Consider the following 70,706-nt stretch of genomic DNA (forward strand, 5'->3'; position numbering starts at 1 on the left):
CAAATGAAGACAATACGCCAAAGCTTTAATGCAGTTTTCAGCAGTTTTGATACACATTATGATCAAACTTATCTAAAAACCTTTTACAGTTCCAAGCTGGAAGCATGGCTAACTGATTAGCACACTGAGGCTAACATAGCCAAGATTTAGGGTGCGCCAGTTGAAACTTCTCCTGCTTGATGTCCTCCTCTGCCCTTCTACTGTGAGTGCCAACTTGTGTAACGATGCACTTACGCGAGTGGAGGGTGGTAAGGGCATGTTAAAAACAGTATTGAAACAAGTCCCAGTGTGTCACACAAGGCAGGACCGTCTCCAACAGCCTTAAACCGATCAGTGACGTCATGGTGGCTGATTGGTTTAAGGATACAATCAGGGTCCTGCGAAGTCATTTGGTGTATGTTAAGTGAACTGTGTATTCAGACTGATTCTGGAGGAATACACCCTTTAAACACCTTTCTTTTGCAATTATGACTCTGATCATTCGTAAGACGATATCGTCCATAGTGCATGATTACATACAGGTCACATCTAAATGAACAGTTAAGACTTGTCAAGGGTTTTTGTATACTTCACTAGTGTACTTTTTTTTGCTGCATGTAGAATTAATGAATTAATATGCATTTAAACGTCTTATGAAAAACACACCAGAGTAAAGCATGTGGCTGCCTGTTTACTTATTAGAGCCATAATAAGTGCATTATTAACAATCTGAGGAGAATGACTATGAAACACCTTCTGAGGAAGATAACACTCCGGGTCCTATTTTAGCGATCTTAGGGGATCCGTCAACCATGCAGCTTGATTCAGCTCATAACGACGGGAAATGTACGCCTTGCGGCTCGAAATGCGCAAAAAGGTATGTACTAAGTCTCTTAATGAATCATGGATGTGTTTTGGGCGTAACGTGCAATAAACCAATCAGCGTGTCACTTGCCATTTCTTTTAAGAGCCAGGTATGGTCTGACTTTGGTGGATTGTTGTTTTAATGGCGCAAAGCGGGGGAGTGTACGAGTGTTGGGCTGCACGTGCCTATGTTGACAATTCACTGCCAAGATGGCAACGAACGTCTGACTGTTAAGGTCTGCCTAGGTTGTTTTCAGTAAGTGGAGCACCTGTGTTTTCCGTTGCCAAGACAGCAACACGCCAGAAATCGACCTGAACACCCCTCATTTCGAGACCACCACACCCATCGGCGTAGATATATTCACAAGCACTGTTGCTATTTAAACGACGCAGGAGGAAGGTGTGAAAAACAGGCTGTTGGCGGGGTGTAAGATAGGGCCCTGTATAAAAACAGCTTACAGTTGCTAAAGACTTGCATGTATACTTTAAGGCTGTCACACTAGCTGCTTCAAAGTGTTCCTGTAGCACACAGAGGTGGAACTAAGGGCTGTTTATGGTATTGTAAAGCCAGAGTATTGAGTAACGTACATAGCTGTAGAAAAGGCACTAAACACCCATTAAAATTCCATTGCAAAAATTGGGATGAACGACAGTGGGCAAGAATGATAGCCATCTGGTTGATAACTTTTGTCACTTGATCCCAGGTCACATCTTCGTAGCAGTAAATGATGTCTCATTATCCTTAGTCCCAAGGCAGCGCTTGAAGGAAATTTGATGGCACAAGCCCACGATAACCATGTAGATCTCCCTGGAACAATGCAAGAATTTTAATACCTTTAATATCTTGGTTCATCTTTGAATTTGCAACAAGGGAAAAGCTGGTAGCTGGAAAGGAAGGCTGTGATACTTACATAATAAAAACCGTCACTGTCCACGTCTCCAAACACGTAGATGATATCTCCTGCTCGGAAAGGAAGCTCGTCCTGCAAAACAAATCATCATTTTGATTTGTCCCAAGAATTTGTCCCAATGAACACCCAATGATCCTAACAGGACACACTACATCTGTGCACAGTCACCTCAATGTCCATGTTGGGGGAGCTTTCCCAGGGGTCATAATCGAAAATGGCCACCATCCTGTGGACTGCCTCATCATCAGGCATGCTGGATGACTCGCTAGGCGCTGATAATAAGACACAACACAATTCAGTGGAAATGGCCATCATGTGAAACTTCGAGCCAATCCTTGCTTGGTGACAAGCTGGCAAGCTATGTATATATAAAGCCTGAGTAAGAAGTGTAAGAAATAGAAAAATACCTATAGAGTGTCCTGGGGACTCCTCAGGGAGAAAGCCTTGTTTGAATAGTTGAAGTTTGAGCTCTCCATCTTCTACAGGGATCTCAGACACCATATTACTTGGTACGAACCCCAAGCGACCAGCCAGTTCCCCTTGGTAGAAGCCATCAGCATCTTTATCGCCGAAAACCTGATGAAAACATTTGCGTATTAGTCGTTGGTTTCCAATTCGCTACCAGATAATGGGACGGTCTCTCTGGGAATACCAGGTGTTGTAAGCTTTTCTAATCCTGCAAACAATTAAAGCTTACATTTCCATGTTATTTACATCTTTTGCACAAATTTGTAGTTGAAACTCTTTTCTGTTGTAAATGTTAATCTTTGCTTGACATTTTACCATTACTGCAATATTGCAATATTCAACAGCCAGTAAATGTCTAGCTAATACCTGTACTGAAACAAGGCTGTGTGCCCAACCGGAATGTACTGTGAACTTGTTGTCTTATCGTTTGCTAGATTATATTAAAAGCACCAGCCAGGCCAATAACAACAAATAATTCTTTAGCAGTCTGTACAATGTCAAGATAACGTTTACCTTAATTATCTGTCCCGGTTCAAAAGACAGCTCCTCCTGCATTGTCTCAGGGTTAGGAGACATCACAGCGGGATTGTACGAGAAAAGAGCCACAAAAACACGTACACTTGGGTCATACATCTCCCTCTCTTGCTCCCACCTTTCCACATCTTCTGGCGTAGCCACCCTCAAACCATCTGGATACAGATAAACATCCACTCCGATCATTTCAGTCCAACTCCTTTTTGGCAGCGGTTCAGACTGCAGACAGGTGCCGTCCGATCACTATAGTTTTTCCCTTTTTGGGCCTCAAGAGAGGTTACCAAGATAATCTGGACAAAAAATCACCACTGTCAAGTCACAGCTAAGAAACCATTGAGTTTTAAAAGAAATGACCAGCAACAATGTGAAGAGCAGGAGGGAATGACACAGCTGAGCAGGAAGGAAAGACCTGGTACAAGCTTTAGGAGACAGAAATAATCTGACGTTGGACTTCGTTAATCCTGCTCTGCGTATTCCTGCTGATTATCTGAGCTGTCTCTGGACTGGGCCAAGTAGGGCTAGTTATTAACCTGCTTATGTTAGGGATGGCGACTCTATTCAAACCTCATGCTGCCCAGACACCCTTGTGGAGTGATTTAGGCATAATTTGACCTCTCAAGAGAAGCAGAAAGCCTGTGAACGAAAAGAGAATGGCCTGCAGTGTGACTATGGTCTATGCCAAACAGCTAAACTGTGGATGCATAGTATTTCACAAGCAGCAGTAATTCCTGTAAAGCCATTTAAGGTAGCAGAACTCAGATTAACTAAGGCAGTAAGTTGTATTCAATAAATAATTGTGTAGCATTGATGCAGAAGTAGAGGCAGAATCTCCTTATTGTAAGGCTGGGCCTCAATGAAGTCAATATATGAATCAAGAGGGTGCAACTGATTCACAGAATAGTGACTCACTGTGCTTGCTTGCATGCACACAGACAGCAAACGCCACTAATTAAGTGGTTTTCTGTGATTGTGAAGGTGTTTAGATGGCAAATCTACTGTAGCTGTATCACGGCAATGTTTGCAGTCCAAACTAATAAAGCTTTATAAGGGGTCCTGGGTGGTCCAGTGGACTAAGGTGCTGTGACTGTGACTCGAGGATCACCAGTTTGAATCCTGGTCATGCCCTGGGGCCCCGAGAGAGCACAATTGGCCTTGCTTTCTTCAGGGTGGGTATATGGTGCTCTCTCCCCACATTGCTTTATATATATATATATATATATATATATATATATATATATATATATATATATATATATATATATATATATATAAAGCTTTAAAATAATAAGAACTTAAAAGTGACTACTTAAATATTTGGTGGCAACTGATTGCCCTGAATGTATGAATGTGAGTAAATGGATGAAAACACTACATGAATCCTACTACAAAACACAGGCTTATCCAGTCAGTCAGTTAGAGGGTTAGCTCTTAGCCCAGCACCCGATCCTGTCACTGTAATGTCTCCCTCAGCTGGCCTTAGTGGAAAGCTCATGCACAAGTCATTTTCATCCAGTGTGGATGGCATAGGCTAAGCTCCGCCCTTCACCTGAGGCTCATCTCCAGCACACAGGTGCTGTTCATGAGTGGACTGGTTAGGACTCCTCTTAAGCACCTCAGTTTGGAGTGTTTTTCGTGAAGTCATTGTGTGACGTGGTTCTGTGACCTGGAATATGGATTTGCCTGTGTTGAACCTGCCTGCCTGTTTTCTGACCTCTGCCTGTCCTGACAATGAGTAGTGCTGTAGCCCTAATAAAGTCCCTCTGCTCATGCAGCTTGCCTCAACCCTCATGTTACAATTTGTCAGAGTTGGCTTTCTTTGAGAGAACAGATGTGGGTTGCTATCTGGAAGCTATTCGATTAGCATTAGCTTTAAGCACTGGTACCCACTCAGGTTTTGCTTTGCTGTGTTGTTTGTGAGTTACCTTTTTGCGGACAGTGACACAGAAAAAGCCAAGGTCGTATGGTCCAGTATGCATAGCAGCCCATATTTCAATACCTAGAGTATAGAGTATAGAAGTCTAGAGGTGATGTGCTGCTCTCCAAGTGTTACAAGTATCAATAACACCACATTTTATTAAAGTGGCTGTTGCAATTGAACGTAACACAGCTTTAATTGTCAAAAGGCGTTTGCTAGTGTGAATTTTTGGTGGCGTACATGAGTCAAGACATTGTTTGAGGTTCACCGTAAGTCTCTTCCATGTACCAATCTTCACTATTCACTACGCAACTATGGCCAATTTTCCATTCTAGGACACCTTTAAGGCGTGTTGGAATTTTGGGATCCATGGGTATCAGGCTGATATCAAGACAAAATGGTGGGTGAGGTCAAAGAAGGATAAATGATGAAAGAAAGATTCTGTAGGTCAAAGCAGCACACACTTACACTGTCTGATGCGATGTTAGCTGTGTATTTCTACCTCTGGGGTTGACGAGTAGCGTTTTTTTAAAAAAAGAAATGTGAAGAATTGTAATCCTAAAGTGGCTTTGTTGCACAATTTAGTTCTGAGATGTAATATTGAGGGCGTTACCCCTGATATCGAGGTGCTCTATCAGGTTAAAGTGCAGCCAACACTTCATTATGTACTTTAATATAAGGTGTAACAGGTGACTCAACAATAAAGGAAAATCATCAGAATACTTTATCAACACTGTATAATTGGAACAGATTACATAAGATTATTCATGGTATAAAAGTCTCGACACTATCGTTATTAGAAGTCAATAATTCATGATAAGGCAGGGTTATGAACGAACATCATGATGCTGCCTTTGTATTTCAGTATATGGCTGGAAGTATATTTCCTCTGTCCTTAACCCCTGACCCTGGCTGAAGCAGACTGCTTGCGACACCATGACGAATCATCCGTCAAGTTCATTTGTAGTAGCCATCTTGGAAAGGTCACTGAAGAACACAACATGCGTGTTACATGTATAGTTACATATATACATTATATAATGCATCTATTCCATATATAATTAATTGTTCTCTGATGTCTACATAGAAGATGCCCAGATGTGGTTTTACCCCACTCTTCACAACTCTCCAATAGAAATAGAATAGAAAACAAGCTCTCATCTTTTTCTGATTGGGCTCATGAATAATTCAACGAGCTCTGCTCTGATTGGCTGGTTTACAGTGAGGCACCATGATGACAAAATCAACATGCCTCGCCCATCCTTAACACAGTCATAGTTTTGTTTTTAGCATTTTGTCTTACAGGATAGTCCTGCTATCCATGCCTTACCTGGAATGTTAGGGCTAGGGTTAGCGTTTAGCCACCATTAAATCATCAATTTAATCTTGACAAAATGTTAGTGGTCTTTGGCGTAGGCCTCGTCGTCAGCTCAGGTCTTGCACGATCGGGACTCTACCGAATTTAGAGACTGAGGCGGAGCCTCGTTGGGACCAAACTGGTGGTGGTGAGGAGGGTGACGTCATTTCTGAAAGCAGCAAAAAAAAAGCATTGTGGTGATTGGGTGAAGAACAGTGACTCTGCATTATAGTCTCCTGGTAGAACTTTAATTTTCCAATATCTAGTTCGGCAGACGTACCAATGGTGTGAATATTAATGAGTGAAGATTATGTAAGCATGACCAGCAAGACTATGTTGGTCGACCTGCATGACCAGCAAGTCTATGCTGGTCAACCAGCATAGTCAAGTTAGGTCATACTGGTTGTCTAGGTTGATCAGGTTGATCATATTTGTAGACCAGCTAAACCATCAAACTCAAACAAAACTTTATGCTGGCCAAGAGCTACGCTGGTCAACTAGCTCGGTCTGGCCAGGCTGTGGTTTTTCAGCAGGGATGTCACTTCCACATAGTGAACTCCTCTTATTCACCTATGCCAAGGTAAATACAGTGTTCCATTCCATGGCACGTTGAAATTGTCATTTCACTCTATCCCACACCTTGAGATTCAGCTTCTCATTTCAAATTGAGAGTAGGACATAAACAGTCAGACAACTTGGCCTTTTTTTGGTCTTGTCAAGTAGTTTTATGGCGGCTACTTTTACCTCTACGTCAGGGCCTGCGAATAGTTTTAGACCAGTGTTCAGCCAGAAGCATGACGATCATGGCAATCAGAACATAGTGGTGTCAGTTCTTATCAGCAGAACATAAGACAAGCCAATCATTAACAGTGACTGATACAAGTAATAAGGCTGTAAACCTTATTGTAGCCTACACCACAATACAATAAGGCTTTGATTTGTAAGGCAATCGCTGCCTATTTGGCAGTGCTGTGCATTACAATTTGTCTCTATAGTACATAATTAATATCATATATACATTTAACAAATCAATTTGACATTCAGTTCACATGAAACTACACCAAAATCAGGCCAATAAACACTTATATATATATGTGCACCAAGATGATTGCTGTCATCTTTCAGCTTTAAATGCAAAGCAGTGGAGGAAAAACATCTGTCTTCATTTTATGAATTCATTTTTACCCTTTCATTTCACAGTATGGATCTAAATGTTCAGTGATTAGATATATGCAGAATGCCTGTGAATGTCTATGCATTTTTACACTACTATAATAGTAGATGGGTTATAATGGTACTATGCCCAGCTATAAAGCCAGACTGATAAGGTTAAAATAAATGTCTTTATCAGGAATGGACCTGCTTTTGTATGTTTATGCACTATTAAAAACAAAGCGATGCAATAGAAGAAACATTTTTTCGCTTCTTTGTCCCTGAAGAACCATTTCTGTTATAGAAATGTGTAAAGCACCATTAATCTACATCAAGCAAGGGTTCTTTTTAGCGTTTAAAAGGTTACTCATGGTACTTTGTGAATTGTGTTGCACTGATACCATAGCGGTATCAGAGCCGATACTGGCATCGTCAATAGAACATTTTTGTTTGCATACTTTATTATGAAACCACACGTTTAAACAGCCAGTAAAATCCAGTCATAGACAGTTATTACCATTAAACACACATTTAATGAACTTTCCATTACAGCTCTCTCTCTCTCTCCATGTGCTGTTTTTGTTTTTGGAGTTTCAGCAGCTGGTTTAAAAACTAACACACACTGAAGTTCAGTACTTTTTACACAGAGACGTGGACCTGAATGTGAAATCACTGCAGAAGCTCTTTCTGTTTCTAAACTGGTGTTTTATCACTGCTCTGAAATGGGAATTTTACACACTGATTAAAAAGCTGTTTGCTGAAGCTTAGCCAGATTCTGCTTCCCTGCCTGCACGTGTTTCTGCATTGTGGACATTTAGATTTTTTCAAATGTGCAGCTCCTCAACCAGTAAACGCTGATCTTTCAAGCTTATTAGATCTTTATTTAGGATCAGATATGAAAAAGTACAGCCTATAAAAAGTGGAAAGCAAATGACAGTGTATTGTTTTTACACTAACTAAAACATTTCAAAGACAAAATGTGTAAATGGTGATTATACACGCACTTGATAGAGCAATATAGTCTCATCCTATCAGTAGGCCAACAAAACAATGATGATAATCATTCAGATCGTTCTGGAAGCCATTGCATGAGGTGGCAGTGCAACAGTGGCCTGACAACACCAGCCACTGAGTCTCTAGTTCCTACACGGTGCTCCAAATCAATAAAACTAAGCCTAAGGATTATGATATCAGTATTGATATGATGTTAAGCTTTGATATCCCTGGCTTGTCACTGTAAGGGACCAAGATAAAAGTAGAGGGATATTCCCTCTGTAAATTGCTTTGGGTTAGGATTAGGGTTGCACATTTTTCAGGTAATGCTAAAGTGCATCCTTGGTTGTTCCGTTCACACCAGTACCTCTAATGAATGTTTCAGAGGGGGCGGCTGAGGATGAGTCAACATTACACAGAGAGATTTCCTAGTACTAAACGTTCCTTAAATTAAAGATTTCATCTTGTGAAAGGAACAGCACAAAAAAAGTCATAGACTTAAGTAAATTCATTGAGAATCCCTCAAGTGCTCAGGTGCACCTCTAAAGGTCTGGAGCTCTGCAGTTATTGAGTCGGCAGAGTGTTGAAGACTTCTGCACTATGCTCTGAGCTCAGCTCAGCCCTGACCCCGCTATGTAGCTTTACATGGTCTGACTTTTGTGGTTTTCGAGTTGTTGTGCTTCCTAAACTCTTCCACTTCCATGTCCACAGCTAATGGTGGAAGATCTAGGAGGGAGGGAATTTCACCAGCTGACTTCTTGTTGCTACGGAAGCTCACCCTGGCTGAATTCAATGACCAAGAAGTGTGTCCCAATACTTTTGTCCACGTAGTGTATATCATTTGAAAGAGTCTGCAAGAGGCAACACACTTAATGCCTATTGTGAATCATTTTTAAAGGTTTTCACATTTTTCAGTCAGCCATAACATTAAAACCCCTGACCTAAAGTGAATAACCTTCATTGTCTTGTTACAATGGCAGCTGTCAAGGTGTGGGAATATTAGGCAGCAAGTGAGGTGCTATCTTGTGAGCAAGGCCTGATAGGGTCAGTGGTGATTCAGTGGTTAGAGCACCAGTCTATTGATGACAGGGTTGTGGGTTTGATACCCGGGCTCGTCAGGTTGCCGAAGTTGGGGCCTCTGAGCAAGGCCTTTCACCCCCTCTGCTTCCTGGGCGCTGGAGCAATGGCTGCCCACCGCTGTGGGTGTTGGTGCAACACAATTTACAGCAACCATCTAATACCAAGAACCATGAATAACCTTTTAAAGGCTAAAAAGAACCCTCACTTGATGTAGATTAGTGCTTCTTTACACATCTCTATAACAGAAATGGTTCTTCAGGGACAGGGAAGTGAAAAAAATGGTTTTATTGCATTGCTTTGTTTGTATACTCACTGCCATTGTGTGTGTTTGATCACTGGTGTGTATGTGTGAGTTTTCACTGCACAGATGGGTTAAAGGTGGAGGCCAAATTCCAACTCAATGTCCAACACTAATGCTGGATACGGTTGTCTTGTCTTTAATAGGGAGTGTCAGGTGGATGGGACATCCTATTTCTGAAGTTGTCCTGGCATTTAACATCCCATACTTCATAGATGGCATCACATCAGTGGACAGCACAGTGGGTGGTATATACCTGGCTAGGTATAGCACACTGGCGACCATGGCAGAAACCACATACACATTTAATGCAGGTGGTCCCACAGTCAGTGAGCCCCAGGTCAGGTCAGTGCAGTGCTCTGCTTCCATGGGACATGGCAAAAGTCATGGGACGCGATACTAGTCAGGGGTGTAACGGTACACAGAAATCACTTTGGTTCTGATTGAGTCCAGTACAAAAAAAAACCCAGTCGTGCTGCAGTTTGTCCGCCAAGTGTTGTATGGTCCCTGAACACACACTCCTAGGTCCTATTTTTATGTAGGGCCACTTAAACTGTATTTAAACATTAAAACTTAATCCCGGCCTCCTGAAGAACCAGCTCCTTTGTGTCGCTTGTACTCACTATACGGTAGGGCTATATTGGTAGGGACTTGTCTCTACCAATATTTAGGGACTATTAAATTGTATAACTCTATACGCAATAATTCTGATAATTATTAATAACTAGTAATTCCGCCAGTGTCAAGTCAACAAGTTCCCGCCTCCATAACCCACATCCCTATCAGGATTGGCTTTGCTGTTTCTTGCTAATGTGTGAGAGGCTGTGGTTGTAAGAAGTGCCAAAGCTCTATGAACTTGTAGGCCGTACTGATTCAGTAAGAGACAGTGAACAATAAGGCTATTGGACAGAACTGGTGGCAACCCTAAACATTAGTGTGTGTGTGTGTGTGGGGGGGGGGGGGGGTGTTTGATGGCAGCAAAAAAAGGAAAGCTGGATTTTAGGAGCTACTTTGCATCCAGTCATCAGTGTGTTTGAAATGAGAGCTTTGAATAGATACACGTTGCCTTACTGTTGAAATGGCATGAAGTAATCAATGTGTTTTTATCAGATGTGTGTTGGCTACCATATCTATAAATAAAGGCTCTGGATGACATAAACGTGTGGCTAGAAGTCTATGATAAATGTGAAAGGCCTCAGCTTCCACGTGCCCTATGTGGTCCTCTGGCGTTGATCCCCAGAAGCTGAGGTGGCTGCCCACACTTCTTCACTTTCACAACTACATCTCAGTCATAAATAACATTAGTTTCATAAGGCCTAAAATAGAACCCAGTGGGACTCCGCAAGACATGCCCAACCAAATGGTCCCTTGATTATCTAGGATTCAAGGGGTTTACATTGGGAATTCATGTGAAAAGGGAGGCGACCGGTACGCCACCGTGAAGCATGGTTTCAAATAGGGTGGGTCAACATTGTGGGCCACCAGCTAAACAAAAGAACAATGACAATCTCTCAGGAAGATTCAAGAAATTTATGAAAATGTAAAGTGCAACATTGACCGACGGGTCTTCGGCGAACGCTGGTGCCCCTCTGAAGGTCGGAGAAGGTTGTTCCATGGGTTTCATCCATCCCTCCACAGAAGCAAATGGCCTTGTCTGACTTGACATCGCTCGAAAGCTGAAGATGAGGCCCTTCCAAAGTCCAGCAGCACATCTGATCCACCATTCGTGGGGGCCTCTGGGTACCCATATAAGGAGTGTTACATCATGAGTAAGGCACCCACCTTTTTAGGATGCTGACGTCGCCCTGCAGAGTGTGAGGAGGGGGGCATCTGAGCGGGAGGGGCCAAGGGTGTCCCGTCGGCACGAGCGCAGATAGCGAGGAACAGCTGCAGAGCAGTTCGCCGAATTGCACCGAGGCAGAAAACCCACAGCACCTCCAGCCCCACTGACTGCGTTAGCGAAACTGCGAGCAGAACCGACGGCAAACATGGTCGACCGCGAGCAGCTGGTGCAAAAAGCTCGACTAGCTGAGCAGGCAGAGAGATACGACGATATGGCAGCGGCCATGAAATCGGTAAGTCACCATCCTTCCCCTTCTTCACACCACTGTTAATAATAGCGCTGTTGTGTTTATTAAAATGGCTTAAAAATATTATATTAAAATAATATAAAATAAACGGCGATCAGCTGAACATCTGTGTGTGTGTGTGTGTGTGTGTGTCTGTGCTGACATCGTGTCAGACCCAGTCAGTCAAAAACACCCTGCTTTTACATGAAAGAAGGGGATGTCAGTCATGTGCGGTGGTCCTAATGTCTTATATGGTGCTCATTCTGGGGCTGGGGAACGGCACATAACGGTCTGGGTGTAGACTGGGTGTCTGGTCCTTGGGCGGTGCCTCCCTGCCGTAGCTGAGCCGAGCCGAGCCGAGCCGAGCTGAGCTTACAATGAAAATGAATGAGGAGACACACACCGGAGTCAGACACAAGCCCAGCACGTTAAACCCCCTGTTCGGACCTCAGATCTTCTCACAAAATGTCTAAAAACTCTACAAATGTCGTCCCAGCTGCAGCTTTCTCCGTTAGCCGCTCTTTCATTCATCGTGGGTGGAGAGGAGGGGAGAGGAGAGGACGGGGGGCTTGAATCCCACCTGGCCTCTATCCAGACAAAAGGCACATGGTGAAATCGAGCCAGCTCCTATGGTCAGGACCAAACAGGCTTTTTCAGACATAGCATTTTCCATTTTTCATGAAAAACCACCACCTATGTGCTGGCAGTGTCCGTTCCCAGTGCTCCTGTTTGCACAAATGGGGGCTATTTTTCCTCCAAACAGACGTTGGAGGCAGCAGAAATCCTTCCAGAAGGTTCCACCGCTGTCATATTGCAGTGGGGGCCAGCATTCAGCCTGCTTCATGCCCTCTTTACTCTCATCCACGGCACAAACCCTGTTGATTATGCGGCTGTTCTCGGGAATGATTGAACGCTCTAGTTGTGTTACACATATTATATTTTCTCCTATATTCATGTTGAGGAACCTCCCCTGTTTAATTCCAGCCTGGCATTCATCGGTGGTATTAAGCTCTATTTCCCCTAAATGCTTTATGAAGCCGTTTGTCAGCTCAGGGCCTTTAAAGACTCACACTTGTGTATGTGCGAAGGCTCTGCACGTGAACGCCCGTTCTCTGCCGACATCCAGGGTTAGGGAAAGTTCTGTCGAGGCAGGAGAGGGCAAGGACACATGCGTTTTTGGATTTGATCTGTGCATTTGCACAGGCTGGGTGAGTGACACCGAGGAGTCGTCATTGCCACACAGCTCCACAGAGTACCCCTCCTTTTCTGCCTTGTTAAGTGTTGACATCATGTCTATATAGCTGGGCTGTGTTCCTTTCCCCTTCTTGCGACTCCTTTAAGCAGCCATGCTGATCGTGCGTATTGAAATCCCGGACAAGTGGACAGGGCGGCAGGATCTGCAGCGTTAATTAACCCCTGCAGGGTTGCAGTGTCCAGGCTGTGAATAATTCAGTATGATCATTCAGGGCAGATGATCAATATGACCTTTTCTGGTCATGATCACTGAATCTGCTGATGTCAGTGCTTATAGCCACATTTAGGGGTTCAAGATTTAATAATAATAATAATAAATTCATTTATATTATAACGAATTTACAAAAGTCCAAATACAACTCCCTTTAGAAGGCGGGTTAATTAATGAACATTCATCTCATAATCAATATCAGCCAGGTCCAAATTTCAAGTTTAAACAACTGGCAGCCCATTCTCACACTGTTCCAGTAGGAAACAGTAGGGTGGGCGATATGGCACAAATAAAATATCATGAGACATGTGACACAAATTATCGCAATAATGATAAAATATCATCACATCGCCCAGCCTTTATAGTTATCGTTGGCCTTGTTGAGTGTCCTTATAAATATCTATGGTACAGCTCAACCCATAGGCCCAGTATTGGCTGCCCCATCATAGGCTTTTTTTTTAATTAAGAAGACTGTACATACATAATGTGTTGCATCAGCCAACCCTACTCTTTGCTGTAACATGTAATGTATGGCTTATGTCCCATCAATCATTAGAAATCCATCAAAAAGTGATGAAATATTGAAAAATATAGAGTTGGATCGGCTTGGTAAGCCACCAATCAACCGATAAGCAACCTTGCATAGGCCGTAAAATATGAATAATGTATTTTTTCAATGCAATAGTTTTCTCACAGTATTGGCCATAGTCCATATCCTTGACTATCCAAACACCTCATTTTTCAATCTGCAGCGTTACGCTCTTGCAGTGGGACCCACGTTCAGTTCCCCAGCGTGCCCTACAGGCTGTAGCAGGAGTGCAACTGGCTGCTGGCCCTCTCATTGGCAGGATTCCTCTCTCCTTAATCTAGGTATCAGCAAATTTGGCCATTTGTTAGGACACACAGACAAAGGCTGGCAATTACTGTTCTCCTCCAAGTGCACTGAGATACTGAGATGCTAGGCAGTTCTGTGTGGTCGGTAGTGTGAAGAGAAGCAGTGGCTCACACGACTCAGATTCAAAGCTGTGTGGGGTTTTTCCCTTTCCACCTCTCGATTGGTGGTGCTGTCGCATGATGAAGGAGAGTCATGCAGCCGATGCATGGGCATGTGACCACACCACTGTGGGAAAACTGAATAACGTGAATACATGCATGTTCTAAAACAAGCGTGTCATTCAAAAATATTCACTCTTGTGGGACTGAAGATGGTTAGGGATAGTAAAGCAAATGGAAAGGAAGTCAAATCCATGGTAAAATCAAGAGGTCCTAGAGATAGAATCTGCAATTTTGTCGAAATGCATAGGAGCTTCGTCTTTCTCAACCCTCTCCCAAAGCTCTGATTGTAATTAAAAGCAGTGCAGTACATTTCTGTTGAAAAGAAATACAGATTGTAATTGGTCACATTTTCAATTCATATTTTTTCCCATGGAAAAAAAGCACTTTACAGGATGAAAAGATGCTGAAATTATAAGCTAGCGTTACATTATTGACACTCAATTGAAGTCAAAGCCTACTGAGGTTAATAAGGACACTTGTGTGTATCCCAAATGTCTGTAATTCACTTGAGTGGTGTGGCTCAGTTGGTGATGTCTAAAAGCCCTTGGATAGTAAAGTGGCATCTGTCCCATTGATAAAAGCCCTTTTAGCCACAGAGCTACCGGCAAATTTCCTACCGGCTGTGCATTAACCCAAAGTTTCTGGCCAAAGAGACGAGCTGTTACGAATTGATTGACTTAAAAATTGCACAGGCGTAAGACGCCTTTTCTTCTTAATTCTTTCTAAAGCACATCACACAACAGCCAGCATCTGAACGTCTCTGAATACCAGGTCTCTGAAATGGAGAAATAAGGGACAAAAATAGCTGTACTGTTATTTTTATGTCTTTGTCACTTTTATTTTTTACCCATTCCTTGTTCTGGTCCTTCAAAGTCCCATTTATTACATTTGTAAAAACATCTGAATAATGGAGCTATTTTAGACTCTAAGACAGTTGTTGTTCCATTTAAAATATTGAAGTTAAAATATTTAGTATATTTAAAAGAACTGTCAGAAAATAAATATCTAACAATAATAATAATAATAATATAATTCTAATATGTCTAATATGTATCTAGTATGTGTATTTATTTTATCTATTGCACCTTCATTGTTATAAATATCAATGAAAATAAAGAATTAAAAGAATTTATTCAGAGTGATTTCAAGCATTTCTATTGGTCTATTCCTCCAGAATTATTTACAAAGTGTACAGAAGCAGCTCGAGGGTTCAAACCATGGGGGAAAAACCTACAAACTAACAAAAATGGAGATACATGGTTTTTGTTGGACAGCAGCGATATGCGCCACTTGACAGTAGTAACAGTAGTAAGACATGACTAAATGGCCATAAGAGCACATACACATACCTCTGTAGTTCTTACGTAATCACATTCCAAACAGAAGCACTCTACATCAACTAGGGCTGAAAATCGTCCCTGTGCTGTCACTAAATGAGATGCAGACCATGCCCGGAAATGTGAGGCCTGATCTGATCTTACGTAACTGTAGCGTGCTCTTCATCATTTGTTTTGCGGCCTTATGGGTTAAAATCAGTACCGGCAACCCAATGATCGAATATGCTGCTCCTAGTAGGGTGTAAGCAAAGGTCAGCGAGAAGGCCACTGTAACAGGTGAACTGCCACGTAGTGATCGTCTTAGCTTACAGTGCAGCTGCCCAGGGCTGTTCGTGGGAACATTCCCCCTCCCAATGTACACGCATCCCCCCCCCACACCCATTCACCCTACCCCCCCACCCTGATCCTGAATGTAGCTGAACTCTTGCTCTAGTAGTAGCGCTCCGTTGCTTCACAAAACAGTAGCAGCCTTCTTGGCAGTTCGAGGTGGACTGCTGAACAAAATGAGACGATTGCCATGGAAACTGGAAACTAGGCACTAAGCGTCGAGCACTTGTTCATCTCTATGGCTGCACAGTTGCACGGAGGCATCCGACAAAGCCCAGTGTGGATATTACAATTATGCAACTGAAGAATTATTGCTTTGATAACAAGTGTTCTCTGACTTGCATTACATATTTATTAGTATCATTATATGGTTTTGTAACTTTTTGGGATGGATGGACACGGTCATACTAATGCAGAGAGATATCCAAACCCATTTTAATTGTAGTGTTATATGTGGAACTGCGGAGATTGTCAGGACACGAGCAGCTGATGCTGCATCTTTCCATTAGCAAAATGATGACATCTAGGAACATGTACAAAATGCATGGAAATATTGCCAACTAAAAGATCACAGTTGATGAGGTTATTTTTCAAAGTTCGACTCGATACATACAATTTGATTCTCAGGCATTTGTTTTGATTTTCATTGTATCATGTGTTAAAATGTCTCGATTCCACAGAGAACTAAATATGTGCTGCATAGACTGGCTTTTCTCACCAAAACCTGCTTGAGATGCCAGGTTTTAATCACTGACAATGGTAACTTTGTGATGTACACTCAATCTAATACTCAAATACTATCCCTATAAACACGTGGATATGCAAACAGAGGAACATGTGTATGTTTTCCATCATTTGAAACTCCCAAAGCCTCTTAAATTAAGGCCGAGATGTCTTCCAAATGCCCTCAACTTACTAATTCCTTGTTTTCCCTAACCCAGCATTCTATGTCCTTTGTGTTACAGGTAACAGAGCTGAACGAGGCCTTGTCCAACGAGGAGAGAAATCTCTTATCTGTGGCCTACAAGAACGTTGTGGGCGCCCGTCGCTCTTCTTGGAGGGTCATCTCCAGCATTGAACAGAAAACCTCCGCAGATGGAAACGAGAAGAAGATTGAGATGGTGAGGGCCTACCGCGAGAAGATCGAGAAGGAGCTGGAGGCGGTGTGCCAAGATGTGCTCAACCTGCTAGATAACTTCCTCATCAAGAACTGCAGCGACACCCAGCATGAGAGCAAAGTCTTCTACCTGAAAATGAAGGGCGACTACTACCGCTACCTGGCTGAGGTGGCCACGGGCGAGAAGAGGTCCACGGTGGTCGAGTCTTCGGAGAAGGCCTACAACGAGGCTCACGAGATCAGCAAAGAGCACATGCAGCCCACCCACCCCATCCGCCTGGGATTGGCCCTCAACTACTCCGTGTTCTACTACGAGATCCAGAATGCCCCAGAGCAGGCCTGTCACCTGGCCAAGACGGCCTTCGATGACGCCATCGCCGAGCTGGACACCCTCAATGAGGACTCCTACAAAGACTCAACCCTCATCATGCAGCTGCTCCGAGACAACTTAACACTGTGGACAAGTGACCAGCAAGACGATGAGGGCGGGGAGGGCAACAATTAAAGAGGTAGATATCTCTCTGACGAAGAAAGCGATTTAAAAAATATTCAATGGCTGGTGGACTTTGGCAGCAGCTTTTGCCATGGTTTCCTCTGCAGCAGCAGTTCTTTATTTTTCCACGAGTTAAAAGAAAAAATATCAAGGGTGGTTAAAAATGGGGGGGCTGAAGTCTTAGTTTGAATATATACAGAAATATATATAGCTGAATGGGCCTCCGTCTTCTTGGTTATCTTTGACATTTGCCAAAACCACTGAAAATGTCAGTCAATCAGCCAGAAGGGGTCGTTGTTGGTTTGGAATGGCAGCCTCACACTGGCATATGGACTGATGTAGTTCAAAGGGATGCTGCTTATTTATGTTTTCGGGGTAGTAGAAAAGCATTTGAAAAAGAGGGTAAGCTGAAAAAAAAACAAAAAAAAAAACACTTGAATGCGATGTCTGCAAAATAGTCTTAACTGGTTCCAGTATTAGTCTCAAACTTACAACACGGACCAGTGGCATGGAGATCTAATGGCTTACTCCAATTCTAACATGCACAGATGCATAAAACAGAAACCATCCTGGTCGTGAAATCGTCACACTAGTACGTTGCTGGAACCATAGACTATTTTGAAGGTCAGATGAGATGAGAAGCAGAGACTTATCTGTTAAAAAAAATATTTAAAAAAATAAAATAAAATAAAAAGACAATAAGGAAAAATATTGCAGCTTCAAAGTTTGTGGTTTACTTCTGTGTTTAATTTATTTTTGCACTTGCCAACTATACTGTTTTGTCAGTGTAAGATAATTACGATGATACTATCAATGATTCAATATTGTGCATGCTGGTGATGTATTTATACAATAGCTTGACTTTATTAACTTATACCTTGGATGTTATGTATTCCTATGATTGAGAAGTAAACATGCTTCATATTGATTACTTATAATTTATCATTTTGGGTTTTCTGTTTGTTTGTTTGTTTGTTTTGATTTGCTATACCAAAATTGTGATTGTTAACAATAAATTGATCTGTTATGGGCGTTGCTGTTGTGACATGAAATATGTTTTTCTTTAGCTAGATTGAAATTTGAAAAACACTACCGATCACTTAACTGTGCACGTGTTTTTCTTCGTAAACTATAATCATGACATTGTTTAACAATGTTTCCGCTCTCTCAACAATATATGAGTGCTTTTTCTTGTCATGTTATGCACAATGAAACATGTATGGTTTGATCTACCGTGAAGTATCAGAATCAGTGTTTCTGTGACACACTCAGAACATGGACCATAAAATTGTATTTGGCAGTATTATTATTATTATTATTATTATTTATTTTATTTTTTTCTTTTTCATTCATATATTTGTTTTTGTTTCCTTTTCTTTCTTTTTCTTTTTTTTTTAACTTTTAGCTGTCTCCTGGGTGACAAATATCTTGAATGTGAATAATTATGTAGCAGTTGCACAAGAGCCAAAATAATGACAAACATGAAAAAAAAAATCCACAAATAAATAAAGAAAAAAATTGAAGCGGTCATAGATGCATCGACTCTATGTTGGCCATGTTTAACGTTGTATACCCACTTAACGAGGGATTTCGCCACGGAATCAACATTGAAATAACGTCCCGGAACGTCATTTCAACATTGCATTAACATGACATTGTTTGCTGGGTATTGCTTTGGTATATTAAGATCCAAGTAATTACTACGACAGCTCTAGTAAGTGTGAGAATGGTCCAAACAAAATACAGTCTTAGTGCTCTTTTCTGTGTAGACTAAGAAGGCGTTTTAGCTTTATGACATGAAGCGCTAAAAGAGTAGCCATCACTACGTGGCTGAAAATCCAAAATCCACCTTATACAGTCCATCTGCACCTCCATTTATTTACGTATTTATTTTAAAGTACTAAAAACAGACACAATAGTTAAGATAAAAATAGCAGTGAGCCTCAGGTCAGCGCTGGCTCAGTGGTTACGCTCTGGGCTATTGATGATAAGGTTGTGGGTTCGATACCCTGGGCCACTGTTGAGCAAGACCTCTTTACTTCCTGGGTGCCGGAGCACGAGCGTCTATGAATTTCTACTTGTGTGAAAACATTTTTAATAGATTTGATAAAACACTGTAAATTCAATGTTAAGTTTCAAAGAACCGTAAGGAGGCAGGCCCTCGTCATTTCAATAGGTTACTCAATAGGTTTCAATAGGTCACCCAATCCCCAATCCTCATAATGAACAGCACCCCAGCATATCTAGAACCACTGAAACAGACGATCCAGGAACAGGAAGCTTCTACAGTTTTAATACAAGGTTCCTTCAGTCCTGTGGGGCAGGCCTGTCTTCAGCACAGTTTGGTGACGTCCCTGCTCAGACACACCTTTTAAACATGGTGAAGGTGTGGTGTGCTGAACTCTGGTCCTCCAGGCCTCCAACAACTGAACCCCCTGCAGCAGCCTATTGACGGCCATATCCTAAGCAGTCTACCGTTGATTTTTTTGGCTGAGTATACAAATAGCATAGATTAACGTAGGCGAAGCAGCCCATTTTTCATCCAAGGGTCGATGACGCTGTATGAACTCTGTGTGAATGAAGGTGTGTGTAGGGTTGATTTCCAGGGTTGGTACTAAAGGTGGTACTACAGCGTAGACAGAGTCGATTTTCAGGATCAGGGACAGTCTAGTAGGGTGTCGGAGTAGTCGCCTCGTATGAATCCGACTGTACAAAGACACAGCGGTGTGTCTAACCTTCATCACTGCCTTAATGATTCATGGTTGTGACTGGCAGTGTTGTCAGGGTTGTGTGATGGTCTCCTATGCGTCCATAGGAATGATTTAGCTGCCTGATATTGCACTAAACATGGCCATTCGAAAGCAGAGGCTCTCCTTAATCTGTTTTTAATACAATTTCTTTGAAATGATTCGGTACACCCACTCGTTCCCTGATGAAACTTTGCTGGTGAGGCTGGCGGATCCTCGCCGCGTTTAGCCGCTGCAGGCTCGTACAGCAGCAGCCCACACCCAGCCGAGCGAGAGATGAATCGCTCAGGCCGAACTGCTCTGCGATGCCAGCCAATAGGAGGCGGCCTGAGCGTCCGCGTCAGCCAATCAGAAGGCTGTTGCTAGGGCTAAGGGAGGTACAGCCACCTTATTAGCGCCATTCCCATTGGCACCGTTCAGACATCCGGAGCAACCTGCAAGAAGACGAAGCTCCAGCATCAGAGAAAGCATTAGGATTCAGGGGCGACCGCTCGCCTCCCCTCCTCCACCACTCGGGGGTGGCACGACTCTGTCATAGAGACAAAAAGGCCACCGTGTGTGACAAGCAGGTCTCACCATGCTAAGGTCACTGCAGATCACATCATATTGGACCTGGCTGAATGGGATAATGGGCATTATACTGGCAGCTAGGACGCTGATTGCCTGTTTTAACATAAAAAAGGGGTTAATGATTATTTGCAAAGCAGTGTAATTGCAAAGCCCTTATTTTGTGCCGACACTCACCGTCCTAATTATTCCCGAAACATAATTAACCCACAATTAACAAAGAGCACTGTCCCATGCTCAATTTGGACTATATCGGAATACACCTTATTCCAACAGGATGGGAGAATGGACTGCATTTAGATATGTATGTACAGACGTAACTTAAAAGGCTTGCTCTGGCTAAGTGAGGAAGAACAAAGCAGCCTACTGGGTGCATGTGACTCCCGTGACCCATTTTAGAAATCTAACTGGGGGGAAATCTTGGGCAAAAATACTGATTGAGTAAGTAAAAGGCACGTGCAATACTGCAGTCAGCCCAATCGAGCTCTTTCAGAGCAGATACAACTATTTGGAGGGGATTTATTTGAATTTAGCAGCACGGAAAATGCTAAATCTTGAGACATGTCTATCTGCATTTCATTAATTGCATTTACATACTACTGGCTGATTAAAGCATGGATCAAATCATACACATCATGGCATGCTAGGTGATAGGCCCATTGAAGGCCCTGCCACAGCCTCTCAATGTGTAAGGTGGTTCGAGTAAGGTGGGTTGCTCTTTGGCAATCCTAATGATTGTTTTGCTGCACGACCCAATTGGCCTCGAGCTTCAGATCGCAGACTGATGGCTGGGCATTCTCATAGAGCAGAATTCATAGTTGGCTTGGGGGTCTTCAATGGGGGTGTTTTTTGTTTTTTTTTGCTGTTGTGAGACAAGCCTTTATGGTTCCCTTGGTTAGCAGTGTTTCCTCTTCCATGCTTTTTGAGAACCTATAGCTTCATTTGTATAACTGAAAAGATTCTGCTTAAAGCAGCATTATGCAATAACTGGTATTTCTTGCTTCTGAGCTCCCCCTATAGTCAGGACGTGTAATTCAAACTTTGAACCACCCCTAAAAAACACACTTTACACAAGTACACATAGTTCCAAGTCCAGCCTAGCAATGATAGAGACACCTTTCTCCCTTTTACAAGTCAGTAGAGCATCACAATGATCTTGAAGCTGTTGTTTTAAGATAGAAAATGCTACATGGTGTTGCTTTAAGTGATGTTTCGGCTGCAGTTAAGTCTGAGTTTGCCCTGTTTAAGTAAACCCTCACATTTATAGGCTTTTAGTACATAAGCATTGTTCATTTGAAACCATATATTAAATAATAAATGAACACTGACCACTGTTGTTGTGATAGAAAGCCACCATCACACTGTCTGGTTACAAGCTTCTTGGAGAGGCTAATTCTTGATTTTATTTATTGGCTTTAGACACAGGGGTAGACTCTTCTGCACCCTGGAGGGCAGGCTTAGGCAGGGGAGCTTCGATGTTCAGCACGCCATCAGGAGAAAGGGAGGAGGTGACCTTCTCAGTGTCCACTCCAGGTGGGAGACTGTGTAAAGAGAGGAGCTGATGTCGGTTCTTATCTCATCAGTGAGAGCATGGCTGATAGAAACAGCTTCGCATTTGATTTTAAACTCAAGCATATTCCCTGGTGAAACTTCTGCATATGTATCCGTGCTCGTCTCTGCGCTCCTCGTGTTTTCCTGCGGTAAAAAAAAAAGCTATAGCTCACCGGCATTTATTCATGCTCCATCTGAGTGATAATCCTAAAATGACAATTGCATTAAAGATTGAATGCAGACAAGCAAGTCATGCATACAATGTTTAAGCAGCCCATGACTTAATATTGGGAAATGTACCAGGCCCCAACTCATCCTCCTCAGCCCCCTATATACCCTCCACTCTCACTTCACCTTTGTGTCAAAAAACATTGTACTCACCACCACTCCGTCTCCTCCCATCTTCTTTACTGCTCACCTCAGCCATGGGGTACTCGGCTTCATGCACCCACCACCATGCCACCCTAAACTTCAGCCCAAAAGTCTTCTGAGTTTAACATAGCTGCCCTACATTAAAACCATGTCTGTCTTGATATCTAAAAAAACATCAGGGCCTTTGAGGGACTAGGTAAACGCCTCGATGGACAATGGTCCAGACCATTTTCTGGGGGCCTCTGCACATAGTATTATGCGTACTCTCACTTCACCTTTGTGTCAAAAAATATCGTACCTACCACCACTCCGTCTCCTCCCATCTTCTTTACTGCTCACCTCAGCCATGGGGTACTCAGCTTCATGCACCCACCGCCATTCCACCCTGAACTTCAGCCCAAAAGCCTTCTAAGTTCCCTCCCTATTCCAGCTCTACGAGCATGGTCCATATTAACAAATTCTACATTTACTGTCCTTTAATATATGTAAATGAGCTGCCCTATATTTCATTTCCTTCAAACAGCAGTTGGGCCGAAACACTCCTTATTGGTTCAATGAGAATGGATGGGATGCATTTTCCAGGACGGGCTCATCAAGTTCAAATAGATTATCTTCTCAGATGTGGGCTGGGGTGAGAATAACCCAGTCTAATTATCTGGATATCATATATATATATATATATATATATATATATATATATATATATATATATATATATATATATATATATATTAATGATAGCACCAATAACATATTAGAACCTTACAGCTTTCAACCATCGCTGATTTTCACCATTCCATCCTTGGTCTTGACCGTCAATTCCTCAGGGTTGAACTGGTTGACATCCACGCTGACCTTCCACTTGTCTCGGCTTTGATTTATGTCAGACATGCCTCCGCTGAGCTGGCGGGCCAGCATGCATGCAGACAGGCTTTGTGGGAAAAGGCTGAAGAGTCCAGAGTCCATCATGGAGCCTGGTGGTCGCAGGTACCCAGGCCAGTGGCTGCTCGACCAGGAATGGAGCTCATCTGGTCAGACTGGCATGCCAAAAGCCTGGTCAAAGATCCAGCTGCCATGATGCCAGTAACGTAAGGGATCCCAGGGAACCCTATTGAATTGCAGGCTTTTGAATCAGCTGCAGATGATTAAAACATGGTTAAAGAGGATTTGGTAGAAGTCTGTCTTATTAAACCTCAGAAATGTAGTTTGGGTTGCTTTTGATTGTTGAAGTGAATGGGGTCACAGTGTCCAGATTCAACCAGCTCTCTGTGGCCTTCAGAAAGAAGTCTCCAACAATCCTAAAATGTCATCACGTGAGCTACAGGTAGGTCTTGTGTCTCTCAGAAAGCGATTTCATGGGAGGTGTGCAAGGAGGAAACCTTGCTGTCTTGCTATCTAAAAAACATCAGGGCCTTAGGTCCTAGGTATTCTCCTGCAAACAATGGTCCAGCCCATTTTCTGGGGGCCTCTGCACATACTGCAATACTTCACTGTTTTATGGTTGTTTGGTTACTTGGCAAGGAGTCACCAAAGCTCGTGTTGTCCCCTGAATGACTGCATGGGTTGGAAGAGGACACTTGAGTCATGTGTGCACAGAACATTCATGAATGTAAGCTGAGTCACAGTCTGGATATATTTTTACCCATGCCAAATGTTTGGTACATTAGGGGGAGACGTTGCACCTGAGGGAACATGTAGGAGGTGACATAGCCAAGAAGACTACAGCACATAATGGCCACACGTTTAGATATTGGTGTGTTATAACTATTAGCATGTGAGGTTGCATTGGTTCTTACTTTATACAATAATATAAGACAGATTTTGGGTCAGTTATGAAGATAAATCGGGACTGGTCAAATGTATGAAATTCAAGGACTTGCAAAATCTCCAAAATGTCATCATTACAGCAGAAGGGGGAAAAATACAAGAGAAGTCAATACAAAAAGATTAGATTAAGTCATTTCTGAGCATTTCTATTATTTCATTCATCCTAATTCTGTGACTTTTCAATGACAAATTCAATGTTTTCAACTGAATTTGAACTGAGAAATTCTCTATTTTAAAATCTAAACAGAAATGATTATAATGAAGGTGCAGAGCAGACTGTGTTGCCTGAATAGCATGTAGTGATTTAGAAGGCTGTGCCTCAAGTAGAGAAGTTGAGTAAGTAGTGGAGTAAGTAAGTTAGCTATGACCAACCAATGCCTCTGCTACAAAGTATTTATATGTGCAAAAGCTGTGCAGCTGATCCAGTGCTTCTTCTGAAATCAGCGGTAATAGGGTCTCAATAGCGGGACCTTTTGGTCTACTCTTCTGAGAAGGCTTTACCTTAGATGTCTATGATGAATAATACACTACAAGCTTAAAAGTAAAGGTACTACACATGATTAATTGAGCAATGATGCCGTACAAGAACCACTTTTGGTTCTATTAAGAACCATGTTTGAAATAAAGATGTGGGTAGAACCTTGGTGAAGAACCTGAAGAATCTCTGTTACAAGCATGGAGCTTTATTGAACCTGGCATCGTTCAAAGAACCACTTCTACCACTTTATTGAACATAGCTGTGAGGATTTAATTGCATTCAGTCACAAGTTTATTAGTGGAGTAAGACATTTAAGTCTAGATCACAGAGGTTTGGTTTATCCCAAAGATATTGGATGAAGCTCTAGTTCCACAGCTCCACAGTGCGGTGGGTGTGTTTTGGGGATGGTTATATCCCTATAGCTTATGTTTAGCATTGTTTTCTCTTGGTAAGCTTTCTGTTTCATTTTGCTTTGACATTGACACAGAATTCAGGTTTAATTTTACTGATTAATTCAGGCTTAAATCTGTGTACCAATTACAGCAAACAGCACATTCCTAAAATGCAAAAGTTACCGGAAACTCACTCTGGATAGACCTGTAGGCAGGACTTACTTGCATTTAAGGGTTAAATGCCTGTCAGCAGTGGATGCAGTGTCTCCCACTTTTTAGTCTAGGCCTAGGCTTAAACTAGGTCTGGGTGACTAGCCCATAGTATACCAGGAGTACATGAACTGCAACCAAAAGACTGAGTAATGAGTCACTGGAACAGAGAATGTTAATGAACCCTGTAACACAGACAATTCAGTAAAAACAGTGTGGCCCTTTAGTCTGTGGTTTTCCACAACAGTCACACATAATGGGCTTTAATGAAGGGTTAGGTAGTTTGGAGTGAATTCCAAAAGATACCAAACAATATTCCGTCACCTTGTTGCATGGCAACTGTTGCCACAGTAACCTCAGCTCTCCCACTCTGCGCTGAAGAGCGGGCATCTCTGTCACAGCTCAAAACGCCAAGCAAATGCAAAACACACAAATGAACATTACATGCGTTTGTGATGTGTGGCTGACTATAGCACATCTGGGAATGACAAATTTAGCTTCTTCGTTTCATGAAAAGGCTTTGGTTCAACACTATTATTATTCTTATTGTTATTATTATTATGATGATTATTGTTGTTGTTGTTTTTGCTGCAGCTGCTGCTGTTCTAGTTGTAGTTAGACCATTAGACCACCAAACTCTTATACCAGTTGATGCCATTGATACAGAGCCCCTAAAGTATCAATGTACAAAAATAATATTTAGAGATAAATAACGTTCCTTCAAATATTTATGAATGATAAATTGATTCCTTTCATGTAACAATTGGTTATCTCTGTAGTCATGTAATATGTTCCCTCAATTTGACAAATAATTCCCTCCATTTCATCTACTGTTTTAGGTAAACTGAGAGAATGAGTCATTAAAATAACATTTTGAGTAATAAAATATTTTTATTTGATATTATATTTCTTTGATACTCTGTCCTTTTACATTATGTGAAGTTTCCATGATAATTAAATTGCATTGTGCAAAAATGGAACACAGTTTCGTCCAAAATTACTAAATCATGGGTTCTTAAGTATATATATATATACAGTGGGGAGAACAAGTATTTGATACACTGCTGATTTTTCAGGTTTTCCCACTTGCAAAGCATGTAGAAGACTGTAATTTTTATCATAGGTACTCTTCAACTGTGAGTGATGGAATCTAAAACAAAAATCCAGAAAAATACATTGTATGATTTTTAAATAATTAATTTCCATTTTATTGTGGGAAATAAGTATTTGATCATCTATCAACCAGTAAGAATTTTGGCTCTCACAGACATGTTACTTCTTCTTTACGAAGCCCTCCTGTTCTCCACTCATTACCTGTATTAACTGCACCTGTTTGAACTCGTTACCTGTATAAAAGACACCTGTCCACACACTCAATCAGTCAGACTCCAGCATCTCCACAATGCCCAAGACCAGAGAGCTTTGTAAGGACATCAGGGATAAAATTGTAGACCTGCACAAGGCTGGGATGGGCTACAGGACAATAGGCAAGCAGCTTGGTGAGAAGGCAACAACTGTTGGTGCAATTATTAGAAAATGGAAGAAATGCAAAATAACGGATAATCTCCCTCGGTCTGGGGCGCCATGCAAGATCTCACCTCGTGGAGCATCAATGATCTTGAGGAAGGTGAGGAATGAGCCCAGAATTACATGGCAGGACCTGGTCAATGACCTGAATAGAGCTGGGACCACAGTCTCAAAGAAAACAATCAGTAACACTCTACGCCGTCAAGGATTAAAATCCTGCAGTGCACGCAAGGTGCCCTTCCTCAAGCCAACGCATGTCAAAGCCCGTCTGAAGTTTGCAAATGACCATCTGAATGATCCAGAGGAGGAATGGGAGAAGGTCATGTGGTCTGATGAGACAAAAATAGAACTTTTTGGTTTAAACTCCACTCGTCATGTTTGGAGGAAGAAGAATGATGAGTACAACCCCAAGAACACCATCCCAACCGTGAAGCATGGCGGTGGAAACATCATTCTTTGGGGATGCTTTTCTGCAAAGGGGACAGGACGACTGCACCGTATTGTGGGAAGGATGGATGGGGCCATGTATCGTGAGATTTTGGCCAACAACCTCCTTCCCTCAGTAAGAGCACTGAAGATGGGTCGTGGCTGGGTCTTCCAGCATGATAACGACCCAAAACACACAGCCAGGGCAACTAAAGAGTGGCTCCGTAGGAAACATCTTAAGGTCCTGGAGTGGCCTAGCCAGTCTCCAGACCTGAATCCAATAGAAAATCTTTGGAGGGAGCTTAAAGTCCGTGTGGCCCAGCGACAGCCACGAAACCTGAAGGCTCTGGAGGAGATCTGTATGGAGGAGTGGGCCAAAATCCCTGCTGCAGTGTGTGCAAACCTTGTCAAGAACTACAGGAAACGTCTCATCTCTGTAATTGCAAACAAAGGTTTCTGTACCAAATATTAAGTTTCTTTTTCTGGTGTATCAAATACTTATTTCCCACAATAAAATGGAAATTAATTATTTAAAAATCATACAATGTATTTTTCTGGATTTTTGTTTTAGATTCCATCACTCACAGTTGAAGAGTACCTATGATAAAAATTACAGTCTTCTACATGCTTTGCAAGTGGGAAAACCTGAAAAATCAGCAGTGTATCAAATACTTGTTCTCCCCACTGTATATACATATACAGTCATGCCCGAAAGTATTCATACCCCTGGAAAAATTTGACTTAAATTTACTTTTATTTAACCAGAAGTTATATTTTTGCCTTGAAACGACACAGGCATCTCCCAGGAGATAACACGATGATGTACAAGAGGCATCATTGTGGGAAAAAGTATTTCTCAGCTTTTATACACATTTGAACAAAAAGTGGCATGTCCAAAATTATTCATACCCTTTGAAAACTGTCACAGTATATGGGAAAATCCAAAGTTCTATACCATTCCAAATAGTCCAAGCTGTTTTAAAGCATCCTAATTACCCTGATTCATTGGGAACAGCTGTTTTAATCAACTCAACAGGAGAAAAACAGCAGCTCTCTGCAGTTGGTTTGTGGACAGTCATGGCTAAGACAAAGGAGCTCACTAAGGACCTGCGGCTGTGCATTGTGGCCGCTCACAAGTCAGGAAAGGGCTATAAAGCCATATCAAAATGTTTTCAAGTTCCAGTGGCTACAGTGCAAAGTATTATTAAAAAATACAAGAAGTTCCGCACTGTGGAAAATCTCAGATGATGTGGTCGGAAGCCAAAAGTGACACCTGTGCTGGCCAGGAGAATAGTGAGAGAGGTGAAAAAAAATCCAAGGATCACCACCAAGGCCATCCTGGTGAATCTGGACTCTGCTGGTGGCGACATCTCAAGGCAGACAGTTCAACGGACACTGCACACTGCTGGGTTCCACGGACGCAGGCCAAGGAGGACACCACTTCTCCAGAAAAGGCACACAAAAGCCCGCTTGACCTTTGCAAATGCTCATCTGGACAAAGAAGAAGACTTCTGGTGTTCTGTTTTATGGTCAGATGAAACAAAAATTGAATTGTTTGGCCACAATGATGTGTGCACCATTTGGCGTGAAAAAGGAGAAGCCTTCAACCCTAAGAACACCATCCCCACTGTCAAACATGGTGGTGGGAACCTAATGTTGTGGGGGTGTTTTTCAGCCAATGGACCAGGGAACTTAATCGCAGTAAATGGCACCATGAAAAAAGAGCAATACATCAAGATTCTCAACAACAACATCAGGCAGTCTGCAGAGAAACTTGGCCTTGGGAACCGGTGGACATTTCAGCACGACAACGACCCAAAACACACAGCCAAAGTGGTGAAGAAATGGTTAGCAGACAAAAACATTAATGTTTTGCAGTGGCCCAGCCAGAGTCCTGACTTGAATCCAATTAAGAATCTGTGGAGGGAGCTAAAGATCAGGGTGATGGCAAGGAGACCCTCGAACCTCAAAGAGTTGGAGCTCATCACTAAAGATGAATGGGCAAAAATACCAGTGGAGACATGCAAAAAGCTGGTCAGCAATTACAGGAAGCGTTTGATTGCTGTAATAGCCAATAAAGGCTTTTCTATTAATTATTGAGAAGGGTATGAATAATTTTGGACATGCCACTTTTTGTTCAAATGTGTATAAAAGCTGAGAAATACTTTTTCCCACAATGATGCCTCTTGTACATCATCGTGTTATCTCCTGGGAGATGCCTGTGTCATTTCCAGGCAAAAATATAATTTCTGGTTAAATAAAAGTAAATTTAAATCAAACTTTGACAGGGGTATGAATACTTTTGGGCATGACTGTATATATATGAAAATAGTATATATATATGCAATAATATGTATATGATTTTGATCTTTCTTTATCTCTATTTAATAGACTATTCAACTAATATAAATTAGCAGTGCCACTTCATTATGGTGTCAATAAACACAACAACATAAATTTGCTGAAGTTTTTCCTGATGCTATAAAGCAACCACGAGGTGGCACTGCTGTGCAGGTTCCTCAGACTGCACACTTGAACATCGGACCACAATGAAACCAGAATATTGGTCACATTGTATGTTACCAGTGTATTTATACATATATTTATGTCTGGTCTGACTTAAGCCATGTGGACAGTGTTGGATAATTAAGATGTGTTACATAACTCTAGAATTCGAGAAGTCATTTTCGTTAATTTATTTTACCTGAAGCACGGCGTTCCAAAATGTACATTCAAACCACTACACAATCAAACTATAAAATATCAAATTAAAGTGAAATCCCAGTATGAGGGTAAATGACCTTATAAATACCTTTTTACACAAACACCCAAAATGCTATAATGCAACATTCCATTCAATTATTACTTTTCAGTTGGACATAATCACAGCTATACAATGAAGACCACACTGTAGAAAAATAAATAAATAAATAAATAAATAATAAACCTCAAAATCTGTGGGATTATTCATGTGTACACTGATCTAAACCAGTTGAAATTTTCCATCTATCATCACCACTCTTGAATTTCATTCTAAAGACATGGCAAAATCCTCCATTGGCACTCTTAAGTAGTGGATTGCATTTTAACTAAGCAATGGGATCCGTTTGCTGATAAAGGGCTCATGCATTAATCTGTATGCTTAAAATATGTCCTTGTACATAAGCAACTGACCAAATTCTATTTTCACAGTGAAAGTAAAAAAAATAACAATAGTCAAAGTCAAGCTATGATAGCAGCACAGTCTTAAAATGCACAATACATAACTTTCTTCCTTACAAACCCACATACATCGCTGCTATCTAGTTGTGCAGGAGTAAATGTTCTACAGCGACAGCAATGGCAAAGGCAATTCATTTACGCATTCATGTATCTTCATCCTCATAAAGGTCCTCCAGTTCTCCCTCTCTGCTCCCATCACTCGCCCTGCTGTAGGACGAAACAGGTACCATTATGTTGTTAGGCTGTTTTTTCCCTCTGATCTCTGTGGTCTCCTGAAAAACTAGAAGATCTTGACCTAGACCTTGGATCTATATCAGTGATACCTGTACCCACCTAGACATCTGACTTTTAAAGCTCTTTAATAGCCTTTGTGTGGTTTTCCCTTTTATATGTTGTGGTCTTTTACAGGCTGGTTGTAACAGGCCTAAAGTACAAGTCCAGGCACCCTGCATGGTCAGTACTTAGAGTAACACCCCCTCTGGCAAATATCACAGCTTGTCAATGCATTTAATATCCAGATTCTTTCTTGCTTTTTTGTGGCGAGGATGCAGGAAAGGTTTTCTTCTAATGACTCTTCCATGAAAGAATGAACAGAGCACCACTACTGTAGAGTCTGCAATACTTCCTGACGGTCTTTTGCAGTTAAATAGGAGATGTGATTTGCCTTTCTTGCAATCCTACAAGCAGATCTCTCAGAAAGTTTTTTTGGTCTATCTCTTAATTACATTACAAACTGATGAATTGCCAACCTGAAACACTTTGCAATCTTCTTATAGCCTTATTCTGCTCTGTGGGCATCAAATCATTTGATTTTCAAATGATTAGAAAGCTGCTTATAGGAGCACATGGCTGCTGATTGTTGGGAGAAGGTTCGAAAGGTCATTTTTATGAAGCTTTGAAGCTTTGAAATTTGAAAGGCTACAGCCATAACAAGCTAATGAAGGTCTGTGACCTTGCTAAAAATGATCTGAGAGCTCAAATCCCAAACTTTTGCTAGTTGCTAAACTTCTTTACGGTTCTAAAAGTGTTTGCTCTGTGACATTGTGCCACAGAACACATTAATGTGTCACCTTTTATCACATATTTTTAAGAGCATACATGTAACTTAACAGCTAAAAGTTACCTTAATGATGGGTGAACATTTACAGAGGCGCGAAACAGCGATGTGTCCCTGCAATAGAGGAAGCAAAATGATCATGTCAGCATTTATGTGTTTGCTCACATGAGGAGTACATAAGGAAAGGGGTTTCTGGGTAGAGTTCATATTTTCAGAACGTACGAGATGAGATTTCCTGGGGCGGACATGGACCTGCCCTGTCTGCGACTCAGGAAGTCGAAGGGATTCCCAAAAGAGCGTTTTCTCAGCATGGATTTTACCAGGATCTTCAAAAACAAGGATGAAGGTAAAATATGCTGTTAGCTTTTTTTTAGTTGATATTTAAAGTTGTAAAAATAAAGTTTATGTATGCTTTGCAACACTTAGATTCAGTTGCACTCAGTTTGTTTTAGAATTCCTTCCCATTCTTTAATGTGTAAACCAAACCAATAAAGGATTCATGCTCATCTGTATGAATTGGTATGCTTTCCCCCAAACCATTAACAGGCAGCGTAGGAGACAGTATAAAGAACTGGTGCGTACCACAGTGGATAGGCTGGGGATGAGTTTGACGGAGTTCTCCACCTCCTCTTCTGTCACTTCCACCACTGTGCAGTGCTCCTCCTCCAGAGGCAGCGGCTCCAGCCCATCAAGAGTCACCCATGGATGTAACTAAACCACAGGCATCCATAAAGAGAGTACAAGAAATATCCACTGTTAGAGCACTTTCAAAGCCGCACATAGTCACATTTACTGCCTATCAAGCACCATGCCATTCTACCTTTATTTCTGAAATGGTGATCCTGGTTTCAGGAACTTTGTCCAGCATTCTGGTGATTAGCTCCTTAAGGTCCTCGCTTATAGTAGGCCTACACAAACAATGCCATTACAGTCAAGCCTGCTGTTTCATACATGATTAACTTGTACAATAGCAAAGTAGTCATTATAAACACCACAAAAGACAGAGTATAATTTAGTTTCAACCCATTTTAACAACCAGCACTGACTGTTGTATGGATGTTTTGATGGAAACTAATTGTTTAGCATGTTTAGCTAAACAATTAAAAGGCTGTTTAGGCCATGTACTTTTACACTAAAGGCTGTTTAGGCCAAGTAATTTTACCATGAAGGCTGTTTAGGCCATGGATTGTTACCCTAAAGACTGTTTAGGCCATGCACAATTACTATTTACTAACTTTAGGAGTAAGTGAACTGATAATTCCAGAACATGTTATGATAAACATTTCTTAATATTCCCCAAAAATATATGAAATTTGATGATTAGTACATTCAGAACAAGGTCTCAACAAAATGTTTAATTAAACATACAATTCTTAAAGATAATCACACAATAGACCTGTTAAAATGAATGAATAAACAATTAAAAGTTATGTTGTCTTTCCTGAGCAAAAAAAAACCTTAATTAAACTCTAAAAACAAAGTCTTACTAAAGGTGCATATTCTAAATGGCCCCAAGAACATACACTACATGTCCAAATGTTTATGGATACCCCTTCTAATGAATGCATTCGGCTACATTAAGTTACTCTCACTACTGAAATAGATGCTCCAAAATCAAGTTGAAATTGGACAGTAGAGGCAGTTACTCCAAGAAAAGCACAATAAACCTTTTTTGACACCCTTGATTTTGGAAGGAAATATGAAAAAAGCCAAAATTGCTTTTGAATTTCTGTTGTCTAACAGGTTAGGAAATAACAAATTTAAGATTGTTTTAGTAAACTCATAAATCTGAACAGAGCCTATTATAATGCTACCTAATATCTGCTCTGGGAACAATAGCACTGAGAAAAATGGTGCACCACTGAGGCTGGGGTTGTAATTAGCATAAATCAGGCCATTCACAGAACATGCTTGAATAGATTAGTGTTAAAGACAGCTTAAGGCTATGTCTAATCCCCTGTTTATTTGGCATGCTTCATTTTCCAGTTTTGCAGATACTCACATATCTGGAAAGATCACTGGAAAATTCCTTATCTTCTCATACAGGGCCAAGATGTAGTCATCCACAAAAGGACACTCAAATAAACAGAAACTGTTCTGTTACAACACTTTTTATTAAATTTCACATTCAAATTTGCATAATTATCATCAAAATCTGTTAGCAAAAAAGGGCTGCACATTTACCATAAAAAATAACTTACCTTTGCGAATACAAAGCAGTATAAAGTCACACCCATTGCCCACACATCTAAAGCCTGAAAGACAGGAGAGTTGAAATAAACTTTATGGGCTAGTCACAAATAGGGATTAAGCCTAGTTTTAAACTACAAAGCATTTCGAATGGAGATTTTCATTTGAATAACAGTTCATGACTATATTTAATCCTTGTGTGGGAAAGCAGCTCATGTCTCTTTTTTTTAAATTTTAATATATTTTATTTAATTAAAATATTTTATTGAAAGAAATATAAAGAAAAAGAATGTTATTAATGCCATCAAAAACAGAAATGCTCAACTTTATATTTCTTCAGTGGAGCAGTTTTTTTTTTAATGTTGGTAAACAGGTCTAAGTACAACAGGCTTTAGTCCATGCATGTTTAACCTTAAACTGTGCCATGTTTTTTCTTTTACCTTAAACACTACTTAGGCCATTCATTTTTACACAGTTTTATCCTAAAGACTGTTTACGCCATGCATTTTTACCCTCAAGACTATTAAGGCCATGCATTTACACCCTAAAGACTTTGCACCCTAATAGGCCTTGCATATTATAAACACATAAATATAATTATAAATATTAGTATAAATCTAATTCAATAATAACATATTGTGCAATAACAGGCTGTGCATCCCAGCCTGGAACCCTTATTTTCAACACTGAACATGGCAATACACAGAAAGAAAAAAAAAAAAAAACCTAGGTTAGGAATTGATACCTACTTTTCCGCTGAATCTATGTTCATGATCAGTCAGAGTCTCCGGTGCCATGAAGGCCGGCGTTCCAGCACTGTTTGATAAGAGCGCATCGCTCCCCTCAAACTCATTGCTGACTCCAAAGTCTGCGATCTTAATATGGCCATCATCCCCAAGCAGCAGGTTTGAAGGCTTGATGTCTCGATGTATGATCTTCTGATAGTGCACTTAAGGAAAGAACATGAGAACACAGTATTGTGCTGAAGACTGTAGAGGCAACAGTTGTCTAATACTCCACTGTAACCATGTCAAAACCACTACCTGACAGTTATGGATGTAGGGCACCTCAGATCATCTAATTAACGCTTTGTACTACTTTGGTACAAGAAGAAATTGACTAGATACAGTAGCCAGCCAATCATGCATGGTGATTATCAGATACAATAAAATGGGACAGTTTAATATCAATTTAATAAATTTATTAATATAAAAAATAACTGCCCCCTCTCACATAGAGCTCCATTAAATGGCAAGATACAGAAATGTTCCTCATAATGATGTAATAAATGACACTTCTAAATGACAATCTTATAAATATCATAAATCTCGTACAGGAGTCTAACGCATTTATTTGTTTTAACTGCCTTTGTTCGCTAAAATTTCACGGATATATTCTCTCAGTTTGCGTGGAGTAATCCCCAGCTAAGCTGGGATAAAATAAACCTAATTCTGAGCATAAGTAGCACTACGGAAGGCAGCCAAGATCAGTTATTTTAATCTGGCATCTTCATTGGCAACTACAGGGTAGTTTTTTTTTATTAAATAATTTTCAAAAAAACAAAAACAAACTGACAGTAAATTAATAAGCGCACAAATAAATCCATCGGATTCTGACTGACATAAAAATAAGATGATTAGAACACAACTACTACAAGGGATTCTGGATGAACGCTTTCAGCTTCTGGTTTTTACAGTGGGGAATGTTATTAAGCAATGGCGTCTGTGGAGGTCACCATAAAAACAAGAAGACCCTGAGTCATGAGGGTGGTGCACCATTCCACTGTGCAGCATTGTTTGGACAAACATAATCATCATGGAGGTAAGAAGGAAGAGGTAAGAAGGAAGGTGACCTTAAATGTGACCTTGTCACAAAACTCAGCATTTGAAGTATTCTAAACAAGCATCTAGACAAGCCAGGTGAGCTTTGGAAGCAAGCGCTGATGAGGTAAATATTTAACTCTTTTGCAACAATTAGCAAAGGTAGGTTTAGAACACCTTACCAACTGTGGATGGGGTGGATTTATCAAGCTCTGTGGTTGTGTTTTCACCAGTGGCATTAGCAACAGGGCTGGCCCAAGCCTTTATGGGGCCCTAAGCAGATTTTCATTTCTGGGGCCACCCATACCACCACCTCAGCACCAGATGCTTCATCATTCCAATATGCTGAAGCACCTGGGCCTTTATCGGCCACCCAAGTGGCACATATCTGCATTGCCCAACAGGGGCAACAGCCAACAGCAGGAATTGATTAACCTAGTATTGGTGTGCCAACTATGAAAATAAATTAATATATAAAATTGCCTTTACTTGTGTAATATTATTTTGTTTTATTATTCAATGTTATTTTTCAAATATAGATGTTTTGGTGCTCTTGGGGTCCCCTGGTGGCCTTAAGCAGTCGCATAGTTTGAGTATGCCTTGGGCCAGCTCTGATTGGCAATATTGCACTGGTGGAGGGAAGAATGGATTCCACCATCTGTTAATAAACTAAAGCTAAAATGAGAATGGCTTCTACAACAGGACAATGATCCATAGTATATCTCAAAACCATCATGCAGAATCTGAAGAGATATAAATGAAAGCTGTTGGAATGACTCACAACCCCCTGACCTAAACATCATAGACACTTTGTGGATAGACTTTAAACAAGATGTGCATGGAAGACATCTCAACAAAAAGGGAGAAACAATCCCAACTACAAGAATTGAAGTCTGCTAAATGGGGTGTTACTAAGTTCTGACTCTGTAAGATACACAACTTTTTCTATGGAGCACATTGATCATTATTTTTTATTTGTGAAAGACTAAGTTACTGTGAATTAGGACACAAATTAATGTTTTATTTTTGACCCCTCTGTCTATACTTAACTGTGGTATAACTGATCAGTCTATACCTAAATGCAGAACTTACAGTATTCTATGCCCAAGATTACGTCTCTGAAATAGAACCGGGCCTGCTCCTCTGTTAAAGGATTATCTGTGGGGATTTCCATCACTGGCCTGATGGAAAACAAACAAAATTAAACATACATGTACAACAAAGTGCTTATCATTAATTCCTTAGAGAATGTATATCTGGACAGACATTTCTGTGACATTTATATTCTAAACTAAAGGCCTAGCTCTTGTAGTCATGGATCACTACACTACAGGTCTAGAGTTAGAAGGAAATACTCACCCTTTTGGCATCAACTCAAAGGCTACAAAAGGATGCACACAAGGAATATTACAAGCAGACACAAACATGTATGACATGTGTACATGACGTAAATCACAGATTTAACTGCTCACCCATATGTAGATTATCTTCGTCTGGGTCATCGAGAACCTACAATGTTAATGGCATTGATAAAATTATGCATTTCTCTTTATTAACCAGTAAATCAGTGACATAAGGAATGACCGTGACTATGCACTACGCACCTCTACTAGTTTGACAACATTCAGATGGTCAAGTTTCTTCAAGATGGCAATCTCTTGGTACACTCTGTCCAGTGGGCCAAAAGGTTTAGGACGGTTGCCCTTTGAGGCAGCTGTTTCTTTGGGAGGGGGACGCCCTGTAAATTAGCCATAACAATATTATGGTATTATAATGTATCATTACCTTAAATATTTCAAAACATTAAAGCTATTTTTATCCATTTCTGATGACTTACGTGGAAATCCACACTGTTTCATCAACTTTTTTTTGGAGACCACCTTCATTGCCTGTTAGCATAGCTGGAATTAGTATGACCAGTAGTTTGGCTCGAGTACATGTTAACAACAATAAAACACCAAAACGTTAAAAAGTCTACTGGCAGAATTCTATTCACCATCCTCACTTACATAGTACTGGTCATCATCTTCATTATAGGCCAGTTTTACCACCCCATAGGAGCCCTGAGCAACAGAGCATGGTAAAGTTTAGGTGTATGTGATAAATGCATTATGCAGTGGTCATAGGAGTATCAATACAATATAAGTGAAACGCCCTCTAATAAGCCCAGATACAAGCATAGAATACCATATAGGCTAAACTCCACATATTTTTCATATTTCTTTTTTAATTGCAGTTAATAAAACAACATCTGTCTTCTCATCTCACATCAGCACGTCTAGGTGTTTGCAAGTTTTGGGCCAGTCTAATTCTTTACGTTTAATACATGTGTATGTATGTGACGCCACCATAAAACTCTGCCTTAACCCTATTTGATATGCATATGCAACATCAGTTGCATAAATAATAAATAATAAATTATCTAAAATAAATATTAAATAATAACAATAATATATAGTAAATTAAATCAATTATAAATAATGGACAAAGTAAAATACAAGATGCATGTTTTCTGCCCCCTGGTGGATTATCTGTGCACTGCATGCAGCAGGATAATTACCTGGCAACTTCTGTTCATTGAAAAACATGTTGTTTTATCTGTGGTTTGACCCCTGTAGCTGCTCTGAACACTGTGTAAATCATTCTGGATGAACAGACTAATGGACATGTTTTCAACTGACTTACATTCAAAGTTTAGACCATTTTGCCTTCTCCTGTACAGTCACTCATTTGGAGATACATGTTTTTCATTAGTCAGCGATGATATGGGGTTAAAATATTTGTTTTCTGTGTACATTTCTGATGTTTTAAATATGATACATAATAAAAGTCATTAATAAAGTAATGTAGTAATTAATAAATTACTTAATAAAGTAATAATTAATAAAGTAAAAAAGTATTTAACTTTCTTTTTTATGTTATTGATCAGAATTAGAATTTGCTGGTTGTTATATGATGGTTTAGGCATAAAAGGGTTTAATGGTGGAAAACAAATGCTTTCTATTTTTTATTTTTAATGATTCAGAATTTTTGACTTAAAAGCAAATGCAGAATGGCTGATTTGTGATTTTGTCTGCAATACGACTCAATAATCAATAAATAATCATTAAAACATGTAAACACCCACCTTTCCAATCTCATTTTTTAATTTGTACTGGTTGAGCTGAACACAGTCCTACGGAAAGAGAGAAAGAGAGTAAGTGAGAGAGAAAGAGAGAGAGCTAACTGAATTTGCCATTAGGCAAAATGCATTAAATTACACACAGACTATTCAATTGTTTGCTGTCTAAGCTGAACATTGTCCTACAAAGACAGAGAGACAGGTGTTATTATGGTTTTCCTAGTTGAACATTTGGCATAAGTATGGTTATTAACTACACTCTAAAAGCAAATGTTCCTAAATGGTTCCCAAAGGTTTCCAAATTGTATTTGTTTTTAATGCAGAAGCCAAATAATGGGTACATATTGAATAACATCATTGGCTTGTTCGGGAACTAAACGCAGTCTAGGTATATTCGCTATCTCTTTGCAGAAAACGTTCTACTGTACATTGTAATGGCAAAGGGCTTTTTGTCATTTAGCAAAAAATATACCAACTATAGGTGGAACCCTTTAGGGGGCTATCATCTATAGGCTTTCTACTAATGCTTCTCTCTACTAATGCTACTAAGAACCAGGCTTTTACTAGGCAAAGAACCATTTACTATTCTAAAAGGTTTATTGACCTGTCAGGGTTTTATATAAAAAGAAGAACCCCTGAGGAACCCTTTTTGTTCTAGAGTACAGGATACACTGAAATACACTTAACCATGCCATTGATATAATGTTTTTGGTTACCTAAAGAATCATTCAATAGATGGCTCTTGAAAGAAGCATTGTTCTAAATAAGGACCTTTTTGACCTGTGAAGAACCTCCCTTCATAGAATCATATGTGATGAACCTTTTGGGAACCTTTACTTTTAACGCTTTAAAACCAAGTGTATCATATTATCTTTGAGTTTTTGAGACTGCTGCAACATCAGTGTGATCATTAAATAACAGATTGTCCTAAATAATGATTTCACAATTTATACATAGCAATAATCAATAAGATATTAAATAATAATTAATGACAGAAATAACAAAATAAAATCAGATACAGATTTTCTGCCCTTTGGAATGAGGGTAAAATAAACACTCCTGGCTTCAATAAACAGATTTGCACTCACATCCCCATCCGAAATAGACACCCGTTTAGACTCGATTGTCGGCCTCCTGGCAATCCTGGGGGTCGTCCCATTCTGGTAGCTCCCACGCTCCTGCAAGGAGAACTTGCGGTCGGACAGCAAGAGGCGGTGAGGGGGGGTCCTGTGGCCGTTGGGTGGGGTCACTCTACTTGCTGCCACATCGATGGCGGCCACCATATCAGCCAGTTCGGCATACTCAGAGTCTGGCTCTGATGGCCTGCAGGCTGCCTCTGTGCTCATGGCTGTCTTCTTTCAAACAGAGCTGGCCATCATAGAGGACATCCCAGGTGGTCCAACCGCTTCAAAGGACCCAGGGGAACTCCATAGTACCACACTACTATCAAGGCAGAACAGTGTGTGTGTAAAAGCCTCAAATGCTTTGATGCTGACCGATGCCAGAGCAAGCATAGCTGTGCGTCACTGGACGGAACCGGTGTATGTTGTTAAGTGCTTAATAGCACGTGTTGCCCCATGCAAACACCAAACGGTTCCTGAGTAAATAGCTGTTATGTAACTTTCCTAAGAGGCCTCTTAGTAGTGAGCCCTGGACAATAGCCCAGGATGCCTTAGATCACCGCTGTGTAATGAGTATTGTACATTGGGCCTTAGTGGGTTTAAGTAAGTTAATCAGTTAGTCGTTGAACACAAGGATTTTGATATTCTGCAGGATATTCTGATCTACTTAACTGAGATATTAGGTAAAGCTAAACAACCTTCCTCTGACACATGAATGCATGAACTACAAATTATATGTTGGCAAAAGGCCTGTTGTTATCATAGTAATATTGATATTAATACATGTTTAATACAAAACATCCAGAGGAGATCCAATTTGCTTACATACCGTAGTGGTAGGCTACATCTCCATTTGCTGTGTTTCTTGGTCTGTCCACCTGCTCAACAGTTAGAAACACCTCAGCGTCTGAAAGGAGCCTTGGGGATCCAGTCTATACCAGATCACAGCGACAAAGAGGATTAGTCAGCACCTACAGCCACATTTAGTCTACTGTGGCTAATTCTGTATGAAAGGGCTGTTTACGCCGGCAGCTTCCAGGGAAAGGACACAAGCTGCAGTCAAGTCAGGAGTCAAGGTCTGAACACTGGGATGGACACATATTTATGATTTAAATATCAATTATGTTGAAAGAGTTGGACAAGCCAGATGAGACTCATATTTCAACATGACCCCTTTGTCGGGGGCTAGAATAGAAACCTCTTAGCTGCTGTCTGCCTGGAACAGCAGCTCAAGTATTACATAACCTCCTGATGGCAACCTGTAGTGATCAATATCTTTCTACACTAATTACTGGTTCTAAAGGTATCTACCATGATGCCTTTTGTAATTTAACAGTTTTGTATTTGTTAGTTTAATAGTTTTTACTGAAGCTAAAACCTGTTTTCTGCTGTCCGTGGTGCTGAATGTTATCAATAGCACTGCCTCTTGAAAATACGCTCCTCTTATATTATTATTATTATAATTGTTATTTTATATATAATAAATAAGCTGAACAATAAGGATTTAAATATTAAACTTCTCAACACGAAGAGTTTGATAGATACATAGATAGCTTTTCAAACACGATCATATGTTCTGTCAGAGTGTGACAAAAAACAAACAAACCCCACACTCTACAAATCCTACAAATGGTTCTTTGAGTGATACCATAGAAGAACCATTTTTGGTTGCATCAAGAACCATGTTTGTCTTAGAGATGTGTGAGCGTGAAGAACCCATAAAAGACCTAAACAACCTAAAGGTTCTTCATCAGTTTAAAGGTCACAAAATGGTTCTTCTATGGCATTGCTCACAGAACCTTTTGTAGCACCTTCATTTTGAGTGTAGCTGTTTCCGAAACTGTGCCCTATTCACTAAGTAGTGCATTACTTTGGGTTCTGACATTTTTCAGTGGTGTCCAAAGACATAGTGCAGAATTTCTGGGCACAGTAACAATCCCACAATGCAGCACTATAAGTAGTTTGCAAGCAATGTACACAAGCAGACATGGAATACCTATAATTCATGGCGTTGCATGAACCTTTTCTAAGGAACCTGGCCACTCAGATGACGCAACAGCAGTGAGCAGGATTTTTACATGTAGGGGACAGTGAATGGGGCACATCTCCAGTCTTTTATGGGCAACAACACTTTGCTAGTTAACATCATAATGTCTGGGTTTTTAAGATTATTGTAGATGGGCCTTAATTGTTTCTTCATTTTTTATTTTTTTAAAGATTTGCTGTAACCCAGAGCTAAGTGATGATCTTCAAATGACAGCACGTTGTTCACTGCTCAGGAGTGTGTCTGTCTGTAATTGCTTGCCATTTTTTAAATATTTCATACATAAATTTAAAAACAATTCTCTCCAGGGTGGGTAGATTGTGCTCTCTTCCCACACTGTTGCTGTGCGCCCCTGGCTGCCACTGGCGTCTGCTGGCCGATGCATCAGAGCCAGGTATACGACACTTCCCTCCAGCTGCATCAGTGGCTGTTCGAAAAAAAGAAGTGTTGGCTGGCTGCACACGTGTCGGAGGGTGTGTGTGTTGGTCTTCACTCTTACTAGTGTCAGGAGCATTGCATGCGATAGGGGGAGAATACGTATAAGCTTAATTGGTGATCCTTATTGTAGAGAAAAAGGGTAAGAACTACAGAAATACATTTATATAAAGGTAAGTAATTCAAAATGAAAAGTTTATTCATATTATTACATTATTTTACCAGAGTAATATTGTGGATTAGGTTGAAGATTATATGTAATCAATAATCTGTACAGAAGTAACCCTCCAACCCTGCAGACAATTCAACAATGTGGATGAAGAGCGCTTTAACATTCACTCTCTTCTGATTGGTGCTGTAATAAGCCTGTGTGCCGTCCAGTGTAGCCAAATGCCTTCCTCTCCTGAATCATGTGAGAACCTTGTTCACCTGCTGAACCCACACCCACACCCTGCTCACACCAACACACACTCCTGCGCTTCAGTTGTAACTGTTGTGTGATATGACTTAACTCTGAAAAACATGCCTCACAGATGGGACTCCAAAACTAACTTGGACCACCTTAGATATTTAACTACCGCCCAGCTGAGAGACCTGTTGGAGGATGAGGAGAGTATCTGGTGCATCGTCAGGAGCAGCAAGAAGGTATTGGTTTTGTTGTTTTTTTTTTTTTTCAATTGCATAAATGTTTTTGTTTCTGTACCACAGTAATATACATGCTAATGAAACAACGTTTCATATTGGAGAAGCATAATCAAATAATAAAGCATAAATGATATTTCAAAACAAAAACTGTTTTATTGAAGCTCCTGACCAGCATACGGTCTTGTGAAAAGGTAGGACACTTAGGACATGAAAACCTTTGTCTTTTTAAATGTTTTTAAACTGACCATTTGATCTTCATTTAAACAATACTACGTGGTGGAAGTATTATAACTAAACTAATAAAACTGAAGAGATGTTTTTGAAAAAACATTTGTCACATGTACTTAATGGAACTGCAATTTTCTAGTGAGGAAAAAGTTAGCTGGTATTTCCCTCCTTGGCTGTTAGACTTTTCCTAAAATCATAGACTCTTTAATACGGAATTCTTTCAGCTGTGTGACTTTTTAGCTTCAGCTAGTTTTTAGACAAAAATTCCTCAAGTGCCCAAGAGTACTTGGGTGGAGTGTAGAGTATTAGGGTCTCCATATCGATTTGTATTTAGTAGTATCTAAGCTTAGCGGTATCTTTGATTTTTAGTCTATTCAAATAGCTGAGGTTATAGCGAAGCCCTTTTGTAAGGCGCTCTGGATAAGAGCGTCTGCTAAATGCCGTAAATGTAAATGTAAATGTAATATAAATGTACATACTCTAAACAATAAAGAATTCCTAGTGGATTCTATGTTGGAGAGCACTCTAGGCCCTGTTGCAGCAAAGCAACCCCAAACCATGACATTTCCACCTCCAGGCTTCACAGTTAATATGGGTTATTGTGCACAAATGCTGTGTCTGGTTTACGCCAAACATGTCCTCTGTTACCGTGTCCACATAATTCAACTATGAATACATTTGTCCAGAGCACATGGTCCCAGATGTCCTTGTCATGGTCTAGGTCTTCTCTAGAAACTTTGCCTGTAGAGTTACAGTGGGGAAAAAAAGTATTTAGTCAGTCACCAATTGTGCAAGTTCTCCCACTTAAAAAGTTGAGAGGTCTGTAATTGACATCACAGGTAGACCTCAACTATGAGAGACAAAATGAGAAAAAGAAAATCTGAAAATCACATTGTCTAATTTTTAAAGAATTTATTTGCAAATAATGGTGGAAAATAAGTATTTGGTCAATAACAAAAGTTCATCTCAATACTTTGTTATATATCCTTTGTTGGCAATGACGGAGGTCAAACATTTTCTGTAAGTCTTCACAAGGTTGGCTCACACCGTTGCTGGTATGTTGGCCCATTCCTCCATGCAGATCTCCTCTAGAGCAGTGATGTTTTGGGGCTGTCGGCGGGCAACACAGACTTTCAACTCCCTCCAAAGGTTTTCTATGGGGTTGAGATCTGGAGACTGGCTAGGCCACTCCAGGACCTTGAAATGCTTCTTATGAAGCCACTCCTTTGTTGCCCTGGCAGTGTGCTTGGGATCATTGTCATGCTGAAAGACCCAGCCACGTTTCATCTTCAATGCCCTTGCTGATGGAAGGAGGTTTGCACTCAAAATCTCACAATACATGACCCCATTCATTCTTTCATGTACACGGACCAGTCGTCCTAGTCCCTTTGCAGAGAAACAGCCCCAAAGCATGATGTTGCCACCCCCATGCTTCACAGTTGGTAGGGTGTTCTTTGGATGCAACTCAGCATTCACTCTCCTCCAAACTCAACGAGTTGTGTTTGTACCAAACAGTTCTACTTTGGTTTCATCTGACCATAAGACATTCTCCCAATACTCTTCCAGAACATCCAAATGCTCTCTAGCAAACTTCAGACGCGTCCGGATATGTACTGGCTTAAGCAGGGGAACACGTCTGGCACTGCAAGATCTGAGTCTCTGACGGTGTAGTGTGTTACTGACGGTAGCCTTTGTAACGTTGGTCCCAGCTTTCTGCAGGTCATTCACTAGGTCCCCCCGTGTGGTTCTGGGATTTTTGCTCACCGTTCTTGTGATCATTTTGACCCCACGGGCTGAGATCTTGCGTGGAGCCCCTGATCGAGGGAGATTAACAGTGGTCTTGTAGGTCTCCCATTTTCTGATTATTGCCCACAGTAGATTTCTTCACACCAAGCTGCTTGCCTATTGCAGATTCAGTCTTCCCAGCCTGGTGCAGGTCTACAATTTTGTTTCTGGTGTCCTTCGACAGCTCTTTGGTCTTCACCATAGTGGAGTTTGGAGTGTGACTGTTTGAGGTTGTGGGCAGGTGTCTTTTATACTGTTAACAAGTGGAGGACACAGAAGCCTCTTAAAGAAGAAGTTACAGGTCTGTGACAGCCAGAACTCTTGCTTGTTTGTAGGTGACCAAATACTTATTTTCCACCATTATTTGCAAATAAATTCTTTAAAAATCAGACAATGTGATTTTCAGATTTTTTTTCTCATTTTGTCTCTCATAGTTGAGGTCTACCTATGATGTCAATTACAGCCCTATATATATATATATTAGAAATTATTTTAAAGCAATTTGTGTGTGTTTAGTTATATTACCTCTCAATTTTGTTCAAATGAAGATGTCCAAATGTCCAGATGTTTAAATATGCTAAAAAAGAACGTTTTTTTATGCCGTGTCCTCATTTGTTCACATGACTGTATGGTATGTTTTCTTTTTGAATTTTATAAATTGCCAAGTTGGTCAAGCTGGACTTTTCAGCAGAGAATGCTGATTACTCTTATGGGCTGGTTTACCGAACATACACTCTATTAAAAAAAGTATTGGGACACGTACATTACATGTGCAGGAGCCCTTATGACATTCCATTCTATGGCATTAATATGGAGTCTGTCCCCCATTTGCAGTTACTGCACTATGCCTCAGCACTCAACGACCCCATTCTAACTTTAGGTGGTCTGACGCTTCATGGCTGAGTTGCTGTGGTTCCTAAACGCCTCAATTTTTCAATAATACCACTCACAGCTGATGGTGGAAAATCTAAGAGGGAGAAAATTTCACCAACTGAAACGTTGTTGCAATGTTGAGTTCAGTGAGCTCTTTAGAACCACTCATTCTTTCACTAATGTTTGGAAAAGCAGACTGCATATAGACCTGTGACAATGGGACTAAGGGAAACACCTGAATTCAATAATTATGAGGTGTCCCAATACTTTTGATCATATACTCTATAGTAAGCCTAGTTTTGGACTGAATTGCAGTGCCAGTGGTTAATTACCATGGGTAATTCTTGTTTGTCCAGGCTTAGTGATAAAAACTGACCTTATATACCCAGGACAATTGGCTGTTTTTAATGACACACATGAGAAATCTAGAACCGAACCTTGGAACTTGGAAAGCAATGCTTTCCTTTTGTACAAAACAGAACAGTTCTCCAGCGTATATGTGTTTTTCCTTATTCTGCATGCTCAAAAATAGTTGCAGGATCTAAAGAGGCAGAATGACGTTAAATGGGCCTCCAACCGCCGGCTTGCGGAGAGAAATCTATCTTACCAGCCATACCTCAAAAACAACAAACTGCTATTAGCAGAAAGGTACCAGCTTCTTGGCAGAGTGATATCCTCATTAAGATGTAAACACAGGGAGTTGGGTAAGTACCTCTGAACTGCTTCCATTTAATTGATGGAAACCCAGCATTGCTTATTCAGGCTTGATTTGTTGTCTGCATATGCAGACAGACGGACGAGCCTCAAGGCCACCCAGCAGTTTCTGAAGCAGAAGGTCACTCATTTCATGGACGAATCTGAGGTGATGTTTTATTCATGATAAAATTAACATGTATAAAAGCAAGAGATGTTTTTTCGGACAAATGTTTGATTCTGTCATTTAACAGAGTCTTTGGCAAAACTTCCTAGAGGGCAACCTGCTACTGGTGGATTTTGTGAAGCTGTTTCGAAGCTCTCGGAAGTTCTACTACAAACACCTGACTCAAGTTGAGAAGATCCAGGATCTCAGCTCACAGACGCATGAACAACTGACAACGGGACCTGCGTCCAGTCTCGGGCTCCTTCCAAATGATCTTTGTCAGCCAAATGCAGTGAATGTGTTCTACAGCCTCTCTCCTGTCGTCATGCTGCCCACCACCTTCCTCCCTTTAATGAGACGAGCAGTTAAGACATCATACCTGCCTCCCCTTAACAAACAGGATGATGCAGATTTGAGGACGCCTTCTATACCCATCACTAATCCTGCTCAGTCACAAGAACTTCAGACGAGTTGGCCTCTGAGACCAGACTGCTTACAACAGCAGACAGATACTAAAGACAAGGGACAAAAACCTTCACAATGAAGACTTCCCTGTTTTCACTGTATTTATGTACTTGCTTTTACTACCCCTCTCGGTGCAACTTAGACATACCATTGGTGATGTTATCTGAGGTCTTTGGCGACCCGAGCAGGGGTGGGCCCCAGCTTGTGTCTAAGTAGCTTATTAAGTCTACAGATCCCCTGCTTGATCTACAGCCATCTTGATACTTTCGCTGCAGCTTTTTTGCTGTGCAGCCCTCTCATACCCAACCTCTTGAGAGCCCTGTAGAAGGACTGGCCTATAAAGCCCCCTTCATTCGACTTTGATAGGATCACAACCGGTTTTCCATCCCCTGCTTTGGGACACGCTGGCCAGCTCCTCATACTTAGTCCTACTTAAATACCATTCAAAAATTTGGAATCACTGGTTATTTATTTTTGTTAATTTTTTCAGTTGCAATTCGCAAAAAATAAAAATGCATACATTTGAAGAGAAAAAATGGTCTCCCTGACTGTCTGACAACAATGATTTCCCTTGCAGGATAATTCTGTTATTGATGCCAATATTTAATGTTTGTGAATGGCTCGACTTGACCCGCCATCCTTTCAGATCCACGGAAGACAAGCATCCAGGCTTTTTTCTGTCCTGAAATGTTTGTGGACACCCCTTCTAATTAAAGCACTAAGCTACTTTAAGCTGCACCCATTGCTGACACAGATGTACAAATGCACACACACAGCTTGTCTAGACCCTGTGGAGAGGTACTGCCAATAGAATAGGACTCTCTGGAGCAGATAAACATTAACTTAGGTTTAGCATTGAGCTGTGGAGCAGTGGAAGAAGTGTTTTCTTTGGAATGGTGATGGAGCTCCATCCAGTACTTTTGGGATGGGTTGGGGATGAGGTGGGATGGTGATCATCCAACATCCTGACCTCAGTAAATCTCTTGTAGCTAAATGCAATCAAACCCTCTTAGCAATGCTCCTCCAAAAACTAGTAGACAGTAGACAGTAGAGACAGTTACTCCAACAAAAGCAGGAGAAACTTTATTTTTAATACCCACGGATTCTGAAGAAACAATGAATGAGCAGGTGTCTCAATAGTTTTGTCCATACAGTGTATCCATCTGAGCCGCTGAGCCACCACTGCACCATATATATATATATATATATATATATATATATATATATATATATATATATATATATACACATACACCCACCGATGGGCAGAAAGTACTATTACAAACTTTGTTACGTTTTTAAGTGAATTATAATACCTATAATCTATAGGTGTTAAGACTATAGATTGAGCCTTGACCTTTGTGCCTTTAGCTATGCTTCTTGAATAAGTTTCCTGGATGAGCCTTCAAATGAAATGTACTCACCCTTCACTCACCCAAATGAAAATGTACACTACTGTATATGAATCAGTCCTGACATTTCACTTCCACTGCCGTACGTATCCAGGGCATTCAAGCAAAAATGATTGGAAAATAATCACGCTCACGTGTCCATTCTGCTTACCATATGTTGCCTCCATCCAAGCCCTACCCATTGTTAAAGTCCAATTACACTGTTCATGGGAGTTATACGTTTTCATCAAGTAGATTCTCTCCCTAATACATGCTTTCACTCTGTGTAGCTGACTGAGCATGTCAGTGGACTCACCTGATCTAGATGAAGGTTCAGCCAGGGGTCCAGCCCCTTGAACAAACTCATCACTCTCATTAGAGCAGATAAAGAGACAGAGACGAGGGAACGGGGGCTTTTGTTTGCCTGTTCACTCGTTTGTCCTTGGATAAGCCTTCTGTTACATCACTGTCAGTGGCGGTCATTGTTCTCTGCAACTCAAATTGGCCAATTTTCCCATCTGTCAGGCAAATGCTTAGTGCCACTGGACTCCCCAATCATACAGCTTATCTGCTGCAGGCTGGCATACTGACTCAACAGCAAGCAAAAATCAACAATAATTACAATAAGTACAAATGTCTTTATTTAGAAAAATAAAATTATCAGTACATTCATACAGCCAACAACCAACGTTATTATTCCATACATTATTCAATTATTTAAAATCATAAATACAAAATCATCAAATAAATAAAAAAGGCAATGGTAAAAAAACAAACAAACACCAATCTATAAAAACGCTAACTTCCCTCTGTAAAATGTGAAGCAAATATTTTTGCAATTCTTTTGGTTTCTTCTGTATTCGCTGATGACGGAGGAAGGTTGGGCCTTGGTCGGGTCACATTACGTTGTGGAACGGCAGACTTCACATTCTGCTAAAACAAAGAGTTTTAAACAAGAGGAACCATAATGAATTGTAAGCACAAACACACCTCAAGGTTTTCTTCTACAGTATTATGAAGAACCCTGTCTGGCACTTTTTGTGAAGATTATTAATAATAAAAACTTATGGTGAGCTTTTAAAAAAACTTACATAAAAGGAAAGCAGTAGTTGCGCTACTTACTAGATCATGGGACATTGAGGGGAACACAGGAGCTAAGCGCAGCGCTCTCATAGAAGCCTCCAGGTGATGAGATGGAAGGAAGAAGTTAGGAATGTCTACCCTATCACAGCTTGTACAAAAACGGGTCAAGGCACAAACAGAAGTTCAATGGCTGTTAAAGTTATGGCATGTGATGGTGTTTATATAAGCAGCTTGAAACAATAAAGAAATATAAGGATAGTAGAAATAAATTTATTAGGCATACGTTTATGAGGCACACAAGATATTGTGATAATTATATCGAGTCTCAAAAACACAGTATTCTATAAAACATTCTAAACACACTATCAATATCAAATCAAACATGACCAATAAATCATTTTACAGTAACAACTAAAGAAGTTATGCATACATAACAAACCATTAACTTGGAGTGGAATCAGTGCCGAACCTAATAAACAGTTAAGGCAGAGCAGACTCAGTGTAGAACCTAATAAATCGGTAGCTCAGCACAGAAAGGATACAGGTTGGTGTTACTTTCACCACTGTCTGCCTTTGTACTAGATCCTGAACTGGGAGATAATGGTGAGTCATCTTCATCTTCATCTTCTGGCATGCTGATATGCTGATCATGACTTACTACTTCATTGGTGCCCTGTGTAGAATTCCCATGCAGACCATCAATCAAAGCCTCCTGTTCATCACTGTGTTCCTCACAAACACTCTGTACATCTCTAGCTGCCTCTGAATCCTCTACTGATTCAAACCCATCAGAAATATCTGAGTCATCAGCAGGTTCAGAAGTCAAATGCTGTGAAGGTGCAGCTGGCAGGGAAATGGCACCATTTTTCTTATTTTCCTGTGCTATGCTAGGACAGTCCCAGAGAGGCTGCTCGTCCACTTCCAGACTCTCTAAAGTGCCGAGATCAGGATCAGACAGCACACTGGTCCAGGGGCTTGTCCTGTCTGTGATCGAGGTGACCTCATTCAGCGGGCGAGGCTCTACCAGTGTCTCCTCAAAGTCCTCGTCTTCTTCCTCCACTTCGGTCTCATTTACTTCTTTATGCCCAATTTCCTCCTCACTGGACGAGTTGTCCTGGTAGCAGGGGCAGCATGGTATTAGGATTTCCTTTTTCTTAAAATCATTTAAAATAAAATACACATTTAAAAAGTCTAAACTAAGAAGACATTTTGTTGTAGTCCTCATATTTTATTACTGCAATATAAAAAAATATAAAATAATCTACAGCACTACTATTGCTTACCCTTCAGATTATAGAGCTGTATGCAAAATCACAGGTCAAGATCTAGAAGACCAGGAAAAGTCCTAGAAAGGGCACCTTGTATGCTGGCTACAAAGACAAGTGCAAATCCCAACACTGCAAATTACCTGCAGGAAGGTTTAGCCAACAGAAGAGTGGGAGTGCACCCTTCTAATGTGCAGAGTTGGCCACAATCCACATGTAATTTTGTAGAAATAAGATAGAAATAAGGTAGAAATAAGATACCTACAAAAGCATTTACAAGCTACACTACATGGTCAGAAAGTATTTGGACATATTTCTCTAGCCCACACCTGGCATGAGGCATGCTGTGAATACATTCATTATCATCTGGCCCAAATAGTCCCATTTTATTGGCAATACTTCTCTATAGGCGCTTGATAATTTTATTGATATCTATACACTATATGGGCATATATGCCCTACATGATATATACAGTATATCACATCTACATGAGCAATATGGACCATCTATTCCTCAATTAATAAGGAGTTGCCAAGCTCCCACTCTTCTAAGCTTGTTTTGGAGCGTGAATTTGTGGGTATCCAATCGAAAGAGCATTTGTGAAGTCAGGTACTGATGTTGAACAAGAATGTCTGACTCACAATAGTCACTCCAGTTAATCCCAAAGGTATCAGGACTCCAGAGCTCCAGACTGGCAGAGGAGGCATCCTATGACCGGGCCATGCTTTAAGTCACTGAGCTCTTTAGTACAACTTACAGTTGCAATCAAAACTATGCCCCTTTTAATGACATCTCAGAACGATTCAACCCCTTCAAGACTAGCGTCTTTAGTAGAGCACCCTTACTGTTATGTCTTGCTGTAAATGTGATGCATAGCAAGACACCAGCTTCTGGTAGCATTTCTGAGGAATGTTATTCCTGATGTGCAACAGCCTCCAGTCCATTAATATTCTTATTAACATTCTGGTTGCTGCTGCAACCACATTCTTAAAATCCCACCAAAGATTGTTTTTACAGAGTTCAAGTCAGGGGACTGCGACCTCAACTCCAGAATCTTACAGGACTTTTTTTTCTGAAATCAAGCATGTTCTTTCTCCAGACATACCACTTATCCATAGGCCTGCAGTACTGTCTCATTGCTTAAAAGAACAGAATCCCAAATCAGGAGGGAGATTAAAACATACGCTGAAAAGAACACCCTGCTTACAGTGAAGCTTCGCAGTAGCTCTGCATTGCTTCCATTGTCACTGGAAACCTGCAGCATGTACAGTGCAAGATGGATTCAATCAAGTATCAAGAAATCCCAGGAGAAAACGTTCTGCCTTCTGGAAGCTGGAGCTTGTGGATCATTGGACCTTCTAACAGGACAATGATACCAAGCATACCTCAAAGTTTTCCAAGTCCTGGGAAATCCTAGAGTGTCTGCCACAATCTCCGGACTCAAACCTCATAGAAAATCTTTGGTGGGATATGAAGATTGCAGCACATAAATCAATTTGATTGTAACTGTATTGTACTGCCAGTGGTTATGTACAGACACTACATGTGCTTGATTTTATCACCTGTTTACGTTGGGTGTGAGAACCACTTGAACACCATAATAAATAAGGGTGCTCACATACTTGTGGCCACATAGTGTAGTTTACTGCAGAGTGCAAAGTTACTTCACTAGGACTATGACTTAAAATAAGAAACCACTAACTGTATTACCTGTACCTGGTGGACATCCTCATTTTTAAGGACAGGTGAATGGCGAAGTTGTTCGGCAGCAGGAGAGGTAAGGGGTGAGAGGTCCTCCAGTCTGCTCTCTGACTCCTTCTGAGAACAGACCTCTGTATCACAGCTGTCTGACTCTGCAAGTGTTAAACGATCCATACCAGGGAAAACTTCCCTTTCAGCAGGTGTGGGGGGATACCGCCTAGAGTTTGCTGGTTCAGTCTGATGTGTACTTAGGCCTAATAAAAAAATAAAAATGAAAAAAAAAGAATGAATACATATTTACATTACACATACATTGTTTTAACCAATTAACATGATTAGACCACCAGGTGTAATGACGGACATACCTTTAATGACATTGTTGACTTCTCCCACCAGTTTGTTGGACTTGAGCAGTAGCTGTGCAGTGTCTGTTTCTGAGTCTTTGTGCTGCTCCTGCCTTAAGTCTCGACCTTGCTCACAAAGTCCTGAGAAAACTGGTGTGGCCAACTTGCGACTGAAGTACTTTTGGATATCATCCAGCTCACTGAGGTTTTTCCTTAAAGACCACGAAACATTCAATCTCAAACAATTCTCATTCACTCACTTTCAGTCTTAAATGACCACTCAAAACTTTGATTGGACTTACAGTACTTAGTTAAAACCAGTATCCAATAAGTGTCAAACCAAGTATCCTAGCAACCTTGAATCCTGAATTTATTCCACATGTTTAATACAGCATTCTGTGCAGTGCCAGAAAACATAAATAATGATATTTGATACTACTTAACAACATGGTGCATATCTTTTATTGAGCACATGGAGTTAACAGCCCTGGTGCAGGCTAGAAAAAGTAAGTTGCAACTCAAACATGCTTTTGCTGGCCAAAAAAGAAAACCTACACGATTCACTAATTTTTGCTATACTATTTCTAGGAGTAGGATTTTCTTTCTATTTCCTTCGCATGGAACAAGCCCAAATTCACAACTTGGAACATCCATCTGAGTAACCAACAGCAGAAATCATTACCTCAGAGCGGAAAAGAGGGCAGAGCTGGATGGGTGAGCATCTCCAGCAGAGGAAGACAGTAGGGCATTCTCACCCTCCTGCAGAGCGTGATGGAACCGGCGAACGTTGTCCATGTGTTCGTCATGACGATCAGTTATCAGACTAGACCTGGCAAATTAATGACAGATTGTAGAAATAACTTGACCTTGTATGTAATTGTCAATATTTATATATATGTCATGTTTAAAATGTTTGTCTTAACTAGTGATTCCAGAAATCTGTCATTTCTGAGTACTGATGCTCTGCATATTTTAGTGTGTTCCTTGCTTCAAACATACCCATTTCAGCTTAGGAAGGGCTGATCACTAACAAGTTAATTTACTGTATTAGAAATCTTAGAGCAGGACGGCTCAATCCTGGTCCTGGAGATCTACCACCCTGCAGAGTTTAGCTCCACCCTGAATCTAACACACCTGACCCGGATAATGAAGGCCTTCAGGAGCAACTGAACGTTAAAGACAGCTGTGTTTGTTCTGAACTCTTTAGGGTGGTAAGATCTCCAGGACCAGGATTGAGCAGCCCTGTTTTAGAGCAAGAAAAATGCAAAAATACATAGGGTAGAGGTATTCCACAACCAAGGTTGGGAAATAATAGGGAACACTGCCTCTTTAAATAGTAAACAAAGAATCAACGCTAAACAGAAGCAAACAGAAGTAAAAAAACGATGCAATGCGACAAACAGTGAACCCTCTTTTTTAGACAGTGTACTTACCTGGCAGACAGCAGACTGTCGAGGTGTTCTGGAGAGGTGCTGATCCTCTGCTCAGAAAACCGGCTGATGTGGCTGGGGAAGTTGCTGTATATGGCTGTGGTTTGATAACACAGTGGCAAGACACTAAACAGAGACTGCAAGAGAAACACACTCAATCAAAAAAAAACAAACAAACAAACAAAAAAACACATGTGTGTGTGTGAGTGTGTGTTCACTACCAGATGGGTTAAATGCGGAGGACACATTTCGCTTTACAGTGTACACTGTATAGTGACAAATACGTGCACCTTTACCTTACTGTAAGCTTTAACTTCAAAATGTTAAATGTTATTTAGTATTGGAGACTGTTTCAAAAATGATACATAGCCAAACATATGTGGATGCACTGATATTTCTGGCGTGCAGTCGCTGTTCCAATTTATCCCAAAGATGTTTAATGGGGTTAAGGTCAGGGCACTGTGCTGGCCAGTAAAGGTGGTAAACCATGGTTGGTAAACTATGGTTTATGGTGCTTGCTTTGAGGAGCTTGCATTTAGAAACAGTTAAAAGCACACAATTCTTTAGAAGGTCTTTGTGTGTTGTTGACCATGATTGGCCTCACTGGTACTAGGGAGCTCAGCCTAAACCCTCTCTATGCTTTCTGCTGGCTTCCTTCAAACCCAGATCTTTTTGTCAGACTGGCAGATGGTGAATCGTGATTCATCGTTTTGGAGAATGTGTTTCCACTGCTGTGGAGTTCAATGGTGGTGTGTTTTACAGTGCCCCAGATGCCTCCTAAAACTGCACAATGATGATTTGAGGCATATGTGTGGCGACTCAGCCATGGCAATCTAGAGCATGAACCTCCTGATGAACAGTTCTTGTGCTGATGTTGCTTCCAGGGGCAGTTTGGAAGTCAGAAGTGAGTGTAACACCAGGTTTTAGACCAAGTGTTGACCATAAAAACTTGCGTCTCAGAGTGGAGTCGAGCGACTGGTGTTGGAGTAACAGAAAGGTAAAATGAGTGACTGTTTCTGCTGGATTTGGACTCATAGCTGGCTATCTAGGCTTAGATAAGTTATCAGCTAAATAAGTCTCAAATCACACCAGTTTAGAGGATAAAGCCTCATATCTGAGAGCATAAAGTCTTTATTTAGTAGACTGGCTCATCCAGGTTTCCTTGCAAATACGGTGGGCTTGTTTTTTTTGTTCCCCACTATTCATAGCACTTTCAAGTGCACACTGGGGGAAATTAGCTTATCTGGCCATGTATTAGATGGACACAGAACAGAAATTTGACAGATTAAACTTGTCGAAATGTCTAAATACCTACCGTCAACATTCGTAAACAGCGTGGTATGTAGTATTACTGTTATACTGCCCAAGCCTAACAAGTCTGTTTGGAATTGCTTAACAGCATGCCATGGCTTGAGGCAAGTGTGTAATGCAGGCATACACAAGGCTAACTGCTAGCAATAAGCTCCCAGTACTGCGTTAGCCTTCAGTAAAATTGTGTAGTTTTAAAAGGAGATGGAGAATGTAAGGGACATACGCTGGAGTCAGTGGTAGTGTTTTCACTCTGGGCCAGCCTCTGGGCCCGGAGCTCTTGCACACCCGTTAGAGGAGCCACAGATACTTTGATCTGCCCCTGACACTGTCCGCTGAAGTCGGTGATGTTGTACCAGCCAGACACAGACTGAAAGCCGGACAGGAGTGGAGAAAGGTCCACTGAAGCAAAGCCTATTACCCGCTCTATGTCTACAAAACAGAAAAACAGTGTGAGAGCAACTCATTACAAAAGGTGAAGTTCTCAGTGTGCTCATTCATTTGAGAATCAGAATAATAAACTGGGACTGCCTGAGCACTGGTTGTACCTCCTTTGTGCCAGACTTTAAACACCAGTGCCTGCTGAGGATCCACAAGTAGCTCCTTTGACAGCCTGCAGGACACAGAAAAAGTTTAATTGGTGGGTTACAGTTACTTGATCATTGGTTAAATGGCTGAGATTTGATTAATGTTTAGATTAAATGACCTACCTGCATTCATGATGGTGGTCCCACACAGGACAGTCACTTTCTTGAACTACATCAGTGCTCCCTGTACCAGGGGCATCGGCTGTGGCGTAAGAGACACAGCAGCTGGGGAGACCTCCACTACGTTCAGCTAGAGGACATCCTAGAAGACAAAATAAGAGCTTACGCACAACCTTTCACATAAATGCCCCCCTCTGTTCTCCTTTAGATTGTGAGTTAACAGCTGCTGGTTGTGACATATCAATCAAATACATGTAGGGTTAGCACCAAGTGCCCCCCTGACATCATGGTACAAGAAAGTGTAATTAAAAGCATTACTGGGATTCTTGAATGGCACAACTTGTAAACAGGGTTGCATTCTATCTCCTGCAAGAGTCCAAGAGAGTACAACTGGTCTCATCTTCTTGGTCAAAGAGATAACCACAGGGCAGGACTATCTGTGCCCCTGGCCACAGATGGCTTTATCATCTTACCTTTTAGACTGAGGTGCATGGCTCTTTCCACACTGATCGTGGCTGTGAAGGTGTCATCATCGCAGAGTTCTGTGCCACGGGACGGTGGTTGCGGCTCGGAGCTCAATGCTGATTTGGTGTGCTGTCTGCTTGAATTGCTGGACCATCTCAACACACCCTCCGAGCTACGGATGTGTCTGGATGAGGGACCTCGGTCCGCATCTTCCTCTCCTGGGCTGCTAAGCTGCTCCTCTTCCTCCTCCTCTGGGAGTGCTGGGGCTGAGGGAAGGGCAGAAACTGTGGTAGCAGTGATGTGGGCTCTTAGAGCAGCTCCACCCAGATCAGGAGCAGAACGCTTAAACAGAGGGTACACACCTACAGAGCAAGCAGAATATTCATTTATATTAATAGCAATATTTTCATAAGCAGAGACTCCACTGCCCTGTACAAAGATAATTCAATCATTTCTTTTTTTTCTCAATGTAAAACACTAAAATAATTTATGAAATATGCTATACAAATTAGCTTGCCTCGCCTTTTAATCATGTCTGTCTGTGGTTATTTTTGATTGTATATCTGTATTATATCTTATTGTTTTATTTCTTATTATGGTATTTATTATTTGTAAATTATTGTTTGGGAGCATTTTGCTATACAAACCAGCTAATTTAAAGTTATACATAATACATGTACATACCATTCTGGTGTTGAACATTGTTGTTTATTTTTATTGTACATTTGTTACCATGTAAAAATGTAGTATGATCTAATAGTGACTAGTTGTACCAGCAATGCACACTTTCTGCGGATGCGGAGAGCCTAGAAGTTAGGGGTCAGAAATGTCGAGGTCATACTGTTGTAACTGCCTAGATAAAAAAATTCATAAAGATTGACCATCTGTTTAAAGAATTTACACCTGTTGCACCCCCTGCCCCCCCAGCTGTACAGCAACTATAAAGCTGTGCACTGAGACACAATACTTGTGACCTGGGGAAACTTGGGTAAGCTTGGGGTTGAGCTGCCTGCAGAATGGACTGTGAACTAAGAGCTCTTGCACAAACTTAATTTCGGCACCCCTAAGTCTTGAGCTCACTTTCTTCTTCTCTAATCTAGCTTCAAATGTTGCTTTGGAATTTTCTCCGGCAAGACATCTAAATGGACTGAATATATCCTGAAGACATTTCTGGAAAAGTGAAAAAACTAAAAATACAAAACACCAAATAGTACCACTTATTGTCAGCTTGTGTTTTGAAGTCGTTGCCAGGGTTGAAAGATCCATGAAGGCAGACCCCACGAGTCGATCAGAGTCATGAGGTCTTACTCTTTTCCCCTTCCCGAAGGAAACCCACAGCTGCACCTCTAGCCTTTCCTCCCTCAGGTACCAGCGCAGGGGTTGGCTTCTCCTCAGCTCCATGGTCTGGTTTCCTGGAAATGTCACTGTGGCTAGACCTGAGTCTAGGCCCGGATAATAAGATAAGAAAAATAATTTTAAAATTTGAACAATTTATGAATAATAAAGATACACGTTCATGGTATCTTCGGTAAACTGCTCAGGTCCCTCTTCTCTGTATTTAACACCAATTGTGATATGATTGTTAGCCACATTTACCAGCTCTTCCCGACTCCTCCTCACTCCCTTCCAAGGCTGGATGTCTCAGCTCAGAGCAAAAGGTGTCTTGTTCATAGAGTTTGTATCTGTAGTAACAGTATGTAGATCGCTGGAGCTCGGTGTGACCCGGGAGCAGCAGGCAATGGACGGGCAGCCAGGCTCTTGGCATGGAGACTGATAATGCCACTGACTGCAATTCCTCGGAAGAAAAGTGTCCTTCCCCTTCATCCTCATCTTCCTCGCTATCTCTTTTGGCTTGCCACCCCAGGAGACGGGCTGAACTAAGGACTCGCTCTCGGTCTGAATGATGGCTGAAGTGTATGGAGACCTCAAGGCCTCCAATGGAGGTCACATAGTTGCAATGTGACGACACGCTTGGAGGGAGAGCGAGACCATACCAGCCAGATATGCCTGTAAGAACAACACACATTACTACTGTGATTCTGCAGCATTAGAGCATTGACAGCTGATGCTTTTAAATAGCTGGTATTTGTCCTTGAATCCCAGCTTACCTGTCCTTTTATGCAAGAGGTCTGCTAGACGAATTCTCACTGAGCCCAAAACACGGTCCTTAGGTGTTGATGCATCAACTGCATCAACAAAATAAATTAATAAATAAATAAACAGATAGGATTTAGTAAGTAATGTTACAGAACAGTTGTTTAAGCAAGTTATCATAAAGTTATCAAACACATAGTTAAACTTGCAGGTTTGTAATCAGTGTTGCAGTTCTTCAAACCGCTAACATGACAACATACAGTCACATAGACATATACAGAGAATGTTATATACTATGCTGCCCTGGGAAAAAATTGTGTTAAGATTTCCGTTTGCTTTGCTGGGGCTAGCTTGCACTGTACACTGATATACTGCTTTAGGTATAACCACTTGTGCTTCAGTAGGAAGAGATGGATGTGGAAACTGTGTCATCTAGTGGTTGTAAACTGTATTGAATTAGTTAAATATGGTCTTCTGCCTTCATGGAAAATGCCTATTAATTCAGCTATCTATAAACGTATATAACTTTAAAGCCATAAAACAATCCATAAACCACCTCTGCAGAGAACACACATCTGCACATTCCAAAAAATTATTATTAAATAATAAATGTGATGTACAAAAGTAATGGCAGATGTCATGTTTTTTGTAATATGTTGTGCTCTAAAATGTGAAAACCAACAAACTGTCATATCATACATATTCAAATATGTACATAATATGCCTGAAACATTAAGATTGACATACAAATACATATATAATACATACATATAAATACATATGGTCTGCACACAAATTCACATTAGGCTTTCAGGAACAAGAACAAAGTGTTCAAAGACTTTCTGTGGCTTTCTTTTTCACTCCTGTAATAAGTGATATACTGTGTGTGGTAACACTAAACTGCTGTTACTGTCCTCAGAATGCTCACCCTTTCGTGTGTCTCGGTTGTAAACAGTGAAGACCGCCACGGCCTCCTCCAGCAGCTCAGCCAGACTTGCACTCTCGCCAGTGTCTCTCTGCACCAGCAACTGACAGCAGAACTCTACATGATGATCAAACTCTGGAGAGAAGCTCCGAGCAGCAACACGTGTGCTTCTGCTTTCCCTCTCCGACAGTAAGGACAGCTGTATGGTGACAAAGGAGTTGACTCCCACCTCAGAGTAGTATTGCAGAGCTACAGCCCTGTGTACACAGAGAAACAAAAGGAGAAAATTCAGGGGATTGCTGGATTGCTTGGTGGAGTGTCACACGCAAATGATTAATATGGGTGGATGATGGATGTAAATCAAACACAACTGAATTAATTCACATATTTAATACTGTAATAAATGAGTAAAACAAGGGTGAGCAACCCACCGTGCTGCAGCTTGCAGTCCAGCAGCTCTGTGCACCTGCACCACCAGATTCACCACACGGGACGCCAAAGCACCACTGTTTAAACCACTGCCCCTCAGTGGCCGAGTCTTGTACTGAACACTTACTTCAAGGAGCCCTACAACAAAACACAATTTGAAACAGTTCAGTTCAATTTGAACAAAGTCAGAAGTCAGAATGGTGTGTGATTCAGAAATGTTCAGGCATCTTTAGAGAGTGTTTATAAAAATAAAAAAAAAAAGATCAAAATATGGCAAATGCAAAAAGTCAGAGACTCTGTCAGGAAACTGGCAGATATTTGGGAAAATACTTGGTTCTAAAAATGTATGTATTGCTGAAAAAGTAAGTGAACCCTTGTAATTAATAGCTGGTTGACACCCCCCCCCCCCCCACTTGATACTACTATCAAGTAGTATCTACTTGATAGTAGATCCTCCGAAAGCTCTTTTTGGCAAGGCATGGCTCACAATGTATCCTTCTTGTGTGGAGCAAACTCAAAATGTTTGAGGGGGTTTTATCAGCCAAAGTAGGTCTAGTCCACACCTTCAAACTCTTCAATTTTCTTAGGAAGACTCCAGTTATGCTAACACCTGACTAATTAGCTATTTTTGAGATCATTAACTCAAGGGTTCACATACTTATATAGTTGTTCTCAATGAAGACATGATCAGAATTTTGTGTAAAACAAATTATTGCGTAAAACCATAAAACTGCAAAGGGTTCACATATTTTATCTTGCCACTGTGTATAAAGAGCACTTGCTTTAACACAAAGGTACCTGAGGGATGAGGCTGGACATCAGAAGGACTGTCGGTTCTTGGTATCAGTGGGAGGGAGAAAAGCTGGGCCTCCGTTTGGCCCTGTTTCTGCATCGTCACCATAGCACACAGCTTGGCCACAGGCAGCACCCCTCTGGCAATCAGCTGCTCTTGAACATTTGGGTAATAATACCTGCCACAAGAATATCCTGTTTCTAATCTTTTTTGGTGTTTTATTAAATAGGCATCAAACAATGAAATATAATAACGAACTCTTACAATGCTACTTATTTTAATTGTCCATCACAGAATGACCAGGATTCGATAGACAAACCCTCAGCTCACTATTTTACCTGCACCACACTTCAAACTGGATTCCACCCCCACTGCTGGGACCCTGGCTGGCCAAAGAGCTGAGCAGCAGTCTCTGTACTGGAACAGCTGGAGGGGCCACAAGCATGTGGGCCTCTGAGTGTCCAAGGACAGGATCAGGCACACACAGTGTGGTAGCAGTTCGATAAGACTTTAGATTGACACCTGACAGGAAACAAGACGTATAATTAAGTTGTATGATATGAAAAGACAAAAACAACAATATTCACCATTAGTGTTAGACACAGATAGAATCTGGCCTCCAAACAAAGCGGTAAACACACACACATACATCCTAGTAAGTAAACACACACAGTGACCATAAGCACACATGCCCAAAGAAGTGGGCAGTCATTACTGCGGCACCCAAGGAGCAGAGAGAGTTAAAGGCCCTGCTCAAGGGCCCAATAGCTTTAGCTTGCCAAGCGCGGCTACTGAACCCACAACCCTGTCTCAATTGGCCAGTGCTCTAACCACTGAGCCACCAAATAATATTTTTTATGTTGCGCTCGAGCTACAAGGCACATGCGATTATCAAAACGTATAGTTTCTATATGATGCTTACAGTGCCATGCAAGCATATGGGTATACCATGTCAGAATTTCTGTTACTGTGAATAGTTTAGAGAGTGGTGAACCGATCTCTGAAAGACAAAGTTGAAACATGATTAGCAAATTAAACAAGTTAAAGCCTTGGAAGACCAAGGAAACTGCTTGTAGGATTGATAGTAAGACAAAAACACTGACTGGAAAAGACTGGAGTGGTGGCCAGGAATCATTTCACTGGTAGGAAAAAAAATGGATTCAATAAATACTAGCAATTTCTAGAAGCAAAACATCACAGCATCTCTAAAAAGCTTTACAAAATTATAGAAATGATAAACACATCAAAATCCACAATAGAGGCAAACTTCAAAGAGGCACAAGGTTTTGCCATGACTCTCATATCCCCCTGGCCTAAACATCCCAAAAAAATAATAAAAATAAAAAAATAAAATAAAATATATATATATAAAAAAAAAAAAGAATCTTAAGAGAACTAGGTAGAACATTTGAGGAACATGTGAGGAAGAAACGATAAAAATCCCCCAAGCAGGAACTAAACAACATTTATCTGATATTCACATGCTGTGATGTTTGCCATAGTGGATAGTCCAAAATACTGACCACACAGGGTCATCTTTTATTCACAGTAACAGAAACTTTATCCAGTGGTTCCAAAACCTTTGAATTCGACTGTATACAGTTCCCATCACTAAAGGTTGTACTGTTATCTACATAAATGAACAAAAGCATGTTGTATAGCTAAAACAGTAAGGGCCCTATTTTATCTACCTTTTATCGACACACAGTCAGTGTGTCTTTGCCATCGAAGGGACGCCTTGGGCTATAAACCAATCAGCGTGTCACTCGTTATTCCCTTTAAGAGCCAGGTGCAGTCCGACTTTGGCGAATTGGTATTTCAATGATTTTCAGTATTTCAATGATATTTAAGCTATTTCAGTGTTGACAATTTACTGCCAAGATAGCAATGAACGTCTGACTGTTGATGTCTGCCTAGGTTGTTTTCAGACAGTGGCGCAGCTGTGTTTTCTGTTGCCAAGATAGCAATACGGCAGAAATCGACCTGAACACACCTCATTTCGAGACCACCACACCCATCAGTGTAGATATATTCACAAACACTCTTGCTGTTTAAACGCAGCAGATTTAACATTTCTTGCATTCACAGCTACACACTGTCTGTAACCTGCTTACTGCTCTCCACAACATGTGGGTCGAGATTCTGACTGGCGTCCTCCTCCTGAGCAGGAAATAAGTATTGGATGTAGCAGTCTGCCTCTCCCCAGACAGTGGACTGTAGCGGCGTCAGTCCCCTCACTCTCTCCACCCGGACCAGAAACACATGTTCGTTCAGAGCCTTGGCAGGAGAAGCATTTGTCTGTCAAAAGTTTTAAAATTGCTTGTTGATACTGATAGCTCAAATGATCAGGTTGGATCACCTCTTTTCTACATAATATCTAAAATATTTTTTCATAACTAGCATTTAGAATTTGACAATTAGAATATTTGACCAGCAAATATTGTTAAAATGTCCATCCCTAGACTGGAATATGATACAGATACCAACCTTCATCTCTGGACCTGGCCTGTGGTCCAGAAGGTGGACTGGTCTGGGCAGCTGGGACATGGAGGCTAGTTCCTCATCTCTCATGCGTTGGAGAGCCACAATCTGCTGGGACAGGCCCATTGCCAGACACACTCTTAGGCTTCCCCGAGTTCCACCTGTGAAAATGTCCACTACTGGCATGTAGCTGTCCACTGCCAACACCGGATACTGAGCCTTCAGGAGCAGCTGGGAAATCTTGGGGTCTCTATTGTGTTTATGAAAGAATAGAGAATAGAGGCAGTAAGTAAACCCATATATTGCATAAGTCAATAGTTTAAAACCATCATTCACTTTTTAACTATTATAAAACACAACATATTGTTTATAAATCCAAACAAGATAATGGTGACAGGACAACCATCTTCACCATTAATGATGGACACAGATGGAATTTGTGCCTTTAACCCACCCGTGCAGTGAATACACTCATACACACTAGTGATCAAACACATACAGTGAGTGTGAGCATACGTGCCATTGCTGCATTGTCCGGGGGGGCAGAGAGGGTGAAGGGTCTATCAACCCTTCACAACCTCATGGATAGCCCTGTGCTCTAAGCGCTTAGCCACCATTGTGCCTAATTCGACATAGTTCATCACATGAATTCATTATCCGGACACCCACCTGAATGACATGTAGAACTGATGAAGAGGTAGTTTGACCAGCCCGAGGAGTTTATCATTATGGGAGTTGACTGCTCTCAACCAAACTTCTATGACCATTACATTGTTCTTCATCCTCCCCAGTAACTTGGAATTGAGAGCCACTGGTGCAACCTGCCAGCCACAACACACACATACACACAAATAAAAGTTAGTTAACATATACAGTGCCATCAACCATATGGAAAGGTATCGGCAAAGATACTGGCACTTACACACAGTATCGGTATCAGCAATACAGAGCACCGATACCTACATTTGAAAATTTCTGTTTGCAAACAACCAGTGAAATCCAGTCACAGACCATTATTATTATATGTTATTACCATTAAACACACATTTAATGAACTTTTCGGTTATTTGGTTCTGAAAGCAGGAGTTGAGTTTCAGCAGCTGGTTTAAAGACTAACACACACTGAAGTTCAGTACTTTTTACACAGAGACGTGGACCTGAATGTGAAATCACTGCAGAAGCTCTTTCTGTTTCTAAACTGGTGTTTTATCACTGCTCTGAAATGGGAATTTTAAACACTGATTAAAAAGCTGTTTGGTGAAGCTTAGCCAGATTCTGCTTGCTTACTTGCACAAGTTTCAGCATTGTGGCCATTTTTATTTTTTCATAGATCTGAAACTTATAAAATGTGCAGTTCCTCAACCAGTAAATGCAGTACAATAGTACAACCTATAAAAAGTGAAACACTAAATATTTTAGGAGTCAGAGTTGGTATCAGTACTTGGTATCGGCAGATATCTAAAAGTTCCTGTGTAATCCTAACACTAGCTACTTAATAATACTTTTGCAAAACTTGATTTCATGTTCATGCAAGTGTCTTATGAAGAGAAAGCCTACATTTTGCCTAAAAAATGATTTGACAAATTATCGTTCAACACATAAAACCTTTTAGCCCAGCTGGACATTTTGAGTAGCACAAGACATACTTTTTTTTACCGTCGTTGTGGGGCGCAGTTCATGTCCCCAAGACTCCATAATCCCAATTCTCTAGTTGACACTGCTTTCTATTCAGGATTTTCAGTTATTGCAAACCAACAAACAAAACTGGCTCACCAGTATTAAACATTACGAAATGATCTGCATGGCAGAGTAAGAGTGTGTTTTTGTTAAAGCATTTGGCAACACCAGCGCACTTACCTGAACCAATCCAAAAGTCGGATGCGTTTGACCCCAGCTGACAACAGATCGTGTGGTCTGCTCAGACCCAAACAGTTTGCAGTTTAAGTAGACATTGGGCTGCATGGGTGCACAGCTGAAGTCCTTCCCATCTGGCACCATGAGAAGGGTATGGAGCAAAAGGTCCCACTCATCCTCCTCTGCACTCTGAGGGGTCTTATGGGTAGAGTTTTGAACTCTGCTTCGAGGGGAAGTGGACCGGGACCTGGTTTTGGGCATGAGGAGGTTTTGGGCTGGAGGAACTGATAAGGGAGACGGGTTTCTTCTGCTGTCGCTCTCAAAGCCAGGTGGAGAATCACTGTATCCATCACCTTGTGGCCCAAAAGAAATATCTACTTCAGAGGCAGGAGTTTTCTGTGGCGATGCAACAGGACTCACCACTGTTTTTCTTGGCCTGCTCTTGGTAGAAAAATCTTTCTTTTTTGCTGCTAGCTCAAGCGAAACCTTAAGGATAAGGAGGAGCAAAATCATTATTTAAGAAACCACAGCAATGCAAACACAGTCTCACTTTTAGCGAAAGGTAGTAGAGAGAAAAAAATACACAAAATATAATATATTCTAAAATATAAATCTACAGAGAGACAATGAGATTTGCCAATTTTTATTAGGGTGAAAGGTATGCTACCTTGAGAGGTCCAATATCCTGTTTGTCCGACTCCCCATCCAGTCTTTGGACAGGAATAGACGTGGTAATAGACAGACGATCGCTCTGAAGCATAGTGCGTAAGGGAAACTTGGCCATTCCTATGGGAACAGGCTGAAGCAACACACCAAAAATTTCACATAAATGGAAGACTTCTCATATTTGTGCTTTCATTTACTCTGCATGCTCAGACAAATGATGAATGCTGCACGTATTTTGAATGCCTACCTTATTTTGATAGCTCTTTCGGCAGTAGACTTTGAATGCAAGGCTTGCGTCCCACCATCGCTTGATGGTGGGGCCGCTAAAATGCACTGGAAAGACGCTCTGCTGCTGAAAGTGCACCACTGAAAAGAGAACACATTTCATCAATGTCATCAATGTCAGCTCACTTTGTTTAGTAATAAAAACACAGCTAAATCCTCTTTCCTACCTCCTTCCACAACTTTACTGGACACAACCCGTGTGACTTCCGCAGGCACAGTCAACCCAGGGTCATTATCAGGAAGTGGGAGTGGAAAGAGATACTCCACAAAATATGAGCTGCCAAAAAGAGAGAACGAGAATTGACGACTTGATACAAATGTAAGCATTCCTCATATAAAATGTGAGACGCTCCACAAACATAGTTTTTCTTGACTGTACCATTTCTTGGTCGTGAGGGGTCGAGGTGGTTTTCCTTTTCCTGAGAGTTTCCTTGGTGTATTGGAGATACTGTCTGTAGGGACAGCTAACTGAAGAATGGCCACCCTGGCCAAATGGATGCTTCCAAGGAGTGCGATCCTATCCACACTGAGTCTAGAGAACACATTCTCAGGCGCACCATGCTGCCCAACATCTGAAACCAGCCTTTGGCTTGATGATGACAAAGACTTTTTTAGATTTTATAAGGAAAGCTGGATGTCGTCTTCTTGTCACCACACTCTTAAAACAATAAAAGGTGCTACAAATGGTTCTTTGATTGATGCCACAGGAAAAAACTTTTCATGGGATGTTTGAAATAAAGATATGCGAGTGTGAAGAACCATTAAATTGATGAAGAACCTTTACATCAAGTGTACCTTTGCATCTTCAGTTCAAAGAACCATCTGAAGCAGCTTTATTTTTTTAAGAGTGTACAGCAGTTTGGCACACACAATATTAGTCAGCCACAAAACATTTAGGCAGTCGACAAGCTTACATAAATGAAACTGACCTGTTATTTTTGTTGTTTTTCCTCTGATCACCATCTTCCTTTTCACTTAAACAGCTGTCAGACCTCTGAAATTAAAGAAAATAGGCTTTTATAAAAACTATACATTTATGACTTGCAATCTCTTGATCTGGCTTTCCTAGGATTTTCAGTGTGTGCTTTTAACCACATGTTGATAAAGAATCATGATTGAGGCGAAACTAACTCCTAAAGCTAGTTAATGGATAATGTTAAAGCATTGATTAACATTAAGAAATAGTAGTTTAACCATCTGGAGCCTTTAAACATACCAGTGTTTCTCAAGGTTTCTATTAATATCTTTTTAATAAAACAAAAACACATTCCTGAATCAGTAAAACTTTTCCAATGTATCTCATTAGATCAAGATACTCGTTTATGCTTTTTTCCGTGTCTAACTGGTGGATGTGTGTGTCTGTCACCTGCCTCTTATCTGTAATTGCTGGATTTGTGCGTGAAACTGTCCAAAGGACGTCTTCTGACTCTTACTCTGACTCATATTTTATTCATACATTCATACACTGCTTTTGTGAAGCCCATCTGAACCCACTCTAAGCTTTAAAACAATTCATCCCATGAGTAAAGGTATGTTTTTTACAAGAAATATGAAGAATTTCTAAAAACCTCAGTTTCAACCTCAATTTCTCAGGTTTAGAAGAGTCTCTCTTCACACAGTGAACTAGGTCACATGGGGTCTCATTACAGAGAGAGCTGAGATTGTTCCGAACATTTTGATATAAAACATGTTGGTGTTCTCTTGCAGCTCATCAAAAATAAATAAATGTATTGAGAAACTCTTTTCTCTCTTTTTGAGCAGAAATCTTAGCATGTTTACGCCAACTCACAGGGGTTAAAAAAAAAAGGCCCTAGTAAGCCTCGGCCCTAGTGTTAGCCTTAGTAAGCGACGACCTTAGTAAACACCGGCCCAAGAATTAGCCTTTGTAAGTATCGGCCTTAGTTAATGTCAGCCAGGAGCTTTATTATAATACTGAGATAAATACAATGCACATACAATGAGGCAAAAGCGTAAAACAGCAGCACTGCCCCTTTCATCACAGCCACTTTGCCTGTATAGAAAGTCGCAACATCTACTTTTTAACACCAAAATAGTTTTCTTGACAGCGCAAAACATTGGTAAATCTTACCCAAGGATCTATACATCAATACAAAACTGAAATAGCTGCAGGAGGTGTGAGTGACAGCAGCATGACAGAACACAGGACCTACTGGAGTTTTGTAGAACAGGTTCTCCAGAAGGCTCTGGTCATACTGGGGGTCACCAAGTTCACTGTCCATAAGCACACTGCTGCAACCTGACAGAGAATCTGGAGGGGATCCATCTTCATCCCATATGGGGAGCACAGATCCGTTCACACTGAAAACAGAGACATTTGAATGCACTTAATTATTACAACCAGCGTCAAGATACAAAAGGCAGATTTTATATCTGATTACAATAATACAATGATTCGGCACTCAGAAATTTATCAAAAACTCAAATCTACATGAAAGCAAACCTGAAAAAAAAGGTTTCAGATTTTTCCTGGTTGAAACCTTGAAAAAAAGTTCATCTGCACTACCTGCCAAGAAGCAGATCCACAGCTACATCATGCGTGTCTGCGGTACCCTCTGGCCTGAGGAGATCAGGGTCCTGAGATGAATGGTGAAGATCTGAGTGGAGGATGTTCTGCAGTAAATGCCCTGATGAGGGCATGGGTGGCCTTCAGAAAACAAAACCATTAGGCTGGCGAGCAACTACCATATTTTAATCCTTAAGCAACTTGAATGCAGAGACTTACAACAAAGGAGAGACATCAATGTTGTCTCGTGGCAGTGGCAAAGGAGTGTCCTTCAGAATGTCGCAACCTACATCAGACTTCAATGCTGAAACCACCATGGCATTCCTAAGCTTGCTACCACGCTCAAGAAGAACTGTGAGGGGGCAGGATGAAGTAACACACTTTAATTAGGATTTCATTCACATCATGTTTAGGAGTCTGGCTGAAAGGTTAGCATCGCTGCCTTAAATGCAAAAGATGATAATGGAACAAACAACGTGTTTATGAATCATACCAGAGAGAAGGTCAACAGATGCTCGATTGTCTCCTGAGGGCATGTGGACACCGGGTTTACTTGTCTCCTGCACATTTGTGTTAACTGCAGTTTTAATTTCAGTATGAGATCCATAAGAATGTGGCTTTTGGTGCGCTGTAATATGGTCAGGCTCTAAGGGTGACCGGCTCCTGGTGGGGACGTTCCCCCTTTCTTGAAAGTATAGGTGATCCTTCCCCCTAGTACAATTATTACCATAAATTATCATAAACTATTATGTACATACTGTGGAAAAATGCAGAAAAATACTATGTTGATTTACCAAAAAAAAAGCTATATACCTTGGTGTGCTGTTGGAACGGCCTCCAACTGACTCTCTTCCCCTTTTGCTTGGACCAAAGTGGGACAGAGAAGATGCCAGCACGTCCTGGTCAGATATTAGTCCAGGAGCTGGCACTGCAGCATCGGTGCTCATGTCTGTGGTTGGCACTGAGCTGCTGCTGTCATAAGTTTCTGTCAGTGGCTCAAGGGCAAGCGTGACCTATAGTGAGAACAAAGTATTGTGCAAAAAAAACAAACAAAAAAAAATAAAAAATAAAAATAAAAAATGATCATTACATTGTGCACAATTAGTAAAATGGAAATACAGTCAATTAAAAAAATAGATATTTTACACATAAAAAAATGCATAAATTTGGTCCACCCACCTGAAGCTCCCCAAGTTTTTCAGATGTTGGTGACACAAGGGTAAAAAATCCATTTATAGAGTGTGAGAGTGACAATCTAGCGAGTCCAGCTATTTGAACTCGTGCTATTGGTAAGTGGTCAGGCTTTGTAAGAACATCCAGCACCAAGGAGCCCATATCTGTGAATAATACAAAGGCTTACCCTTTTAGAAAGATGCACAGGGAAACAGCAAATCATTAAATATGAGATTTTTATTATCTGTGATACAATCCTCCCCACTTGGCTACTTTTCTTTAAGAGTTAGATTCAGCCTGCTGTGCTTTTATTTGGAATAACAAACATGTAGGGATACAACTGACCACCTTACAATATCCTAAATCTTCGGGGATTTAGGATGTACTACTGGTTATTTCAGCTGAGATTT

The 70,706-nt window shown here is 40.9% G+C and overlaps 5 protein-coding genes and 1 pseudogene across 9 annotated transcripts in view; 2 read left to right on the forward strand and 4 right to left on the reverse strand.

The window, feature by feature from the left end:
• Positions 1-1,564: 1,564 nt before the first annotated feature.
• Positions 1,565-2,942, reverse strand: LOC140565861 (RIMS-binding protein 2). The gene is made up of 5 exons (XM_072692034.1): positions 2,736-2,942; positions 2,162-2,330; positions 1,923-2,026; positions 1,755-1,826; positions 1,565-1,651 (listed from the first exon to the last, which is right to left on the reverse strand). The coding sequence occupies exons 1-5, from the start codon at positions 2,940-2,942 to the stop codon at positions 1,586-1,588; spliced, it is 618 nt and encodes a 205-aa protein (XP_072548135.1). The 3' UTR covers positions 1,565-1,585.
• Positions 2,943-11,380: 8,438 nt separating this feature from the next.
• ywhag2 (3-monooxygenase/tryptophan 5-monooxygenase activation protein, gamma polypeptide 2) lies at positions 11,381-18,943 on the forward strand. The gene is made up of 2 exons (XM_072690653.1): positions 11,381-11,626; positions 16,771-18,943. The coding sequence occupies exons 1-2, from the start codon at positions 11,540-11,542 to the stop codon at positions 17,425-17,427; spliced, it is 744 nt and encodes a 247-aa protein (XP_072546754.1). The 5' UTR covers positions 11,381-11,539; the 3' UTR covers positions 17,428-18,943.
• A 3,188-nt stretch (positions 18,944-22,131) lies between these two features.
• On the reverse strand, positions 22,132-25,949 carry LOC140565087 (heat shock protein beta-1-like; annotated as a pseudogene).
• A 4,851-nt stretch (positions 25,950-30,800) lies between these two features.
• camkk1b (calcium/calmodulin-dependent protein kinase kinase 1, alpha b) lies at positions 30,801-40,920 on the reverse strand. Its single transcript, XM_072691274.1, has 17 exons — positions 40,873-40,920; positions 40,011-40,365; positions 38,929-38,976; positions 37,811-37,864; positions 37,639-37,690; positions 37,406-37,539; positions 37,274-37,310; positions 37,161-37,182; positions 36,894-36,982; positions 34,731-34,930; positions 33,993-34,046; positions 33,794-33,867; positions 32,612-32,699; positions 32,374-32,502; positions 32,014-32,117; positions 31,858-31,905; positions 30,801-30,941 (listed from the first exon to the last, which is right to left on the reverse strand). Exons 2-17 carry the CDS (start codon positions 40,266-40,268, stop codon positions 30,878-30,880), a joined length of 1,455 nt encoding a protein of 484 aa, XP_072547375.1. The 5' UTR covers positions 40,269-40,365; positions 40,873-40,920; the 3' UTR covers positions 30,801-30,877.
• Positions 40,921-43,044: 2,124 nt separating this feature from the next.
• On the forward strand, positions 43,045-47,456 carry LOC140565088 (vacuolar protein sorting-associated protein 37B-like). Its single transcript, XM_072690899.1, is given in 3 exon segments — positions 43,045-43,167; positions 46,586-46,915; positions 47,001-47,456. Coding segments are annotated over 3 exon segments (909 nt in total).
• Positions 47,457-49,410: 1,954 nt separating this feature from the next.
• c2cd3 (C2 domain containing 3 centriole elongation regulator) overlaps positions 49,411-70,706 on the reverse strand; it is a 25,209-nt gene continuing 3,913 nt past the window's right edge. The window contains exons 3-35 of one of the 5 annotated variants that reach the window (XM_072690658.1): positions 70,303-70,460; positions 69,937-70,136; positions 69,617-69,834; positions 69,343-69,475; positions 69,124-69,264; positions 68,771-68,918; positions 67,529-67,593; positions 66,979-67,188; positions 66,767-66,876; positions 66,562-66,680; positions 66,316-66,447; positions 65,652-66,134; positions 64,464-64,615; positions 63,801-64,044; positions 63,428-63,590; positions 61,652-61,835; positions 61,319-61,491; positions 60,523-60,658; positions 60,095-60,348; positions 59,181-59,258; positions 58,669-59,079; positions 58,287-58,514; positions 57,081-57,434; positions 56,611-56,749; positions 56,449-56,513; positions 56,127-56,332; positions 54,596-54,729; positions 53,845-53,991; positions 53,184-53,374; positions 52,828-53,072; positions 50,394-50,965; positions 49,891-49,999; positions 49,411-49,701 (exon numbers count right to left, since the gene is read on the reverse strand). In XM_072690658.1, coding sequence (XP_072546759.1) covers positions 49,567-49,701; positions 49,891-49,999; positions 50,394-50,965; positions 52,828-53,072; positions 53,184-53,374; positions 53,845-53,991; positions 54,596-54,729; positions 56,127-56,332; positions 56,449-56,513; positions 56,611-56,749; positions 57,081-57,434; positions 58,287-58,514; positions 58,669-59,079; positions 59,181-59,258; positions 60,095-60,348; positions 60,523-60,658; positions 61,319-61,491; positions 61,652-61,835; positions 63,428-63,590; positions 63,801-64,044; positions 64,464-64,615; positions 65,652-66,134; positions 66,316-66,447; positions 66,562-66,680; positions 66,767-66,876; positions 66,979-67,188; positions 67,529-67,593; positions 68,771-68,918; positions 69,124-69,264; positions 69,343-69,475; positions 69,617-69,834; positions 69,937-70,136; positions 70,303-70,460 — 6,437 coding nt within the window. In that variant the 3' untranslated portion in view covers positions 49,411-49,566. Of the gene's footprint in view, positions 49,702-49,890; positions 50,000-50,393; positions 50,966-52,827; positions 53,073-53,183; positions 53,375-53,844; positions 53,992-54,595; positions 54,730-56,126; positions 56,333-56,448; positions 56,514-56,610; positions 56,750-57,080; positions 57,435-58,286; positions 58,515-58,668; positions 59,080-59,180; positions 59,259-60,094; positions 60,349-60,522; positions 60,659-61,318; positions 61,492-61,651; positions 61,836-63,427; positions 63,612-63,800; positions 64,045-64,463; positions 64,616-65,651; positions 66,135-66,315; positions 66,448-66,561; positions 66,681-66,766; positions 66,877-66,978; positions 67,189-67,528; positions 67,594-68,770; positions 68,919-69,123; positions 69,265-69,342; positions 69,476-69,616; positions 69,835-69,936; positions 70,137-70,302; positions 70,461-70,706 lie in introns of all 5 variants that reach the window. The other 4 variants (XM_072690657.1, XM_072690656.1, XM_072690655.1 and 1 more) reach the window with 4 other exon arrangements.

Source organism: Salminus brasiliensis, chromosome 11, assembly GCF_030463535.1.
Source record: "Salminus brasiliensis chromosome 11, fSalBra1.hap2, whole genome shotgun sequence".
Taxonomy (NCBI): domain Eukaryota; kingdom Metazoa; phylum Chordata; class Actinopteri; order Characiformes; family Bryconidae; genus Salminus; species Salminus brasiliensis.

Bases quoted from the DNA above. Each gene is read 5' to 3' on its own strand.
- ywhag2 (XM_072690653.1), top strand. From the start codon at position 11,540: ATGGTCGACCGCGAGCAGCTGGTGCAAAAAGCTCGACTAGCTGAGCAG. The intron at 11,627-16,770 runs GTAAGTCACCAT...TTTGTGTTACAG, and splicing joins TGGCAGCGGCCATGAAATCG to GTAACAGAGCTGAACGAGGC.
- camkk1b (XM_072691274.1), bottom strand. From the start codon at position 40,268: ATGAGCACAGAGGCAGCCTGCAGGCCATCAGAGCCAGACTCTGAGTAT. The intron at 36,983-37,160 runs GTGAGTATTTCC...GTTTTCCATCAG, and splicing joins TTTGAGTTGATGCCAAAAGG to GCCAGTGATGGAAATCCCCA. The intron at 32,503-32,611 runs GTAGAATGGCAT...CCTGTGGTTTAG, and splicing joins TCACCATTTCAGAAATAAAG to TTACATCCATGGGTGACTCT.
- LOC140565861 (XM_072692034.1), bottom strand. From the start codon at position 2,942: ATGATCGGAGTGGATGTTTATCTGTATCCAGATGGTTTGAGGGTGGCT. The intron at 2,331-2,735 runs GTAAACGTTATC...TGTTTTCATCAG, and splicing joins AACCGGGACAGATAATTAAG to GTTTTCGGCGATAAAGATGC. The intron at 1,827-1,922 runs GTGACTGTGCAC...TTTGTTTTGCAG, and splicing joins CCCCCAACATGGACATTGAG to GACGAGCTTCCTTTCCGAGC.